Source organism: Papaver somniferum, chromosome 5 (genome assembly GCF_003573695.1).
Source record: "Papaver somniferum cultivar HN1 chromosome 5, ASM357369v1, whole genome shotgun sequence".
NCBI lineage: Eukaryota > Viridiplantae > Streptophyta > Magnoliopsida > Ranunculales > Papaveraceae > Papaver > Papaver somniferum.
In genome coordinates this window covers 189,771,102-189,842,540 of record NC_039362.1, presented here as the reverse complement: position 1 = coordinate 189,842,540, position 71,439 = coordinate 189,771,102, and the positions used below count along the sequence as shown (strand labels likewise).

Here is a 71,439-nt window from a genome sequence, read left to right as displayed (position 1 = left end):
GATCAGGGTGTGTTTGAGTCCAATATTAGTATTCATCTATAGAATGAAAAATAGGTTCATCTTAGGAGGGAATCATTATTTAAGGGTTGTGTCCCTTCATACATGTACATACAAGGACCCAAAGAGTCACTTATCTTACTTTGAAGCAGGGTAAGAGATACTGATTTTCTCTGAGGTTTTGACACAGTGTTTGTTTGGATTATCATAAGTGTACTGCGAAAAAGGAAGCGCAAGCACGAAGTACAAATGACTGAATTCCAAAATTGCAATGATGAGTGAGCCGATGGTCAATGTATTAAAAATTCATTAGCCGTTTTATGTGTTGAAGTCTGCCTATTTGAGGCAGGTTGGAAAGTAGAGAAGGCGCCAATATGTTGTATCCCCTCCGTCCCAAAAAAGTGGATCTTTGAGTTGAAGAGTATTAGTGAAGTAGTGATGTATTACAGAAAAGTTTATTCTGCGATCAGAGCCAATAGTTATTGACATTTTAATGTGTGCTTGAACATAATTGTATTTGAAAAGTATAATTTGATTCTTTCGGAGTCACATCAAGTTGAAGTTGGTACTGTGTGCTTAAACTGATTGATTGAAAACTCTTTAGCATGTTTAATATTATGTTGGTGTTCTATGCGTCTGCATTTTCATTATCAAGTTAATAGAGCATCTCATTTGTCTATATCAATTATATAAATTAATAGACGATTTGTTTTACAGGTTTTGAAACTTTGAAACATAACTACAATTGCATCGCGTGTGTGTCTTTACTAGTAAATATATAAAAAAAATCCTCATTTGAATAGTTTTTGTATATACTTCAATACTTTTTTTTTTCCTATGCATATGCATGAATATTTTCAGATACACATGAATTTTTTCTTTGGTCTATTCAAGTTAGACCTCCATATAAGAATATTTTTCTATGGTCCCTAAGATATTCTTATATAAAGTTTTTATTATATATAATATATGATGTTACTAGAGAAAAGTCCGGTACCAACAAAATTTTATCGAGACAACCAAACTCAACTTCCCTTTATAAAGATTGAAACCAAAAACTATGAATCGGTATGACAGAAATACCTTTGGATTTAAATAGTGTTCTATTTAGGTTCTTTTTTCCTTCTGGATGAGGACTGGGATTTCACTATGTTCTTCAACTTGTTAACCAATTTGAAATTGATTTGGGAGATTCTCTCCAAGACTCGCTCCCAGAATTCGTGGAGTATTCTTATTACACATTGTTTATAAGAGATTAATTAATCGATGATAAAAAAATCACGAATCGATGATTGATTAACGACGAAGGGAAACAAAGAAAGAAAGAAAAAGAGAAAATAATTTCTCTCTGAATCTGCTAGGTAAGGTATTAGGATTGCATTTGTTATTATATCAGATTATGTAGTTATTAAATTAGTTTTAATTTTAATTAGTATAAAGGGTTGATTAGTCATCTCAATTTTTTAGGACACCCCTTATAAATATAGGGTAGATATTCGTGATAATGGTACCCACAAAAAAAAAGGTTGTGCCCAGAAAACGATTCTTATGTATTGAGCCCGAGTGCATTGAGTCATGTGTATGCCTGAACGGAGCTCTCTTACAAGGGTCGAAGCCCGGAGGGCCTACAAACACCTTGTCACCCGTCTTAGCTGGTGTAGCGACCGATTTTGTGACTAATTCAGTATTGAACAAGGGGTTTCCCATCCAAAACTGAAATCGCGCCAATACTGGAGTTTAAAATTTGAAAATTCTAAAAGATTTGGTCTTGCGATAAGTTTGTCTGACCGACTAAATCCTCCGAGAATTTTCCAAATTTGTTGAAATGCCCAGTTGTGGCGATGACCGAAGTGCACGTACTGTTCTCGGCATGATAATCTTCAGGAATAACCACAATAGATTTCAGTTGAGCCTTGACCGCAGCATGTGCTGGTTATCATGATTATCCTGATGAAAATGACCAGAACAAAACAGCGCAACCACTAGGCTCTTACTGGTGGAGTCAGGTAGAATGTATATCAATTACGATTCTTGAGTAGAATGACTTGAAAGTATTTTATGTAAAACATTTAGGATTCTATTGGGAATCAAGTCTAACCGATACTGTTCTATACTATTCTAGACAGTTCTGGAATTGAAGTTATAATAGGATAGTGAACTATATTTGGGAGTTTGGCTTTTCTATAGAAGTCTGCTTATATTAAATAATATATGTTCTAAGTTTAGTAGAATTGTGTTAGGAAACTATTGTCAGTAGTATTAGTATTTAAAGGGTCTTAGGCTCAGCGTTTAGTTTTGTGAAAAACTCTCTGTCAGTTTTGATTTCAGTAATATATTCTAGGTTCTACATCTGGTATCAGTTAGTCACAAGATCGTGGGATTCTTAGGGTTTGTGAGGAAGATGGCGTGCACCTCAAATTCAATCAAAGTACCAGTATCTGAAGGGAAGAACTATGAGCATTGGAAAATTCAGATGGAGAATTTATTTACATACCAGGAAGTATGGGAAATAGCCGAGACAGGTTATACAGAACCTGCAGAAGGAGATGCTCTCACCGATGCACAACGAATGACTTTAGAAGAAAACAGGAAGAAGAATGCCAAGGAAACATATATTCTTCATCAAGGGGTACATGATTCACTCTTAGGCAGAATTGTATATATCAAAGAAGCTAAAAAGGCCTGGGATGTTTTGTCGAACTATTACAAAGGTTTAGACAAGGTAAAAAAGGTGAGGCTACCGACATTGAAAATAGAGTATGAACTTCTTCAAATGGAATCGAATAAATCAGTTTGTGATTTCTTTTCACAAACATTAATCCTTGTTAATGAGATGAAGGTTAATGGTGATAAGATAGATGATCTTTCGGTTATAGAAAAAATTCTCCAAGCTTACCAGATAACTTTGAGTCGAAGGTGACTGCAATTGAAGACTGTAATAAACTTTCTGATATGAATATCGATGAATTGTTGGGGTCGTTGCAAGCATATGAGCAGAGGATGAAAGAAAAATATCATATACAACCTGCTGAAGAAGCACTTCAAAGTCAGACAAGTTGGAAGAGCGACCCACATGAAAATTCAAATAGGCAGCAAGGCAGCGGTGAAGGTAACAATTATGTTGACATATTTAAAGTTTGTTGTTATAAATGTCAACGTGTTGGTCATTATAAATCTCAATGTAAATCCAAGAAAAAGGTCGTTTTTAACAATAAGGAAAATCTGGTGGAAAAGCAACAGGAAGAGTCTGAGACTTTGTTGTTAGCATGTCATCCTGTAGAAGAACAAAGTTATAACAAGTGGTTTCTAGACACTAGGTGTAGCAATCATATGTGTGGAAAAAGGAATTGTTTTTTGATTTGAATGAGTTGATACGTTCAAATGTGAAATTTGGGAATAGTACTACAGTTTCGGTGATGGGAAAAGGAAAAATCAACATCATTCTGAAAAATGGTTCTCGCGCATATATTTCTGATGTGTTTTATGTTCCTGGATTAAATCAAAATTTATTGAGCATGTGTCAACTTTCAGAAAAAGGTTACACCATGAAAAATTTTAATGGAATTTGTACTATCCATGACCGGCAAAGGCGACAAATTGCAAAGGTACGGATGACCAATCGTTTATTTTCATTGAACATTCAATATCCAAAAGAACATTGTTATAGTTCTTCTGTTTCTGATGACTCTTACCTATGGCACATGAGAATGGGACACGTTAACTTCAACAGTTTGCGATTACTTGCAAAAAAGCAGATGGTTTCAGGCCTGCCAGATATTGTTTTTCCTGATGGAAAATGTGAAGATTGCATTTTCGGAAAGCAACATCTTGATCCTTTCCCTGTAGGAAAAAGTAGGAGGGCGGAACAACCATTGGAGCTGGTTCACTATGATTTATGTGGTCCTATAGAAGAAATATCTCGTGGCGGTAATAGGTATTTTATTACATCCATTGATGATTTCAGCAGAAAAGCTTGGGTTTATTTGTTAAAACAGAAAGACGATGCATTTAATGCATTCAAAAGGTTCAAAGCTTATACTGAAAATAAAATTGGTAGTAGGATTAAGGGGCTGCGTACCGTCAGAGGTACTGAGTATACCGTCGTTGATAAGTTTATGGAGGAGTGTGGTATCCTACATCAAATGAATGCAAGGTATACACCTCAACAGAACAGTGTAGCTGAGAGAAGGAACAAAACTATAATGGAGATGGTTCGTACCATGAGGAAAACCAAAAATTTGCCGAAAAGTTTTTAGGGTGAAGCCGTTTCTTGTGCTGTTGACTTGCTGAACAGACGTCCTACTAAAAGTGTGTGAAAATGAAACTCCTGAGGAAGCATGGTGTGGCAGAAGATCTAGTGTTCGACATCTCAAAGTATTTGGATGCATTGCATATGCACATGTACCGGATAAAATTCGCAAGAAACTAGATGACGAAAGTGAAAAATGCATCTTCATTGGTTATAGTAGTGCGACAAAAGGATACAAGTTGTTAAATCCAGAGACTAGGAAGATGATTATCAGTCGTGATGTAATATTTGACAAATAAGGTCAGTGGGATTGGAATATTAAAACGTCAACAACAAAGACAGTTGTTGTTCCGAATCCTGAAGTAAATACACAAGTAGTTCCGTCAAGTTTGATGACTCCACCACATCAGGATAACATACCTAGTACAGATTCACTACCATTATCACCACAGCAGGGAGTGTTGTCTCGTCCTATTCGTAGTCGTATTTTTCCAGCTCGCTTGCAAGACTATGTTTTAACCAATGACAACGACGGAGATGAAGTTTTGGTAAATTTTGCACTTTTCGGAGATTGTGATCCAATAATATTTGATGAAGCTGTTTAAAATAAAGGATGGGTAAAAGCTATGGATGATGAAATTCAAGCAATTGAGAAAAATAACACATGGGAGATTACTACACTTCCACAAGGTAAGAAAACAATTGGTGTAAAATGGGTTTATAAGACAAAATATAAACCTGATGGGGAGGTGGATCGTCTTAAGGCGAGGTTGGTTGCAAAAGGTTACAAACAAAAACCGGGTATCGATTATTTTGAAGTGTTTGCAGCTGTAGCTAGACTTGACACCGTACGAACGATCATTGCTTTAGCTGCATAACGTAAATGGAGTATTTTTCAGATGGATGTAAAATCTGCTTTCTTGAATGGTGTTCTTGAGGAAGAGGTGTATGTGGAGCAACCTGCTGGGTATTCCGTCAAAGGTCAAGAAAACCAAGTATACAAGTTAAAGAAAGCTTTGTATGGATTGAAACAAGCTCCCCGAGCTTGGTATACACGTATTGACAATTATTTTGTCGATAATGACTTTAAGAAGTGTCCATATGAACACACTCTATACGTAAAAACTGATTCCCATGGTAATTGGTTATCGTTTGCTTATATGTGAATGACCTTATTTTTACGGGCAACAATTCGAAGATGATTGAAGACTTCAGGGAGGCTATGATCAAAGAATTTGAAATGACGGATTTGGGATTGATGTCTTATTTTCTTGGTCTTGAGGTTCTACAAACGGCTGACGGAATTTTTGTATCGCAACAAAAATATGCAAAAGATATCTTAGAATGTTTCAAGATGAATGGGTGCAATCCAATATTAACTTCAGTTGAAGACAAGTTGAAGCTTGTGAAGGATGGTACAAGTGAACTTGTTAATCCAACATATTTTAAACGTCTTGTTGGTAGCCTGTGATACTTGACCTCTACAAGGCCAGACATAGTGTATGGAGTTGGCTTAATTAGTCGTTTCATGGAGTCTCCGCATTAATCCCATTTGCAAGCATCTAAATGTATATTACGTTATGTCAGTGGCACGGTTGATTATGGGATTTTCTATACAACAACTCAAAAATCAGATTTGATTGGTTACACCGATGGTGATTGGGCTGGTGATAATGATACAAGGAAAAGCACTTCGGGTTATACTTTTCATATGGGATCAGGTATTTTCTCGTGGTCGTCAAAGAAGCAACAAGTGGTTGCTTTATCTACCGCAGAAGCGGATTATATAGCTGCCGCATCTTGTGCTACTCAAGCTATATGGTTAAGGAGAATATTAAAGTGGCTTAACCATGAACAAAAAGTCCCTACAAAGATCATATGTGACAACAAGTCTGCTATTGCACTCACAAAGAACCCTGTTTTCCATGAAAGAAGCAAGCATATTGATATCAAGTATCACTATATACGTGAGTTAGTAAATGACGAGGAGATGGTTGTGGAATTACGTTATAGTGGTGAACAAGTTGCAGATATCTTCACGAAGCCGTTGAAGACTGAAACCTTTGTGAAGCTGCGAGGGATGCTGGGAATAATAGACTCGCAGAGTCGCGGTTTGAGGGAGGCTATTGGGAATCAAGTCTATCTGAGACTGTTCTATACTATTCTAGACAGTTCTGGAATTGAAGTTATAATAGGATAGTAAACTATATTTGGGAGTTTGGCTTTTCTATAGAAGTCTGCTTATATTAAATAATCTATGTTCTAAGTTTAGTAGAATTTTGTTAGGAAACTATTTTCAATAGTATTAGTATTTAGAGGGTCTTAGGCTCAGCGTTTAGTTTTGTGAGAAACTCTCTGTCAGTTTTGAATTCTTCCTTTGGATTGTTATTGTTCTTTTTTGCAAGTGTACTTTTGATTTCAGTAATATATTCTAGGTTCTACAGATTCTATGAGGTTACCAAAAGCTGAAATTACTTATAGCCCAAAAGACCTAACTATAATCGGAATAAGTTTTTGAGAACAAGTAGGATAGCTCTTGATATGAAAGTTATCTCCCCCTTTATCTCCCCCCTTTAATGCCAATAACCCAAACTGAAAACGCTAACACTTTTTCGTTGTCACCGAATGTTTCGAGTGCACACGTAGTTTTGGTACGTCGCACGTATTTTTAATCTAATCCGTTCTTTTACTACTGTCCGTTAGATAATGTCTATATGCTATTTCAGCGGTCCGATCCGACTAAATTCAAAAATTACAAAATACCCGGATGCATAACAACAGTACCCTTTTCTTCCTCTTCGATCGTTTCCTTCTTCTCCCTCAACTCTCTCTCGCTCTCTTCTCTAAACAGCTAAGAATCCCGCTAACTGAATCTTCAACTAGGTTTCGTAAAATTAATTCCGGAGATCAACAATTCGGCCGATTGTTTTCCTTTTCTTCGATTATGTACATTTCTTAACATTAAAATTGTTTTCAACTGTAATTTGGAATTCTAGGGTTCTGTCAATTTCAGGGATTTTATTTGATTTGTGTTTATGAATGATTTTGAAGGGTTCGTGATTTAATGAAAATATCTTCGAAGATTATGATCGCGATGAGGATGCTCTTCATCGAAGATTCATAAGGAGAGGAATTGATTCAGAAAATCTGAACAAGATAAACGGGGTCATGAATTATTTTTCTCAAAAGCAAATAACTGAAACATTTTATTGAGAAAAATCAATTAGAAGCATCAGCAGCAGAAGATTTTATCTCACCATCTATCATCAAAATTGTCTTGGTAATGAGGGTTCTAATTTAATTGTACAATAATTACTTTCAGTTTTGATTTTAGTAGTTTGAATTTTTAATTCCATTTTTTAATACTAGAAAATTAAGGGTTCTGATTGTACAATGATTTAATTCTCACAGTGCTGAATTTCAATGGTTTAGTTATCTCTTAACGGAAGGCCAGTGCCCAATGGCAACATTTCCTTTTAACGGATATTCTCTTTTTCTACCACCTGCTGAATTATGCATCATCAAATCTATTTTTCAGGAGAAAGAAGAGAAGCTAGAAGGTGATGCCGCTTTGAACAAGCTATCCTCTGACATATACCGATGATGATACCAAGCGTGAGAAAATATTTTGTAAGTCTGATCCATGCCCATTTGCTTTATTTCATGCAAACAAAATAGTTACTTTAGTTTCCGCATACAAATTCAAGGCTAAGTATATTGAATTTCTACTGTTGGAGTCAAACTGGAAAGAGGTGGGTGCCCAGGTGGAATTGAAGAAATGGGAATCCTAAAGAGTGTGATAAATGCAGCACATGATAAGATTGTCTCAGTTTTTCTAAGACAGAAAGAATATGATTAGGTCTGGAAAAAAAATTAATCTTTTACCGTGTAGTATTGATTTTTCCACTTCAGTAAATCATGCAGTTTATCATTTGGACTGTGCCCAAGTTGAAATGTTATTGTTCGTTGTTAGTGGGTGGTTCTAGGACTTCTCTACCAATTCTTGATTAGAATTCTAAATCGTGCTAAATTATTTGTGCTTGCCGTATTATCTATTTCCCTTCTGTTGCAATTTGCAGATATTGTTGGAGTGTTGGTCACAGATCCCAAACTCGGGAGAATCAGATGCCCATGAAGGTGTATGTGAAACTCGGCGCTCGACGTGCAAGGCACGTGCATTCTACTTGTTGTAGTAATTGATGTTGCAGATGTTGTAATTTGGGGGAAATGTTAATTAGATTTCATTTCTTCTTTTTTTCCCCTTTTGCAGAATCAATCTAGAAAAAGAATTCAAGGTAAAGTCATCAATGGAAAGACTAGAGAAAGAAGAGGTGGTGGAAAAATCACAAGATATTGTTAACAATAATATCGAAAGACTACCAGAAGGATGTATATCTGACAACACCAACAGATGTGTGCTGGTCTAGTCTGGTTTCAACTCTTTTTAAATCTGCAGCTGATTCAGATGTTCTTTGGGAGAAATTTCTACCGGCTGATTATCAAGAGATCATTTCTGGAGCATTGCATCTTTTACCATCAGCTGCACTATCTGAGAAAGAGTTATATTATCGCCTATCTGATGACCCACTTCTCATTGATGGTGGTTCTAAGAGCTTTCAGTTGGAAAAATCTAGTGGGAAGAAGTGTATCATGCTTGGAGCAAAGGAGCTTGCAATTTCTTGGGGCGACGGAAAGACTCCTTGGTACTGGGATTGGCCACGTTGTCCTGGCTCCAGGTTTGCTCAAGTGGCTGAACTGCATGGCGTATGGTGGCTTGAAATTCATGGGAAGATGGAAATCCAATTGCTATCTCCGAACACCTTCTATGTAGCTCACTTTGTGTTTAAGTTAAGGGATGATGCTTATGGATTTGATGATTATGAACCAATGAAGGCCAAAGTCGAAGTCTTTGGACGAGCTGATGGTGACACTAATGCGTGTAGCAAAGAGAGACTTATCTACTTAGGTGCCTGCAGCGAATATTATCCGCCAGATCCAATTTATCCTCCAGACCAAATGTTGGAGCCTGAATATTTTGCACGGGAGAGAGGAAACGGATGGATGGAGGTTGAGATGGGTCATTTCTACAACGGAGGAGGAGATAGTTAAGGCGGGGAGGTGCATATGTCTGTGCTTGAGACTGAGAGGGGAGTACACAAGTGTGGCCTTGTTGTCCAAGGTATGGAACTTAGACCCAAGGTGGACACACATAGTCATTCTAATCCAGATCCAAATAAGCTCAGTTCTACTTCTAGCAGAAGCAGGAGTAGGAGGGGTAGAGGTTCCAGAGGAAGAGGAGTTGTTTCATCATCATTTACTTATGCTCAAGCATTAACTTCTGCAGCGTCTACATCTCAAGCATCAACTGGATCAAGAGGAGGCAGGGGATCAAGGGGAAGAAGAGGTGAAAGGAGAGGCAGATGATTTGTTCAACAAACATAAGGAATCCCTTAGTGTTGAGGAAATGTATTTGTGCCCGTCATAACAAAATTCACCAATTTTAGATCATTTTCTTCCCTTTTAATCTCTGCAATTTGAGAGCTGTTAACTGTTATAGCTCTGAAAAACTGAAAGAAATTTAAGGAAAATTGATCAGAAAATCAGATTAAACCTTGTGTTCCTTCGAACTGAATAGATTTTTTATTTTATTTTTGACATGGTAAAGTTGAGCCGGTCAGTCGGTCACCCTGAACCGACCAAGCTAGCAATAAAACAGCGCCACCACTGGACTACATTACAGTTGATTTGAGCACTAAACAATACGGGCAAGCCACATCAAAGCAGAGAAGAAAAACAATTCAGTTAACACAAAACATAGAAGAATGCATGATCAATCCAATAGGTGATCTAAAACAAGTCAACGACACAGCGCTCTCGCAGGTAACAAAGCATCCAGGAAAGCGGTTTCACCGATTGCAATGTGTTAACAAGTATTATTGACTTCATAGTTCTGTTCAGCTGCAACTCCATTAGAACCACTTGCAGATGTGGTATAGGTATCTGTCGATGCGTCGCAGGACTGTGCAGATACAATCTCTGACGAAGACGAATCATGTATAATGAAATGGTTCAGTCCATACACATTTACAAGAGGAAAACCAAAATAAATACTATAAGGAAATGAAAATGAAATGATTTAATTGAATTGAGTAAGAAATACATATACTTACGCTAAAGTGCGGCTGTGACAATCAACACAAGGAAAATACACTTGAGGAAAACATTGATGACCTTGGCCATAACTGACTCAACGATTATTATTTCTCTTCGTTGATACTAGGTATTGCTTCTTGAATGATTTTGATGTGGATGATCGAGAATCAACTTATTAACCTATATTAATAGTAGGCGTACAATGAACCAAATATTCTTAAATAAGTAGTAATTAGTCGTGCTCAGTCGTGGGAATTTTTAAATTGATCATGTACTAGCCCTACTGTACTACCGTTTAAAAAGAGAGTGTTTCTAAGAAACAGCTCCAACACGATACGAGTCACAATGTACGCCAGAAACCGCTTTAAACACCGATCCAACTCAAACATCGTCCAACCCTCCTAAAATAACAGAAGATTTTCCCAAAATCACTTTTAATAGCTTTTTAGCAACTTGTCATCGCCACAACAGATTTCCATGCACTGGAATTCCGTCCTTCTCTTTAGTGTTATCATCATTTGGTTCATATATATATAATATGTTCGGATACGAGAAGTGTATATATATATATATACATGTGTTTCTGCTTCTTTAAAAGCGAAAGATTTTGTTCTTAAAGATTTTGCTCTTTTTGTTTATAGGGGAGAGTGTCAGGTATTTTCAATATTGTTTGCCGCATTGAGCGCCGTGGAATTTTTTTAGTTAATGAATTTGAAAATCTATTCGATTTTTCAGAAATTTTCACAAAACCTGTCTGTTCCCATAGGGTTTCTTCAAGAGACACCATTAATGGATGCCCGTTGAAAGTGTCTGTTCGTGATGGAAAGACATCACGAAAAGGCATGAATCCCTCTTTAAATAGTGAAGGCTTTCTCCCATTTCAATCATCAAAATCTCTTTCACTCTAAGCATCTTCAGAAATAAAATATTGTGTGTTCTTGATTGGGTCAAGGGAGTACAACTCTTGAATTCAACAACGTTGTTTGGACTTCATTCTATCCTGAAGGCAATATTTCGCTGACCAATTGTACTCGCCAATTATTTCGGAAGGGGCGAAATAATTGCTGAAAAGAATCGTAAGGTCTTGAAGCTTGTGCTACAACATTCTTTTCAATCTCTGTTTTCATCCTCTAGTACATGTATTTTTCAACAGTCGAAATATATATATATACACTTGTGTGTAAAAAAATAACCAAATTTAAGAAAAATTGATCAGAAAATCGGATTAAACTTGTGTATAGAAGAAAAGGTAATGGATAAGTTTCAATATGTATATGTGGATGTGTATAGGGAAGCTCGAAGTAAATACCATAGGAGTCTAAACACACTTGACAGCGCGGCTAGCCTTCTTTTCTTTTATGAAAAAAGAAAAAGATAAAAAGGAAGAACAAAAAAGATAAAAGGAAAAGAAAATAGTAGAGAATGAATTTAGCGAGATATAGGCCGTGAATTCAAGCAGCAAATGATAAACATACGAGATACGACTATATGATAATGTCTATGATGCAATTAAGCCGCACAAAAGATAGACAGTTCAGACAGAATTACGAAAATACATCGGTGGTTTGAAACAATACACAAAAGCAAAGTAGGGAAGAAAAACAATTCAGTTAACACAACAGTATAAAAATTCGTAGAAGTTGAAATTTTAAAGTATTTTCGGTGATTTAAAACAAGTCATCAGCGCTCTCGCAGGTAGTATCATCATCCAGGAAAGCGATTTGTCCGACTGCAATTATTTACAAGTATTTTCGGTCGTATGGCTCTCTGAAGCTGTAGTGGTTCCATCAGCAACACTTACATCTGTGTTATAGGTTTCCGTTGGTGCACAGTCCTGTGCGGATATCATCTCTGACAAATCATTCATGCATATTTCAAATGGTTACTTACAAAAAGAAAAATCAAAAGAAATATAAGAGACTCAAATGATTTAATTGGATTGAGCGAGAAATAAATATACTTACGTGAAAGGCCGCAGTGACAATCAATACAAGGAGTAGAAACTTGAGGAAAATATTGATGATCTTGGCCATAACTGACTCAATGATTTTTATATCTTCTTCGTGGATACTAGGTATTGTTTCTTGAATGATTTTGATGTGGATGACTGGAAATCAACTTATTAACCCATAGTAGGCGTACCATGAATCAAATATACTCCAGCTAGTAGCTATAGTCAATGTTTTGGTTGTGGAAACATTGATTATATGCTCCAGTTATGCGGTACAACCATTGACTTCAAAACGAGAGTGATTTCTACGAAACAGCTCCAACATGATACGGAGTCGCAATATATGCCTGAAAATCCGCGTACATCTGCTTTAAACACCGACCCAACCCAACCCAACCCAACCCAACCCAACCCTCCTGAAACAAAAGAAGATCTTCCCAAAATCATTTATGAGGCCAAGCATTATGGTGCTCTTTTTCCCTACCTATCCCTTATGTGAAGAGAAAAAATCAAAAAACCAACTACAGTATTATGGTCTTCCATATTCCTACAAGTGTAGGGATATTCCTCCGTTTTCCTACAAGGAGGATCAAATGTGATCCTTCTAATAGGAAAGGGAAATCACAAGGCTACTCAGCTGCCGTATATATTTACGCTTTACGGCTAGTAGCCGTATGGCAGTTGTACTGTTACTGGGTTGCCGTAACATTTTACACGGCTACTAAGTAGGCGTCGTTTCCGTAAATATACTTGTTTGATCTTTTTTCGTTTACACCTCTCTCACACCCGATCCTAACCATCCATCATTAATAACGGCTCTATCTTCTCCACCATCGGATCTCAACGGTCATTTTTTCAAAATCCTCAATAAATACCACTCTAATATTCTCTACTCAAATCACACCAAATCCCCTCTTCTTACAGTTATTCACTAAAATCGCTCAAATTTTCTTCTTTAAGTAAGAGTTTTAAATTTTGTTTTGCCATCAATGTCGGAGACTCAAAAGCAAAAAAGGAAACATAGAGCCATATTTAGTACTTTAGAAGATTATCATATTGTTAATCAGCAATGTGCTCTTGATTATAGCAGTTATGAAGGTAATAATGAGTTTTATAAAATCCTTTTTCAAAAACTTGTGGAATCTTGTGGTGGGACTCGACACGAGCGTACTATGAAAAGCGTTCGTAACAGGTTTAGCGTAATCAAGAATGAAGTGGATAACTTTTCTGAATGTGTTGCAAGAGCCGTTGCAAGTAATCCAGACTTGGACTATAATAACCGGGTATGTTATCTAAATATCTTCATTATAGTTGTTGTATATGTTGTTTGTAAATAGTTTTATTTATGCGTATCTTATTTATGATTTGTTTACATCGATGTAGATGATAATTGCGAGAAGCTATCATGTTGAAATACACAAAAGAAACTTTACTCGAGATCATGAGTATGACCTGCTTAAAGATGTTCCAAATGTACCAAATGTACAAGTAGGTGTAGCTGAAGATATGTACCAAGATTCTAATCCTATGTCATCTCAATTTCATGGAAATTTCTCAAATATGTTTAGTACTCCAACCCCATCTTCTCAAAATCCACCTACAAGCCAATTCGTCGAGACTCCATTTGCAAATCAAATTCCAAACGCTTATAATGTCCCTAGCGGTATCCCTTTTCCATTAGGATATACCCCTAATACGAACCCAAGTATAATACCCGGAACGTCATCAGGTGGATTTACATAAGATAAACGCAAGTCGAGAGCAGAGAAAAAAACCCAAATTAATAAAAAGGTGGTGGACCAAGAAGACCTGCTACACCATCCTCGCAAGACTCCCAGATGAGCGACGCGGGCAGTAAACTTGTTGATTTTATAAAAGAATCTCGAATGACAGTCGCACCTCGTCAGCAACAACACAACCAAATTATGGAAAGGTTGCTAGAGACAATACAACAACAAATTGAAGCTAATCGGGAGAAAGAAGAAAGGGAAATAATGCAAATCGATCTCCAAAAGCTGGCTCCAAATGCAAAAAAGTACTTTGAATTAAAATAGAATGTCATATTGGCCAGGCCATTGGAGAGGCAAGAACATAATCAGTTTAATTTTTAACTAAAAGTTTGTTTTAGTCTTTAGTTATTGCGTTTAGAATTTTATTTTTAATAGCTTAGTTTTATTGTTTTTTTAAGTAAAGTTGTATTTCAGTTCCGGTGATGTAGTTTTTTTTTCTCAGTAATATTAATTTTTATATTTCTAATTACGATAATTTGAATTATATTTTCTTATACCAACGGATCTTTTGTAACGACTATGTTATCGCCTATTTCCAACAGCTAATTTCCAACGACTACTTTCAATGCCTATTATAAATTGTCATAAACTTCCTCAACACAAACAATCCAAAATAGTTGGCATTAGTTTCCTCTGTGTCTCCTAATTTTTCCTGTTTCTGAATATAACATGGTAATGGTTGAGTATACCGTAGAAGAAGATATTGCAATCATCACATCGTTTGTAAATGTTGCTACTCTGCCTATTGAAATGTTCAAGAACTCTCCGCCTATGAAAAATGGACGCTGGTGTTCGACGGCTTTGTATAAGCGTTTGGAAATGTTAATAACCGAACCAGACGACAAGTTCAACAACGGATTTCTCAAATTTATATAGCGGTTCACAAGTACGTTAGAATTCAAAGAAGGATTCATGGTTACGCCCCACAACACATGAAAATTGCGATTACCGTAGGTCATCAAAAATAGTTATGATATTTGAAATGTTGTTTCTACATACACAGTAACCTATTGCTTTATGTTTGTTTTGCGTAGGAGAAAATGGCCAAATTTGTGTACCAACTAGATACTCGTATAGATTTTACATGTTATGAGTGCTACTTAATCTTTAAGGCTAACATGGCTAACATGGATTTTTACAATCCGGAAATGAATGTCGGCAATCCTCCAGAAGACGGACCTAACGAATAGTATATGCGGTTGTTGTTTAAGATTTTGTGGGTACATCTTCTGTAAACCCTCACGAGAGTATAACTCGTCCACTAGGGTCACCTAAGGGTTTAAAGGCTTGTTGCACGTGTTAAGTGCAATCAGGATTACTACGACAAGTAACCTAGATTTCTATTCAATAATTGTAATTTACTTTATAACAGCTAATTTCAAACGAATATATCCCAATGGTTATTTTATAACGTCTACATTATAACGGTTATTTTTGACGGATATTATAAATTGTTTTATCTATCTCCAAACAAGAAACACTTATTTTCATACACTTTGCAAAACATCTCACATATTTCGATACCTCTCGTACCTCTTTATACGAACACAACCATGGGATCATTTGATCCAATTGAAGATTTGACAATTATCAAAGTATGGTACACAGAAAGTTGAGTAGTAGATCTCTCCCCTGTAATGGCAGAGCCCGAAACCTTTTGGGCGAATATATATAACCAATATAGACAAGATTATGGGATCCAAACAGACAAGATATCATCATATGTCCCATGTAATGGCAGAGCCCGAAACCTTTTGGGCGAATATATATAACCAATATAGACAAGATTATGAAAACCCTCTGATGCTTAAGTTAGCTTTGGGTTTTTCACAGGAATTTTAGTGGTGAAGATTGCATACCTTTTTGGGTTGTGAATCCCTGTATTTATATGATGCGAATTAGGCCCTTAACCTAATTTCAAGGTGAGTATAAATTGTATTAATTCCCCTACATGCCTCCCTATAATAATTTTCCACACATGCCTCCTTGTAACAATTTTCCCTGCATGCCTGCCTGTAACAATTTTCCATGCCTTCTGGAAAATTGAATTAACTTTCCCTGCATGAAACCCTGGCATAAATTGAATTAACTTTCCCTACATGCCTTCTAGAATATTCTAGAAGCTTCCCTGTGTGACATGGCCAGCAACCCTTCTAGATGTTTCTAGAATCTTCCTCCAGGGTTATGGAACTAGCCAAACAAGAATGGTGCAAAGGGTTGGCCCAAACAAATGAGTACAAATTCCAATCCCAAGAAGAAAGTTTGTTTAAACCCACAGTGGGGCGTAATTATCCGCAAGGCTAACGGTATGGGGCGGAAAGATCCAGTGAGCCATGGCTTGGCTCGTCTGGCGGCTCAGTCGACTCGTAAGGGTGGAAATATCCTTCAGTTCAATCAGTGTGGGATGCAAACATCCAGGGACCACAGAATTATGTTACTCCGAGAAACATATGATGAATTGTTGCTGCTGCCGGGCGGAAATCAGTCCAGCTGCCATAAATCGCAGCCGCCTGACACCGCCGTCGGGTATGGCCGTCGGGCATTGCCGCCGGCCACCTGCTGCTGCAACCGTCGCCGGAGCAGATGTCGGATCTGTCTGCTGTCAAATGATGTCATGCTGGTGCAGTTAACGGCGTTACCACGGACTGCCCTGATTTTCTAGGTAATTAACGGCGTTAGGATTTAACTTACGACGTTAAATGTAATGGTATATGCTGACGATGTTACCTCTTAACGGAATATTCTAACGGCGTTACTTAAACTAACTGAATATGCTGTCTGATGACGTCATCGAGCACTGAATGCTTACTTTATTGTTATGATGTCGTGGCACCCTCTGATTGTCTCGTCCCGCAGACGTGGCATTCTACCCGCTGACGTGGCATGCTGATGTGGAAGTGGTGATAAGGCTCTTCACTTGCTTGACTTGGTCCTATGCATATGGGCTTCTATGTAAGGTGTTTGTGAGGCCTAGTTTGCCATATTTGGCTAATAAAAGAAGCATATTAAACCCAAGCAAGCCCATTTTTAGTGTAGAATATTAGGGTACAAACATCGCCCCCTCTTAATCCATAACTCATTATGGGTTAAGAAGTTTGGGTTCCCTAATTCTATTGGCAACTGAATTTGCATCATTCTGGAATGTTGCATAACTCGCCCCCCAAGCGCGTTGTTCGAAGCGTTATGCAACTCGCCCCCAGGAATGTAATGATTGCGCTGGAGTGTTATATATCTCGCCGCCAAATGGATGAGGTGATATATAACTCGCCCCAGTATGTAGTGGTGTCATGCTTCTCAATGCTCGCGCAAGGGTGCAATTCCTTGTTGTATTTTGCTCGCACATGGAATGAGAAGTTGAGTTTTTCTGCTATATTGAATTCGCGCAGGAGGCCAATCCTACTATTCAAGATGCGCGCAGAGTTGAGATGTGTACATTTTCACATGCCTGGACAGGTGAAAAAAATTCGCCACATTTACTGATGTCCCATATGATGGGGATACACTTGGAATAGGGTAAAAATGCTCGAACTGTGCATTCACCCTATCTGCGAGGTGTCAGAGATGCTGCTGACAGTAGACTTGAACTGTATTGTTTTGTCATTTAGGACTGACTGGGGATTCGAATATCCGCAGTAGCTTATAATTAAACACGAACGATTTTGATAAATTGTGGAATACCAAAATAATGTTGAATTAAATTTCTGAATAGAAATAACAAGATAAGTACCTACTGCTTGACAACAGATGGCTCGTTAAAACCTTTGTGTGGAAAACCCAATGGGATAAAACCATCATCAAAGAGTGCAGCACGGCAGGATTTGAAATTAATCCTATGCAAATTTATCTAATGATAAAACTTCTTCAAGTGGAACAAATTCCATGGCTTTCATGGTTTTGAATCTTGAGTACCATCGAGGTTCCTTAGGTAGTAGGAGCCACGAGATGCTGTCCTGTCCACTATGTATGGACCTTCCCAATTTTCTCCGAGATTTCCACAGTTTGGTTCCATTTTGGCTGCTCGGGTTTTCTTCAAAACATATTCCCCTGGCTTAAATGCTCGTTCTTTGACCTTTCGGTCGTAACTCAGCTTGATTGACTGCTGATATTTAACCAATTGCTGCAAGGTTGTTTCTCTTTGCTCTTCCAGCAGATCTTTATCTAAGTCCATTATGCTTTCATTGTTTCCAGATTCAACATCACGACTCTTGGTAGTCTTCAGGTGTACCTCAGTGGGGATGAATGCCTCTGTTCCATAAAACAGTGTGAATGGGGAGAATTAGTGGATATTTTTGTGGTCGTCTGGTAAGACCATAATACCCCAGAGAACTCTTCTATCCACTTTTCTTTTGCCTTCTCCAGCCTTTTTTGAGGTTGTCCATAATAACACAATTCGTTGCTTCTGCTTGCCCATTGCTTTGAGCATAATATGGAGCAGAAAAGTTGTGGCGAATGTTCAGGTTCTCGCAGAATTCATTGATCAATCTGGAATCGAATTGTTTTCCATTGTCTGACACCAAATCTTGTGGGATTCCAAATCTGCAGACGATATTCTCCCATATAAACCATTTTACGTCGTATCTGGTAACATGTACCAATGCCACTGCCTCAAGCCATTTTGTAAAATAATCAGTTGTGGCCAGTACATATTTCACTCCTCCGGTAGCTAGGGAAGTGGTCTGACGATGTCTAGTCCCCACTTATCGAACGGTCAGGGACTAAAAACTGGATGCAAGTCGTTAGCGGGCCTTTTAGGAATTGTAGCGTGCTCTTGGCATGGCACACATTTCTGCGCGTATTCTTTAGCATATTTCTGCATGCATAGGCAGAAGTACCCCTGGGTAAGTATCATGTGCGCGAGACTGCGCCCTCCAGAATGGTTACCACATATTCCTTCATGAGCCTCCGCCAATATCTGTTGACCTTCTTCGGCTGATATGCATCGCAAAAATAGCTCCAAATCTACAGGTTTGCGGTATAGTTGTCCCTCGATCATTGAATATCTCCATGCACTCTTTTTCACTTTCGAAGCAAGTTGCTCATCTTATGGGAGTTCACTGGTTGTCAAATACCGAATATAAGGTTGTCGCCAATCTGAAGCGTTTTCAACAGGATTGCCTGAATCGTCTATCACTGGACTGTCAACATACATATTGCTGTCAACGTTTTCGACATGTCCTTGTGCTAATGTATATAGTTACCCTCTCTTCCCCACTAGCGTGTTCGAGATCCAGAATAAAGTGGCTGTCAGAGATGTTAGGTAACTCTTGGAAATCCACTACAACGAAACGAGTGGTATCAGTTTCGACTGCGGAAGACGGATATGATAAAGCATCTGCGTGCATGTTTTCCAAACGTGGTCGCTTCCCAATAGAGAATTGGTCGAATTCATTTACCACCTCCCTCATACGATCTAAATATAAGTCCATCCTCTCTTCCTTGGCTCTGTAGGTCCCTAAAAACTGGGTAACTACTAGCATAGAATCAGTTATCAGCTTCACGTTCTTCGCATCTAACTGTTTGACAACCTTTAAACCGATAATTGTTGCTTCATGCTTAGTTTCATTTTTTGATTCTCGAAAGCCTAATCTGGTCGCTTTCTCGATCCTCGAACCTTAGGGAGTAAGGATGACGCTTCCAACTCCAACTCCACTAACATTTGATGACCTGATGAGTGCCAAATAATGTATATATCTATCCCTTTTTGTTGGCATTTAACTCATCTTTTGTGCAGTAATTCTACATTTTATCCCATATTCTGTATTTTCATTGTTTTCAAGAATAAATATTTTTCTTACTTAATTTTGCATTTTTAGGTAATAAATAAAGTCTGGATAACTTGCGGAGCGGAAAAGAGCTGAAGAGTGGTGAAAAGCCGGAAGAAATTACGCAAGGAAAACGCGAAGAATGTTGTGCACAAGACCAAGAGGCTAGGAATGGGCTTGAAGAGGAAGAATTGTTTTTAAAAAAGATATGGCCTTGGAATACCCAAGGCCCAAAATCCTTACCCTCACCCATTTCCACTACCCAAGCCCGTATCGGATTTCAGCCGTCAGATTGGATCATCTCAACATCTAACGGTCGCTCCCTTGCTGTTCATCAAAGTTTGATACATCCGCTTCACACCACAACACCTAACTCCATCTTGAGCCGTCAGTTTCGTTGTGCTTCTACATCCAACGGTCGCTCAATATCAGCCTCTCTTAACCGTCCGATTCAATTCAGTCTCATGCATCACACGGTCTCATCTCGCTGGACATCAAAAATGATATGTCCCCTCAACACCGAAACAACCCTAGGATACATAACCCAAAATGAAACCAAAAACCTAATCACTTCTCCACTTCGCCTTCTCTCTCTCGCCATCTTCTCCTCCACACCCGACAGTTGCAGACACCATGTTGCCGTACCACCACCAACTCTCCACTGTCACTACCAAATACCACATCATCACAACCACCCTATCTCTCTACCTATCTATTCCATCAAGCTCTCCCCTATTCTAATCCCTAGGTAAGAGACTGATGAGATAGATCGAGCTAGAGAAGCTAGAAAAGGCATGGGAATGAAGCTACAATGTCAGAGGAAGAATGGGTCGAGTTTAATTTGATGTTGCTACATCAAATCAGGTAAAAATCGAGAACCCTAACTTCTGTCAAATTTGAGAAATTTTACCAAAACCCTAATTTCGACTAAGAGAGAATTGAGAAGAGAGAGTAGGTAGAAATAGGGTATGGGTTAGACCCATTTCCGTAATTTCTTGAAAACCTAATTTTACTGTTTTAAATTTGGGATTTAGGGATTTGGGTGAAAACCCTAATTTGTAATTTGAGGGAAATTTCTTTGGGTATAAATTGAGGACTGTGGTGTATGTAATGGGCATGCTTGGAATAGCCGGCGTCCAGGACTTTCATGTTCTGTGTAATTTCAGTTTTCTTTTACAATCTTTTTGTTCACTGTTTATCCATTTTAATGTTTTGATTTCTCCATTTTATGTCACTGTGATGTTGTTATGTGTTGTTCCTGTTATGAACTCCATTGTGTTATGTTTGTTCTTTGCTGTCACTCCCATACCCCTGTTATGCTATGTTTCTGTAAGCTTGTATCATGTTCTGTATATGTTCTACTTTTAATTTCCTGTTGATGTTTGTGTTCTGTTTAATGTTAATGTACCTGTTATGTGATACATGATTAGTGGAATGTTAGGCTAGAAACCTCAGTGCATTGTTTTGATTGAGCAATGGGAGAAATTAGTGCTCATAGCAAGCTAATTCTCTTTCCATTCCATTTGTATGCCTAGAGCCACTGCCTTGGCCTTGCATTGTCACCACTGTTAGCTTCTCATCTTCACTGCCTTAGGCTAATTGCCTTTGTGTCACTTTCACTTTGTTCCATTTTGTTTTGTTTTTGTTCACTGTTTTGTTACTCATTATCTTGTTCACACTGTTTTCTTCACTGCCATCTCTTCTTTGCTATATTGCCTTGTTTTGCCCTGTTTTCTTCCCTTGGCTTGCTGCCTCCCTTCCACTGCTTGTGCTACTGCTGCTGTTGCTTCCCCTGCTGTTGCTGCTGCCAAGCCAAAGCCTTCCTTGCCTTGTTCTGCTGCCTTGTCTCCCCTTGCTGCTGTGCACTTGCCCTTTGCACTGCTGCATTGCTTTCCTTCCCCTTCTGCTGCTCCTGAAGCCACTGCTGCTGTTGTAACTGAGCTTGGCTCACAGCAATCCAAAAGCCCAAGCTCAGTTCTCAGTTCAAGACCAAGCCCAGGTTTGAACCAAAAGTTGAAGCCCAGTTCATTAAGGCTCCAAGCCCAAGTTCATTATTAAGGCCCAGTTCAATTCATTTTAAGACCAACTGAGTCCAAGGCTCAGTTCAATTCAAAGGCCCAAGGCCTAAAGCACTTCATCATTACAAACAAACCAACTAAGCCCAATAGCAATTTAGAGCCCATTAGCAATTTAGAGCCCAAATAGCTAAACACAACAAAACACTCCCGATCTCTGTGGATCGACCCGTACTTGCACGAGCTACAACCGACGACCGTGCACTTGCGGTATTACTGTAGGCCCGCGTTTCATTTCGCTTTAATTTTATACACGTTCCCGGGTCCACCATGACCCATCAGTAAACACGGTCCATAATGGCTCAGGTGTATCAACCTCCATTGCGCACTCGCCCCCAGTCTGATCAGTGGTTGACTAAGTGGGTTTGTCCAACAGCTGTTCTTCTTCTTCGGTAACCGTTTCTATATCGTCCACGGGAAAATCTGCTAGCAGTGCGGCCAGAGCGTGTCCCTTCTTTGCAATTCCCCAAAAAAATTTGACCATATGGCTAGTCGGCTGGGATCATCGGCTCGTTCCAGGATTCTTTTCAGCAGATATTCTGAGTAGACTACGATCTATCTCCCTTTGAAATAAGGCTTGAGTCGGCGAGATGCATGCAACAGTGCAAGTGTTATCTTCTCAATTTTTTTGTACCATGTTTCCGCCCCTGTCAAAGATTTACTGACGAAGTAAACGATCTTTTCATGTGAATCGTTAACAAACAGCACTGCACTTACAGCGTTCTCCGTTGTAGCCAGATAAACTCCGCTAGGTTGTCCAGTTTTTGGACTCACCAATACTGGGGGAGTTGACAAATATTGTTTGATCTCATCGAAAGATTTTTCGCACTCATCCGTCCAACCAAAGTTCACTACTTACTTCAAAACATCAAAGAATGGTTTGAATCGATCCGACGAGCGTGAAATGAAACGATTTAAATATGCTAATCGTCCCGCTAGCTTCTGGACCTCCTTCTTTGTACTTGGGGATGGCATCTCTCTGATCGCCCTGATTTGCTCCGGATTCGCCTTTATTCCTCTGTGCATCATCAAGTATCCAAGGAACTTTCCCGAGGATAGCCCGAATGAACATTTTGCTGGATTGAGCTTCATACGATATTGCCTCAAGATATCGAACGTCTTCTGCAGATCGAGAAAATGCAACTCCTTTTGCTCAGATTTCACTACCGTATCGTCGATATATACTTTCATCATCTTCCCAATCAAATCCTTTAACATATGGTCTACCAAATTCTGGTAGGTCGCCCCTGCGTTCTTTAGCCCGAACGACATCGCAGCATAGCAGTAAACTCTTCTATCAGTCACGAACGCAGTATGCTCCTGATCTTCCTCAAAAAAAGGTATTTGGTTATACCCCGAAAACCCGTCCATGAATGACAGTCTCCCGTACCCTGAGGTTGCATCCACCAAATCTCTTATCCGCGGTAGCGGGTACGGATCACTCGGACATGCTTTATTTAAATCAGTAAAATTGATACGGACACGAATTTTACCATTCTTCTTTGGAACGGGTACGACATTAGACAACCAGCAAGGATACTGTACTGGTCGAATAAAGCCTGCTTCCAACATCTTTTCGACCTACACGGTAACTCCATCTTTTTTACTTTGCGCCATATTCCTAATTTTCTAACCAACTGGATGGAATTTCTCGTCGATATTTATCATGTGGAAGGCTACATTCGGATCTATCCCAGGCATCTCAGTAAAACTCCATCCGAAGACGTCAATGTTTTCCCTTAACAATGTAATCAAACCATCGCGTTCATGTGTAGGAAGATCTGCCCCTACGAACGTCGTTTTGTGCTTCTCATATCCAATCTGGACCTCGATCAGTTTCTCGATTGTTGGGAGTTCAGCCGCATCCTCTCACACATATGATTTTGGAGGGAAAGGGTTTTATAATTGCTATTTATGTTTGATTCGCATGATTTGGTTCCCGCTAACTTCAGATTTTCTGTATTCATCCATAGCATTCTCATGACACTTGTGGGCGGCCATCTGGTCACTTCTAACCTTCATGACCCATTCAGGAGTAGTAAACTTCAGGCATTAGTGATACGAGGATGTGACTGCACCGATCACATGCAGCCAGTCTCGTCCCACGATCGCATTATAAGGAGATTGACAATCCAGCAACAAGAAACTTCCTAGAACAGACTTGTCAGCCACTGTTATAGGCATCTTTACTTTCCCAATCGCCTTTGTAACTTCGCCGCTGAATCCGATAATTGGATTTTCGTCCTCCTCGATCAAGTCGTGCGAGAGAATCATAGAGGAATAGGCTCTTGAAAACAACACGCTCACTAAGCTTCTTGTATCCACTAGAATACGGTGTACGCGGAACATGCCAATTCAAGATGTTATAACAATAACATCATTATGGGGAGCATATACACCTATCATGTCTTCTTCAGAAAACTCGATCTTTGTGCATCCAAGATTCAGAATTTCTGCTCCATTTCCACTGACAAAATCGATGTGATTTGTCACGTTCCATTCCTTCAGTTGCCTGAGCTTTCTCTTAGTCTCATCTTTTGATGCCCGTCTGGTCATTGGATGGATCATGGCATGACTAACACTAATCACATGTGTTGTGCCAAATTGTCCTGAACCATTCCCAAAATCCTTTTTCATGTACTCTTGTAGCTTTCCAGCGTCTATCATTCGCTGGACTTCGATCTTTAAATAATGACAATTCTCAGTCTTGTGACCATGATCTTTATGATAATTGCAGCATTTGCTTTTATCACGTTTATCACGTGTCTCTGCTGGCAAAGGCACGTGATAAACGTGATAAGAGAAAATTCTGCAATTATCATAAAGATCATGGTACCATGAGGGGCTCAAATCCTTGCTTATGTTTTATACAACTCTGTAAGCCGTATGTTCAATGGTGTCAGCTTCATATCATGATATTTCTTATATCCAGTTTTCATTCGTTCCCCTTGATTTTTCTCTCGAACTTCACCTCGATTGTTGTGCTGTCCACTCGAACGGTTCTTTGACTTGTCTTTCTTCCCATCATTTGGATGATTGGATGATCTGTTAACTTCTCTCGTCACTCGAGATTTAGAATCATCCTCCACTCGAGCGTATTCTTCTGCTCGATCATACATTTCTTCCAGAGTTTTTGGTGTTTTCTTGAGCAAGGAACCGTACACACCCTTTTGATCATACTGGTATGCCTGTTTGTAAGCTTCGATGACGACTTGATCCTTGGCACCATCCACATCGTCCAACTCTTGCTTGAAGCGTCGAGTAAACTGTATGATGCTTTCCTCCTTCCGAATTCCTAGAAGGAACAATGCATGGAATCTCTTCCGATTACGTCTGTTGTACTTGTAGTGAGAGCAGAATTCTCCAATTAGATTTTGGTAAGTACCAATCGACTTTGCCGGGAGCTGATTGAACCACTTTATTGCTCCACCAGCCAGTGACTATGGAAACATTTTGCACACCAACTCATCGTTGCACTGCCATATAGTCATGGCAGTTTCATAGTGTAAAACATGCTGATCTGGATATATATTTTCTCATCGAATTCTGGCAGCTTAGGAACTTGAAAATTCATTGGCAGCCGGAATTCTCTGATATTCAGTTTGAAATGAGATCCTGCGGCTCGATGCAACCTGTGTATCCTTTCCTCTCTGGAGCGTTTTTTCGATATTACTTTCTCGATCATCCTGCAAAGGCGAGCATCCGTTATTGCGCTTACGTCTCCATCATAGGAACTGTCCTCCTGCTCATAGTCCTGATCCTCTGGAATATCAACTTTAGATCTTATTCTTTTCCTTTGGGTTCCAGCGGACCCTCTTCCATCTCTGCCTTGCTCCGAACGAGCATAGTAATCGTGCAAAATTTTTCTCTCATCATGCCGATCTCGAACCTCATCTTCGTCATTCCTGAGACGTTTTGAGCGGGTGGTAACTCTGGCCATATTCTGCTGAGTTGTAGTTAGTTGTGCTCTGGTTTCTGGTCGCCGGGCTCATGCACGCCTTCGTCTAGGCAGATCTCCAGTGACCAAGAGATTTCTTTCTGGTCTTTCAAGATCGATCACTTCTCTATTTTGGTCTGCATCTCGTGGGCTAACTCGACTTCCAATGTGCGCCCATACAGATTGACCCTTCTGGTTGTTCAGATCTCCAGTCTGGTTCTCTCGTTCTAATATCAAGAGAGCGTTCTCTTTCTCCACCTCGTTCAGCCGATATCGCAACAGTCTTCCTCTGTACTAGGAGTCTCCGTTCGTCCATATCGCAGGTCATGTCGATAGTTATTCCTCCTAGACAGGCTGCCGAATACATGCCTTCTGTTTACTCGATCTGGTGGGTTTTCTCCATCAGGCATGGAGTCAACATCCATTCGTTCGTCTTCGATCATTGGTTGTATTTCGATTCTCCGATTATTCAGATCTGAGTTTTTCACGAAAACGATTTCGATTTCGACTACGATCTAGGGTTCTGTCATGAGCACGATCTCGATCACGACGAAGATCTAGGACGCTGTCACGAGTACGATATCGACCCTATCTGTTTCCAGTGGGTACTGCTGGTGCTGAATGAACCTCAATCTCTTGCCTTTAAGCTTCTCGTCTCCTGCGTTGTTTCACTACTGCCATAACTCGATATGTGAAAACACGATTATCTTTTCTCGATTCCCCTTGGTCGGCGCCAATGTTTGGATGGTAAAATATACTTATACCTCAAACACGAGTCTGATGGTATTAGTTGATGATCCAACTGCTGCCTTTTTCTTCACGTGAACAGTATTAGGGGGGTGTACCTGCCAAAAACCCTCCGATGCTTAAGTTAGCTTTGAGTTTTTTCGCAGGAGTTTTAGTTTTGAAGATTGCATATACCTTTTTGGGTTGTGAACCCCTGTATTTATATGGTGCGAATTAGGCCCTTAACCTAATTTTAAGGTGAGTATAAATTGTATTAATTCCCCTGCATGTCTCCTTGTAATAATTTTCCATGCATGCCTCCCTGTAACAATTTTCCTTACATGACTCCTGGCATAAATTGAATTAACTTGTCCTGCATGCCTTCTGGAATATTCCAGAAGCTTCCCTGTGTGACATGGCCAGCAGCCCTTCTAGATGTTTCTAGAATCTTCCTCCAGGGTTATGGAACTAGCCAAGGAAAAATGGTGCAAAGGGTTGACCCAAACAAATGAGTACAAATTCCAAGCCCAAGAAGAAAGTTTTTTTGAGCCCACAGTGGGGCGTAATTATCTGCAAGGCTAACCGTATGGGGCGGAAAGATCCAGTGAGCCATGGCTTTGCTCATCTAGCGACTCAGTCGGCTGAGCCGACTCGACTCGGATCGATAGGATGGAAATATCCTGCAGTTCAATCAGTGTGGGGTGCAAACATCCAGGGACAACAAAATTATGTTACTCCGAGAAACACAAGATGAATTGTTGCTGCTGCCGGACGGAAATCAGTCCATCTACCGGACATATCCGCCGCCTGACACCGCCGCCATTTGACGTCGCCAAATGCCGCCGCTGGGTATGGCCGTCGGGCATTGCCGCCGTCCACCTGCTGCTGCAACCGTCACCGGAGAAGGTAACTGTGTCAGAGGAGATGACGGAGCCGGAGAAGATGACGGATCTGTCTGCTGTCAAATGACGTCATGCTGACGCAATTAATAGCGTTACCACAGACTTCCCTGATTTGCTATGTAATTAACGCCTTTAGGATTTAACTGACGGCGTTAGATGTTACTGTATATGTTGACGATGTTACCTCTTAACGGAATATTCCGAGAATATTCTGACGACATTACTTATCCTAACGAAATATGTTTTCTGATGACATCATGACGATGTCATCGTGCACTAAATGCTGACTGTATTGTTCTGATGTCGTGGCATCCTCTGATTGGATCGTTCCGCTGACGTGGCACTCTACCCGCTGAGTCGGCGTGCTAACATGGCACGCTGATGTAGAAGTGGTGATAGGGCTCTTTACTTGCTTGACTTGGTTTTATGCATATGGGCTTCTATGTAAGGTGTTTGTGAGGCTTAGTTAGCCATATTTGGCTAATAAGAGAAGCATATTAAGCCCAAGCAAACCCATTTTTAGTGTAAAATATTAGGGCCCAAACAAAATAGTATATAATTTTTGATATGAAAGCTATAAATAGAGCAAGCTATCAAAACTACACACACCAAAACTAAGAGAAACTAACACCTTGTTGTTTTTTGAGTCAGATCTGACTCATCATACTCAAAGATATGTGAGTTAGTGTCTTGGTCCCATGAGTCAGGGCCATTTTATCCTCTGACTCAAATGGGTACGAGACATAGGTTAGGTCCTTGTCAAATCGCGAATCAGACCTGACTCAATATGAAGAAAAAAACGGTGTGATATCTGACTCGAGCCGAATCAGAGGTTAGGTCAGATTTAGACGCCGAGTCAGCAAAAAACAAATACACTATAAGCATTCTCGTTCTTCTGTCCCTTTGCAATTAAGTAATTTAGGAGAAAAGAAATCCTTATCTAAAACCAAACCGTGTTTTTCTTAACCTTGAGACTGTAAAAGTTTTTTTCTCTTTTCCTAAAACACATGTCCCACGAGTTTTTCTCCGAAAGCTACACTTGTTGTCGTTAATGGTGTTTAAAGTGGACAACATCAATTTGTGAAAGAAAGATCAAGGTATTCACTCTTTTTTTTCTCAATCAATGTAAAATTTTATTAAGCTATGATCAGGACAAAATCAATACAAAAATCATTTAAGGCTATTTACAGGAAATGAATCTATAATAGAATCTGTAATAAGTCTGAAATGGGGACTCTAGAATGTAAAAGTTACTGTCAATATAGGTCTTAACATTGCCTACACTCATTCCACTGCCCTCCTTTGCCATTTTATCAACATTAAATTTTATCTCCCTATAACAATGGGAAAAATCTATACATATGACATTATCACAGACTATGTTCCATCTTGCAAGAATAAACCATGGAAAATCATTTTTCTGGAAGGCAAGAATAACAACTTTAGAATTAGAGTTGAAGACTACTTCCATATGATGATTATGCATTTCCCATTCACCTGCACATACCATGGTCATGATTTCAGCAAAATAGTTAGTAGCAACACCAAGTCCTCCTGCTACTGCTATCAGAAAGTCTCATCTTCCTCCATCCCTTGATACAAAACCATAACCAGCTAATCATGGATTTCCTTTACTAGCCCCATCACAGCATATTAAGATTTTAGGAGGTGTAGGAAGAGTGAAAAAAACTTCTACTACCTTGAAGTCATAAGTTTGCAGGTACTTGATGCCAAAGAAACTTAATATCTGGAGATCATATGCTTCATTATGCTTCTCATTTTTCCTTTTAATCTGAATTCATTCTCACCTGTTAGGAAGATGATATTACTTTTGATCAGATCAATATGCTCAATTTCTTCTTCAAATACCTCTCTGTTTTTTATTAACCACATTTACCTGAGAATAATGAAGGCTGCAGCTATCCACAGTTCTTTAATCACTGAGATCTTGTAATTTGCCATCCCCAAAACATCTTGAAAGGAAGTAGGATTGCTGAATTTGAAAACATTACAAATCCAACTCCACAAGGTAGAACTGTAATTGCAGGACCATAACAAATGGTCAAGATTTTATTCTTCTTGTTTGCACAAGTAGCACCTTGAAGCCATTTGGAAACCTTTTGACTTGAGTTTAGCATCAGTATCACAGATCCCTATAGCAATTTTCCAGACATTGCTTGTTATTGTTGGATGTACACAGGATTTCCAAATTGATTTAAGACAGGGAACTTACCTCTTATGCACTGAACTATAGAAGCAACAGAGAATTTGCCATATATTGAACCACTCCAAAATAAGTATGACTTTTCTTCCATCTATTACTGGCAGTTCTTGAATTCCAAAGAAATTTAGCATCTCAGAGGGGATGTTCCATTCATTGTTAATGATAAGAGAGCTAATTTTCTGGTTCTTATGCAACTGTATATAATCATTTTCTGGAAACAGATTGCTTAGAGCTTTCTCTTTAATCCATGCATCATTCCATACAGATATATCCTCTCCATCACATATAATCCACCTAGAATGAATTTTAACCTCAGACATAACCCATTTCATACCTGTCCAGATAGATGATTGCTTGTGATAAGTAATCCATTCTCCATTTTTCATTTTAAATTTAGCGTGGAAGAAAAGGACCCATTCATCATTACCTTGTTGAATTTTCCATATAAGTTTCATTAGTAGAGCTTTATTAATCACCTCCAAACTTCTAATTCCCATACCTCCTTCTTTAAATGGCACACATACCTTCTCCCATTTCAAAGTAACAAGTTTCCTTGACCTTGGATCACCTGTCCAAAGAAAGTTTCTAATAATATTTTCACATTCTCTCAAAACACTTTTTGGCCATTTATAAATGGACATGTTGTATATGGGTATACTACTGAGAACTGATTTGATCAGAACCAATCTTTCTTGAAATCTAACATCTTTCCTTTCCAGCATGCCAAGTAACCTTATAACTATTCCACTATACCCCATATATGTGTTGATTTAACTCTACCAGAGAATAGCATTACACCAAGATATTTGTCTGGGAAACTTTCCAATTGCATATTACAATCACCAGCTATTGCTTCTTTTTTAAATTGAGTCGTACCACCTACAAAGCATTTACTCTTGACTCCACTTACTGTTTGGCCAGAGGATATTTGATATTCAGCTAGTGTTTGCATTATCCTTCTCACATTCCTTCTATCTCCATTGCAAAAAAGAAACATGTCATCTGCAAAAAAATATGTGAGTTGGAGATACCCCATTTCTATAAACCATTGGAATGAATCTTTTCTCCAACACCATTTGAGATAAAGCTCTGCTTAGCATATATTCAGCAATGATAAACAAAATTGGATACAGTGGGTCTCCTTGTCTTAGACCACTTTCAACTGAGAAATATCCAGAGAGGATGATCTAAATAACACTTTAATCCAGTTTATGCATTTTATTGAGAATCCCAATTTCTGCATTACTGTGAATAGGAACTCCCAACTTAGAGAATCAAAAGCTTGTGTAATATCAATCTTCATCCCAATATTCCCACCTCTTCTATTAATTTCCATTTCATTCACCACTTCAGAAGCTAGGACTATTTGCTCTTGTATTGTTTTGCCTTTAATAAAAGCACCCTGTTGAGGGGATATAATTTTGCTAAGCAGACTACTAATTCTCATAGTAGGAATATTGGTAATAATCTTTAAGAAGAAGTTTGAGGGATCAATTTGCCTGAAATAATTAGGTCTCTTTTCACTTTGAGTTTTAGGGATTAGAACCAAAAAGTTGGAGTTCAAACTATTTGTTATGTAGCATATTTTCCAGCAGTATTGGATTGCAGCTATTACATTCTGCCCAATGATATCCTAGCATTGTCTGTAGAACCAGCCTCCAAAACCATCTGGTCCAGGTGCACTATCTGGATCAAGATCATATACTAAAACTTTAATCTCATTTGCACTTGGAATTAGATAAATAAAGACAATATCTCCATGTGAAAGAACTTCAGGAACTGCCTTCATTATATTATCTGAAGTTTGGACTTCTTGAAATTTGAATTTATCTGCATAATGATTGACTAAAACTTATGAAATTTCTTGTTGTGATGCTACAATATTGCCATTCTCATCTTCAAGTTGAGATTGTCTTATCTTCATAGTTGTGTGAAAATATCTTGTATTTGCTGCACCTTCTTTCAGCCACTTGGTTCTTGACTTCTGAAAAAGAATAGCTTTATGCTGATTTATAATGATTTCTTGCACACCCCTTGCAGTAACTAAATCATTCAATAATTTTACATCTGCGGGATTCCTGTCAGAAGCTAAGGTTGTCTGCATTACATCATTATCTGCTTTAAGTAATTTAGCATTGACATCTCCAAAAGTTTCCCAATTCCACTTCTTTAGAATTAACTTCAATTTTTTTAGTTTTGTCATGAATATAAAGATAGGCTTACCATTCAACACCTTGTTTCATTCATCTCGAACTACTTTCAAAAAATCTATATGAGATAACCATACCTTTAATGCTCAAAAAGGAGTATTTGATGGCTTTGGAACTGAAATGTGAGCACTACATAGTGGGCTATGATCTGAAGTACCTCTAGTCCCCACCTTGTATTCCAAGTTAGGAAAAATTTCCAACCATTTAGCATTATAAACTGCTCAGTCTAAGTTGCAGAGAATTCTTTTAATTCCTGCTCTGTTGTTGCACCATGAGAATTCCAAACCAGATTTTGGAGCATTAACTAACCTACAGGAATTAAGACATTAATTAAACTCCAACATTGACATTCTTAATGGACTCCTACCTCCTTTCTTCTTATCTATATTAAGAACAACATTAAAGTCCCCAATAACAAGCCATGATACATTAAAGTTATTGATTGTTTCCATTTCTTGCCAAAGCTCTCTTCTATCAATAGTTAAATTAGCACCATGTACTCCAGTTACCATTATTTCACCTATCTTTACTGTGATAGCTTGTCTTTTTGTTGACACCACCACTGGTTCTGATATAGATTCATTCCAGCAAAGCCAAATATTACCCTTTCTCCCATCACTACTATAATGAATTATTTTACCCCTCATACCAATTAACTTCAACATTCTGGCATATTTGGAAGTAGCATTTACTTTTGGTTCTACTATCCAAACTAAAGATGACTTAAATTTTTTAACTAAACTCTGTAATTTGTCTTTGGATTTGAATCTCCTCAAGCCTCTGACCTTCCAGTATAGAACTCTCATTTGGAGGAATGAGTTGAAGGATCAGGGCCCCTCTTCTCTGAATCATTTTTTCCAAAATTCTTTGTTGCTTTCCTTCTTGTGGTATCAACAGGTTTACCATGCTGAGCAAGTATCACTTTTTATACTAAATTTATTGGCTTACTCACCACAGATGGAATCACATTAACAACATTGGAAGTATAAGTACTTCCTATCTCAAGCATTTTCACCACTTCCAAAGGAGGGAATTCTTCAGGAATAATCACCAAATCTTCATTGTTTTTGATGTAGGACATCTTTCTCTTTATCAACTCTCCAAGTTGATCCCTTTGAGTCCAGCCGTTTATTTAAAGAAACTGCCGGATAAGAAGGTTCAGTCCAGCCATTTATTTAAAGAAACTGCCGGATAAGAAGTTTGAGTCCAGCCGTTTATTTAAAGAAACTGCTGGGTAAAAAATTACGTCTATTTTAGTTTGATTTTTTTTGAAGTCTTTTCTTTCCTAGTTTAAACTCTTTTCTTTAGTCGGTTCATATAAGCCTATATAAAGGCTAGGTCTCTTGTTTAGACAGACATCTCTTATTATTAATCAATTATCAATTTTATTATCTGCTTTCTTCTTGTCTGTGCTACACTAGTTGGTATCAGATACAACGTTTTTAGTTTTTATCTAGAAACAGATCCTTACATAGCTTTCTCATAACTTCAACAACCATACAAATTCTTCACACAGCAATGGCAGATGCAACTTTTACAAAAGCTTTCGAAGCACTAAAGGAACTCTTGAAAACCTCCGTCTCTGAACTTAAAACTTCAATTGAAACAACTAAAAGCGATTTCTAGACAAAGCTTGGAGTTCATGAAGAGTGCATACTCAAAATATGGAAACATGTAGGTTTAGAAGATGCAGCCATACCAAGTTTATCTAACGATAAAGAAGGCAATACGGGAGAAAAGAAAACTGGAGAAAAAGAAGATGATGAACCAAAGAAAGTTAAGCCAAGTACTTTTGTTCAGAATACTTCCATTCCTGAAGAAATTTCACAACTTCTTACGTTTAAAAAAAATTTGAGATTTATATTAACAATCCTCATAAGAAACCTGCAACTGTAATTATCGTCATTGATGAAGATGGAGACAAGGTTGAAGCCGAACAAGAAAAAAGGTTGGAAGATTAAAAAGATTGAAATCTACTTCAAGTCCTTAGAGCAACTGCAGTGGTGCGAGTATAACCAGAGATCAAAGAGGGAAAAAAGACCAAATTTTGGGTTTAGTCTGGTGTGTGACGCTACGGTGGAAAGACTAAATTTGGTCAGACGTACATTATACGTTCGCCTGGTGTGGGGCGTAGACTATACCAACGCCGGATTGGGGAGATTCTAAAAAAAAATAAAAAAAAAATGAAAGAAGTGGGGCGGAGATATAAAGCCCGCCCCACTAAAGTTGTTTTGAAAACAAAGAATGGGGCGGGGGTATAATGCCCTCCCCATATAAAATTAAAAAAAAAAATGGGGCGTAGACTTTGCGTACGCCCCGTGTGAGCGTAGACTATAACAACGCCTGATGTGGGGGCGTGGAATATACGTCCGCCTGATGTGGGACGTAGACTATACCAACGCCTGATGTGGAGCGTAGACTATACCAACGCTCGACTATGTTTGGGTTTAGTCTTGGTCCCAGACCAAATATACTCTGGGTTTTAGTCGTCGATCAAAATTTGATCGATAGTACGTTCCACTACGTCTGTTCAAAAGATCAAATATTTGGGTTTAATCGCCCACTGTGGACGCTCTTAGGGTCTTTACCAGAATATAAATTGAAAGATGATATACCAAATTTTCATGGAGGGTTACAAATAGAAGAGTTGTTGGATTGGTTTTATGAAGTAGAGTCATGTACCTGCATTGGAGAGAGGATGACCCATATCATAATTAGGATGGTAGTTAGCCTTTAATTTTAATTGTTAATTAGTAGTTTAATTAGAGTTAATTAGAAGGGTAATGAATGGTTGAGATGTAACCATCTGTCTGTCTTGTGATCGTTAGATCGATTTGGTAAACCTAGCTTTATAAGGCTAGTGTCTCTGTAATGAAAATCTCAATGAATTCATAATCAAATATCGAGTTTATCGATTAGGCTGTGTTCTTTGTGAACTAGTAGGCTTGATCCTCTGGGATTAAGAGAGGTTTACCTCAATTTATCTATCCAATCTTGTTATGTACATCTAGGTACATGACAATTGGTATCAGATTCACGATCCTGCATACCTGATTTATGATGGGAGGAGGTGATCCAACACTACAGGAGGTTGCTGCTAAGCAACAACTTCAGGGTGAACGATTATCGGTGTTAGAACATAAAGTGAGAGATATCAAGATCAAGTTGAGTTCTATCCAGGAAATCCTGAATCAAATACTGGTTCGTCTTCCAATCCCAGCAGTTTCATCTTCAAATTCACCACCAGATCCAAGTTCTATACATAAAGATCCCAATCAAGTTTCAATTCTTAATAACTCAAATAGAGATTTCACAATTTCTCAACCTGAGAAAACAACATCAATTTCTACTGGTGTTGATGAAGATTCTCTCGATTTGGAATTGATCCCTCCATTTTTCTTCATCGAGAACGAAGATGTGGATTCGCTTCATGGTGTGAGGTTACAGTTTGACGAAATTGCAAAAATAGAGATCACTGGCTTCTCCAAGTTATCTCCAGTCACAACTGAAAAAGGTTTTGAGCTGCAGTTTGTCGCAAAATATTTTGAGGAGCGTTGCACAAATCCTGCGTGCTTGAAGAAGCTATTCTTTCTTCACAACAAGTTACTTCGTATGGATTGTTTTGGTCTCCATTTTGATTATGCTCGCTCCTTATTCGATCGAGGTAAGTGTCCTGTGATCTCACCACTTACTTGTGAGAAATTACTTCTTCACTTGCTTCTTAGCCTGGGGTATGATTCAAATTTGCGGTTTATAAATCGGTTTCCTTGGTTATGCCTTACTGATGATACAATTGTGTGCTCGAAGAAGATGTTTGTTCAAATGCCTGAGAGGGTAGATTTTCGTTACTCAGTAATTACTGTCGAGAATTGTTGTGAAAACCTTGGAAGCACAAAGGATTTCATAGTTCTCGAAAGAAAATTGAACTGTAACTGTGAGGACAGTGTTACTCTTAGTTTTGATTATACTCGTTCATTATTTGATCGAGGACAAGAGATGGAGCTCAGTTTAAGAACTTTTACTAAATATTCTGAAATTGTATCTCATATTGATGTATGCTTGCAATTTTTGGATGAATGTTATAGAGTTTATGTTCCAGAGTTGATTCATGAACATAGTGTTTCTAGTACACAGCTGCATGGTATAATGTTTCAAATACATATTGTGTGTATCCAGCGCAAGAATTTTCTTAATCACCAACCCTCCAGGTAGAAATCCTTACTTGATGGTAAAGTAATTGATCGCGGAAAAAGATTTGGGACCATGAATGGATGCTCTCATTTTACTGGTGGTTGTGAATTCAGTTTGGGTTTAACTGCTTCAGTTTTATTTATCCTGGATATTTGTTCACTTGTAAGAAATGCAAACAAGGGGAATTTTGTTTATCTGCTGTTTTTTAGACATGAGTTTCAATTACGATCATTCTCTGTGAATTATATCTTATTAGTGTTCAAAACTGGTGAGGTATTTCTGTGGTGTTCTCAAATGCTTTTGATGTGGAGAGCAGTGAATTTTCTTTTGCAGTTGAAATGTGGTTTACTTGATAAGGTTGCAGTTCATTTTCTCGGCTCATTAGGTGTTCACATAGATTTTTAAATGTACCCATTCGTCTACTTCCTGTGCTACCTCAACTATCATTCATCATGGGTTCCTGGTACTGAAACTATGGCATTTTCTTCTTCATATGTTGCTGGTTTCTGCAGCCAAAGGTAGTTGGTTTGATCGAATTCTTAGAGCCGATTCTGCATCTTTTAGAGAGGAATTTTCACAAGCGATTACGGGATTCAGTTCCGAAGATAATTTTGCTTGGATTCAGGATATTTCTCTTAGACTTCCAACTGGTTTGTTTTATGATACAGGAGACACATTCTGTGGAGCAATGACGAACCACTTTCTCTGTTCTGGATGCTCTGCAATTTTCATTCTTAGCACGCCATATTCACAGCCACGTCCGTTCAATACTTCAAATGTCTTAGTGGATACATGTTATCAAGGATTCGATCTGGAGTTGGTTTTTAAGATGGGTACCAGAAAGAATTTCAGTTTATATGTCTTATCATGTTTGTGTTGGATGGCAAGGGTGACAGTGGTGTAGGTGGTAATCTGCACGAATGTCTACTTCAAGAATGCACCACGAGAAATCAGAGTTTCCCTAAGGTATACTTCTTCAAATACATAATTCATATTGCTTTTATATGTGCCAGTTTACCTACTGCTGAGTATATTCGCCTCATATTTGATCGTGGTAAATAATTTAAGCCTATTGAGTGGTGGTGTGTTTATGATAGACATATTTTCAAATTCCACCTTACTTCTTGGTTGATTGTTCGTAATGGATTTTGGGTACCCTTTCATTTTGTTCCTTGGAGAATTGACTGTACTTGAGTGGGTTATAACTGAAGAAAGGAATGATGCTATTCCACTTGTTATTGAAGTGCCGCAGCATGATTATATTCTTTGGTCTATTTCGATACTACAACTGTCAAGGAAAAATGAGGTCGGTAGTGCACCAGAACTGTGTGGTCAGTTGCGTATAAAAGTCACTAGTCTAATTCTGTTGAAGACACCTTACAAGCCGACCCCTTGGGTGATTTTTACACTGCAGTCCGCACTATTCCATTGTTGTTCTAACTGTTGCTACCACATATGACTCTGATATGGGGATGCAGTTACCATGGACAACACAATACAACCGGATTCAGGTCAAGGGTGGACTTTATAGAAAGAACTACAGCCTTGTGGTTATTTTCTTGTCGATTAGTTGCAGACGGTGGACTTGTTCTAGCGGTTCTTTTTATCTTGTTCTCTCACAACTTTGGAAGTTCCAGCCTCGGATACTTACCAACATGTACCTGCATTGGAGAGCAGACATCCTGGCAACTCGGCTCACATCCTTGAGGACAAGGATGTTCCCAAGGAGTAGGAAATGTCATGTAGCTGCATTGGAGAGAAGGATGGCCCATATCATAATTAGGGTGGTAGTTAGCCTTTAATATTAATTGTTAATTAGTACTTTAATTAGAGTTAATTAGAAGGGTAATAAATGGTTGAGATGTAACCATCTGGCTGTCTTGTGATCGTTAGATCGATTTGGTAAACCTAGCTTTATAAGGCTAGTGTCTCTGTAATGAAAATCTCAATGAATTCATAATCCAAATATCGAGTTTATCGATTAGGCCGTGTTCTTTGTGAACCGGCTTGATCCTCTGGGATTAAGAGAGGTTTACCTCAATTTATCTATCCAATCTTGTTATGTACATCTAGGTACATAACAATTGGTATCCAATCTTGTTATGTACATAACAATCTTAGGATACCGACCCTAAACTCGTCATAAGCCCATGGGTAGAACTCAATTCGAAAACCGGTTGACTAGATGAGGGAACCCATTGACTTATAAACTACCAATTAAGTCTCATCTAACCAATCTAGGACTAGGATCCCAACATCCCACCACGATTCCAGATCCAACGTCCTCGTTGGCCCATTCTATCGACACTGACCCGAAGGTAGCCCTTTCTCTTATGGGGGCTTCACTCCCCTATCAGTATTCAATGCGGGTGACAACTACGCCCATACATAGGTACCCCAAAACTTTGATCTAGCGTATAGGTCACCCATCCTTGGAGCGGGCATGGGTCGTGGTGGTTGGCTCTGATACCAACCCTGAACTCGTCATAAGCCCATGAGTATAACTCAACTCGAAAACCGGTTGACTAATGAGGGAACCCATTGACTTATAAACTACCAATTAAGCCCCATCTAACCAATGTGGGACTACGATCCCAACAGAGTCGTTTTCAGCTTCATGGATGTACCTGATTCATCTAAGGTGAAATTTGTTGCATATAAATTGAAAGGTGGTGCTGCAGCTTGGTGGGATAAACTTTGTGATGATCGTACAAATTATCTCAAACCTCCTATACGTACTTGGAAAAGAATGAGAGACTTATTAAGAGATAAGTTTTTACCTAGAGAATATATGCAATAACTTTTTATCAAGCTTCAAAACTGTAGACAGGGTGCTAGACTTGTTGAAGAGTATGTAGCTGAATTCTATGGTTTGGTAGCTCGTAAACCAATTGAATGAAATCAAAGAGCAGTTAGTTGTGCGTTTTATAGATGGTTTAAACGACTTAATTCAACAGGGTATAACACAATCTGTGTTTACAATGGTTGAAGCCATCCAACAAGCTATTAAAATTGAGAGGCGTGTACTCAGTACTTCTAGACAAGCAAATCCACAACAAGCTCGTTATCAACATTTTTATAAAACTTCCAGACCATATAATTCTTCTTATGGTAACCAACGTGAAAGGGGATCAACAGTCTTTGTTGATCCACCAGAACGAAGTTATGGTTCATCTTATCAGCAACAGCAATCACCAAATTTTTCCAGTCAACCATCTCTACCTACAGAAACTGCTCCAATTATGCATATTCCATCTGCTAAGCCACCTCAAGCTACCCAGCAACGAGATATTGCTCACAATACTAGAGGTAATAAGTATCAACAAAAATTTCCTCCTTTAACTAAACCGTCTAATCCTTATTCAAAGTTTCGAGGAGATAGATGTAACAAGTGCAATCAAAATGGACACACTTCTAGTGATTGTCGCAAGTTTCATGCTTATATTAATAAAATTCAAGAAGATGCACATGAAGAAGATGCACTAGGGGAAGATGAACTTACTTATCTACAAGAACATGAGACTTATGATGCAGATTTTCTTGGAGTAATTCGACTAGTTTTAATCACTGAACCATGTATTACTCAAAGACATAGTATTTTCAAATCTCATTGTCTCATTGAAGAGAAGCTTTGCAACATAATCATTGACAATGGAAGTACAAAAAACTATATTTCTGCAAAATTAGTTGAAAAACTTGGTTTACCAGTTACTACTCATCCAAATCCATACTCAGTTGGTTGGATAAACAGTTCTTCAACTCAGTAAATCACTCATCAGTGCCTAGTCAAATTTTCTTTTCCTAGATATGAGGATTCTGCTCTATGTGATGTTATTAATATGAATGCAGCAAGCTTACTGTTGGGAAGACCATGGCAATATGACATTCGTGTTGTTCATAATTATTATGACAACACTTATACTTTTGTTCATGAACGTTTTACTAAAGTTTTGTGGCCTTTACAAATTTCTACTTCAGTCAAGGAACCAACAGATAAGAAGACAACTGCCTTAGTTGCTACTATTGTTCATTCTTTACATCACACTCATTCTCTGAGCTATCATGAAGTTTCTAAACCTATGGTGGAGATTCCAGACAAGGTACAACCATTACTTTCTTCTTTTGCTGACTTATTTCCTGATGAGTTACCCACGACTTTACCTCCACTAAGAGATTTACAACATCAAATAGATTTTTTCCCTGGAGCACCTATACCTAGTCAACCTCATTATAGGTTAAGTCCTAAAGAGCATGAAATTTTACAAGGTCAGGCAGATGATTTGTTACAAAAGGGTTTGATAAGGCTCAGCAAAAGTCCTTGTGCTAGTCCGGCCTTTTTAATAGACAAGAAAAATGGTGGTCATCGTATGTGTATAGACTGTCGAGCTTTAAATAGAGTGACTATACCATATAGGTTTCCTATACCAAGAATTGATGACATGATTGATATGCTTTCTGGTGCTAAATTTTTTTACCAAGCTTGATTTGGGTAGTGGATATCATCAAATACGTTTTCGTGAAGGTGATGAATGGAAGACAGCATTCAAGACAAAGGAAGGTTTATATGAATGGTTAGTAATGCCTTTTGGTTTATCTAATGCTCCTAGCACTTTTATGCGTCTCATGAACCAAGTTTTTCAACCTTTTCTTGGAAAATTTGTCATAATATATTTTGATGACATCTTAATCTTTAGCAACAATGAAGAAGAACATCTTACACATTTGTCTCAAGTTTTTAAGGCACTACAAGACAATGTTTTGTGTGTGAACTTAAAGAAGTGCACTTTCTTTACAAACAAAGTCACTTTCTTAGGCTATGTTGTGTCAGATAATGGTATTTCCGTGGATGACTCTAACATTAAAGCAATCATTGATTGGCCTACTCCAACATCTATACGTGAAGTGCGCAGTTTTCATGGTTTAGCCTCTTTCTATAGAAGATCTGTGAGGAATTTTATCACTATTGCAGCTGGCTTAACAGATTGTTTGAAGCGTGATATTTTTAAATGGACTGAAGACGCAGATAAGAGCTTTAATTTGCTTAAGGAAAAATTATGTAGCTCTCATGTTCTTGCCATGCCAGATTTTAATAAACCTTTTGAGATCCATTGTGCTGCTTCTATTATTGGCATAGGAGATGTATTATCTCAAGAAGGTCATCCAGTTGCTTACTACAGTGAAAAGAATTCAGATACAAGAAAGAAATGGTCTACTTATGAGTTGGAATTAATTGCACTAGTTCAAGCTCTTAAGAACTGGCATCCTTATCTTATTCACGGTGAGTTTGTTGTCAATACTGATAATCAGGCTCTTAAGTTTTTGAAAACTTCAGCAAAGGTCAATAGAATGCATGATAGGTGGTTATCAACTATCAATCAGTACACATTTTCTATTAAACATTAGAGTGGAAAACTTAATCAAGTAGCTGATGCTTTGAGTAGAAGAGCTCATCTTCTTGTTACTCTCAAACATGAGAGTTTAGCTTTTGATTTCTTAAAAGATCTATATAGTGAAGACAAAGACTTTCAGCAACTCTGGAACAAGTGTGGTTCGTCAACAGGCAGTGTTGATGATTTTCTAATTCAAGAAGGATTTATTTTTAAAGGAAATCGTTTATGTATACCACAATGTTCTCTACGTCTTCATATCCAAGAATTACATGGCAGTGGCCTTGGTGGGCATTTTGGACGTGATAAAACCATATATTTGGTTGAAGAACGTTATTTCTGGCCTTGTCTTAAAAGGGACATTCAAAAGTACGTGCAAAAATGCATGGTTTGTCAGCATTCTAAAGGGAATATTCAAAACACAGGGTTGTATACTCCACTTCCAATTCCTGAGGCTCCTTGGGTGGATATTAACATGGATTTTTTGCTTGGTTTACCACGTACTACCAGGGGGAATGATTCTATTATGGTGGTGGTTGATCGTTACTCAAAAATGGCTCACTCCAATGTTGCTTACTTAGTTTAAAGAAGTGGTACATTTGCATGGAATTCCCCAAGACAATTACTTCTGATCGAGACACTAAGTTTTTGAGCTACTTCTGGAAATATTTATGGATGCGTTTGGGAAATAAACTTCAATATAGTACAACTGCTCATCCCCAAACAGATGTACAAACTGAAGTAGTGAATCGATCTTTAGGAAATCTGATTAGAGCCAAGATTATTGGAGGAAAAGAGAAGCAATGGGATAATCTCCTTCCAAATATGGAATTTGCTTATAGCACTTCAGTAAATCGGTCCACAGGTAAGACACCTCCTGAGATTGTTTATTTTAAAGTTCCTAATCATATTTTGGATTTGGTGGTGCTTCCAAAGATGCATAAATCAAATGCTAAGGCAGATAACTTTATTGAGAAAGCTTCACTCATACATCAAGAAGTAAAGTGAAAGCTTGCAAATTCTAATAATAAGTACAAGGAGGATGCAGATCAGCATAGAAGACTTAAGACTTTTGATGAAAGGGAATTGGTTATGATTCATCTCAGAAAAGAACGATTTCCTACTGGTACTTATAACAAGACCAAGATGAAGAAATCTGGACCATTCAAGATTTTGAAGAAAATTAGTGATAATGCATATGTTATTGATCTTCCATCAAATTGGAACATCTCTAATATCTTCAATGTGCAAGAAATTTTTACATTTCATGGAGAGAATGAAGTTCTTTGTCTTTATTAACTCGAGGGCGAGTTTCTTTCAAGAAGGGGGGACTGATGTAGGACATCTTTCTCTTTATCAACTCTCCAAGTTGATCCCTTTGAGTCCAGCCGTTTATTTAAAGAAACTGCCGGATAAGAAGGTTGAGTCCAGCCATTTATTTAAAGAAACTGCTGGATAAGAAGTTTTAGTCCAGCCGTTTATTTAAATAAACTGCTGGGTAACAAATTACGTCTGTTTTAGTTTGCTCGTTTTTTGAGTCTTTTCTTTCCTAGTTTAAACTTTTTTCTTTAGTCGGTTCATATAAGCCTATATAAAGGCTAGATCTCTTGTTTAGACAGACATTTCTTATTATTAATCAATTATCATTTTTATTATCAATTATCAAACTCTAAATTCTTGATCCTACAATCAGGTTTTTATTAAGTTTCTGACGAAACTTAAACCCTATCTCAAAACCTAGCAACTAGTTTGCTTTCTTCTTTGTGCTACACTAGTTTTTTAAGACCTCAAATCTGCCTGATGGAATTTCACCTTCTTCAAGTTGCTCTTCATTATGAACTAAAGGATGGGGAGTTAGGGACAGTCTTCTGAAATATTCTTAGGATCTGGATTGCAAATATCAAACCCAATTGTCATATCAGTATCCTCTTTGTTTTTGTTCTTTCTCCAAAACTTATTGACCACTTTAGATCCATTACCCAGTCCACTTTCCTTTTGAGCTGATTCCTTGCTTTTTGCTCTACATTTACTTTCCTTTTGAGTTGATTCCTTGCTTTTTGCTCTACATTCAGCCACATAATAACCTACTACTTTGCGGTGAATGCAAAAATTTTGTACCTTAGGTATTTGAACTCTCTGTAAGAATCCACCATATTTAGTCTTTAACCAAACTCTATCAGGAATAGATTTGTTAAGATCTACTTCTACAGGAACACTAGCATAATATCCAAAAAAAATTTGTAGAGTAAGGTATTCACTCTCTATCCTTTTTTGTTGTATTAACATCTATTCACTTCTGATCGATAGTTTGAGCTACTTCATCGTCGGAAGAGATTTCCACAACTTTTAGATTTTCATCCTGCTCAGCTGGTAGCACGGATGCGCCTAAAATGATCACGTGTCTGCGTCAAACCGCGTCTAATTTTTGGACGCGTGCGTTTCCAAGACAAACACATGTATGATATCACATCCGCATGTCACACATTATATTAATATAAATGGCAACTAAAAGTAGGGCTGAACATGGTGTCGGTTAACCGTTGAAAATCGACCGAACCAGACCAATAAGCAAGAAACCGAACCAAACCATTTAGATTTGGATTGGTTTGGTAAAAAATGTTGAAAAACCGACATTACTGGTTTGGTTTTGGTTTGACCTGAAAACCGAACCAAAAACCATTGGGGAGCCGATTAATTTTTAAACTTAATTTCTACCGTCGATTTAAAAGTATTAGATTCTACCCATTAATTTAGAGGATAAATAGAAACCCTAAATCTAATATTTCATTATGATACTCTCCCTCTTTCTCTTTCTCCTTCTCTCAGCCGCCTCCCTTCTCCACCCCCAACTACAGCTGCTGCTACTCGACTTTTTTCTTCCCGTCTTCCTTCTTTTTTATTTGTCAATATCTAAATTAAGATATATTATATATCTTCATTTGATCTCTAGAATTAGAGTAAGCATTAACTATTCTTGATTTTTGTTTGTCTGTATATTTGTGTAAACCAATACTATCGGCAACTACGATTTTTTTATCTATAAATTTTTGTATTTTTTTTTGGTTTGACATAATTATTGGTTAACCAAAAACCACTGGGACAAACCGAAACCAACTGGAACCATTTGAAAACCGAACTAATGGTCAATGGATTGGTTTGGTTTAGATTTTTAGAAACCAATAATATTGGTTTCGGTTTTGGTTTGGTTAGAAACCGAACCAAAACCGACCATGAACAGCCCTAACTAAAAGTGTCTGAATTTGTTTTTGTATATGTATTCTTTTATTAGTATATGTTTATATTCTTATATAAATTTGTTATCTATTAATAATTTATTAGTATTGTACAAAATTTACATTTATAATATATACTTTTTTAGTGAAAAATATCACTAATTTCATAACGTGTTTGTATCCTATTTTCTGATAATTCAATCGTGTCCGTGTCATACCCGCGTTACCGTGTCCTCGTCAGTGCAACCTAGCTTCTCGGTGACTGGCATTTGGTTCATACATACTAGCTAGGAAATGGAAAACTTGGCATCCGTAAGTAAGACAGGTGTTATATGTGTGGGAACCGATCCTCCAGAATTTGGTTATATTTCGGGGGACCCAAACAAAAAAAAAATCCTATGATAATCATTGAACGTACGCGTTCAGTGTAAGACTAGTACACATCCGAAAGCGAAAGAAAAAATTCTGGACTAGGGTTTTGCGGAAGTTTTCAATCTGTGGATCTTCTTCCCTGAAATTGGCGATCGGTAATTTCTACTCCCTTTGATTTCTAGTGTTTACTCAGATCTTCTACGATCCTTGGTTAGATCACAATCACATTACTCTATTATTATTGTTAGAAAAAAGAAATTCTCGTAATCTTCATGTAATCCCAAATCCGAATGCCAATGTGATTAGTTTGAAACTGAAACCCCTTGATTAGGCAAACTTGGTATATCATTGGTTGCAAACAAAAGCATGTGTATGGTGTTACAAATGTTGTAATTTGGGGAATATGTTAATTGAGTTTATTTTTCAGCTTTTTTTCTTCCTTTAATTTTTCAGAATCAATCTAGATAAAGAATTCAAGGTAAAGTCAACAATGGAAAGAGCAGGGAAAGAAGAGGTGGTGGTGGTGGAAAATTCAGAAGATATTATTAACAATATGGAAAGACTACCAGAAGGATGCATATCTGACATCCTATCCCTAACAACACCTGCAGATGTGTGTAGGTCTAGTCTTGTTTCAACTCTTTTTAAATCTGCTGCTGATTCAGATGCTCTCTGGGAGAAATTTCTACCGCCCGATTATGAAAAGATCATTGCTAGAGCGTCGAATCCTATTTCATCAGCTGCACTATCTAAGAAAGAGTTGTATTATCGACTATCCGATGACCCACTTCTCATTGATGATGGTCTTAAGAGCATTCAGTTGGAAAAATCTAGTGGAAAGAAATGTATCATGCTTGGAGCAAAGGAGCTTGCAATTGTTTGGGGAGACACTCCTCAGTACTGGTTTTATCGAGGGTGCCCTGACTCCAGGTTTGCTGAGGTGGCTGAACTGCGTTCGGTATGGTGGCTTGATATCCGTGGGAAGCTGGAAATCCAATTGCTATCCCCAAACACCTTCTATGTAGCTTACCTTGTGTTTAAGTTAAGGGATTGTGCTGATGGATTTGATGATTATGAACCTATAAAGGCCAAAGTCGAAGTCATTGGACAAGCTGGTGGTGATACTAGTGTGTGTAGCGAAGAGAGACTTATCTACTTATGTGCTGGTGAGGAACATTCTCCACCAGATCCGTTGGAGCCTGAATATTTTGCACGGGATAGACGAGATGGATGGATGGAGGTTGAGATGGGTCATTTCTATAACGAAGGAGGAGACAACGGGGGCGGGGAGGTGCATATGTCCGTGCTTGAGACTGAGAGAGGAGTACACAAGCGTGGCCTTATTGTCCAAGGTATGGAACTTAGACCCATGGTATACACAGATGGTCATTCTAATCCAGATCCAAATGAGCTCCGTTCTAGCAGAAACAGGAGTAGGAGGGAAGACGTGCCGGAAGAGGAAGAGGAAGAAGAATAACTGTATCACCATTTACTTTTGCTCAACCATCAACTGGATCAAGAGGAGGCAGGGGATCAAGGGGAAGAAGAGGTGAAAGGAGAGGCAGATGATTTGTTCAACAAACATGAGGAATCCCTTAGTGTTGAGGAAATGTATTTGTGCCCGTCATAACAAAATTCACCAATTTTAGATCATTTTTCCCCCTTTTAATCTGTGCAATTTGAGAGCTCTGAACTGTTATAGCTCTGAAAAACTGAATGAAGTTTTAGAAAAATTGATCAGAAAATCAGATTAAACTCGTGTATAAAAGAAAAGGTAATGGTCAGGTTCACTAAGTGGATGTGCATAGAGAAGCTCGAAGTAAATACCATCAGAGTCTGAAGCATGTATCTGAGGCGCGGCTAGCGCTTTGCTTTTATGAGAAAAGGTAAAAGGAAAAGAAAATAGGGAAAAATACGGTTTAGTCCAAAATCCCATCCAAATATACTGGTTAGTCCTAACCCATTCAACTAGGTATAAATTAGTCTTTTTTTTTATGAAAACTACACAAATAACCTTCCTGGTTTACAATTTAGTCCAAACATTTGCACTTTAGTCCAAAATGATTCATGATGATGTCAGTAGTTTTAAATAATATATAAAATATATATATATATATATTCATCTTTCAAACCGTTTGTCTAAAATTAGCAAACTTTATATATTCGGAAAGCTCTTTCCGAAAGCTAAAATTAGCAAACTCATATGACTATATAATTTTTATTTTTTAAAAATCTTAGTCTACACTGGTGTAAAACACATGTATACATCTTGTAGATAGCCCTCCTGTAACTTTAAACTTGTAGATAGCCCATCCATATGTTGCAGGTGACAATCCGGTAAAGCTTTGCTTCACATCTTACTGATTCCATACTCAGGTGAATTACGCGACCCAACATTTGGAGCTTAAACTCAGCACCAACAGTAGTTGAAACCATAAATTTGGAAACGAACTGAAAACTAAACAACGTGCACAGTAAAAATAATCTGGAATTTTGACATCATCATCGATCAAGATAAAGAAATACTCATTCAAGTGAAGTACCATGTAGAGATACCGATAGAGATAAAATGCAAATTCTACATGTAATCATGTTGAAAGCAATGATCCACATTACATATCGATATTTAAAAATTTCAGCCCTATATGTAACTAACATCATGTACTTCTACCGAAAGAAAATGAAAGCTGATGTTTAGAACTCCTACTTCTTATTTTAAGGGATGGATACCACAGTCCACGTAGTTTTCCGCAAACCTAGCGGAAAAAATGTTGAAACATAAGAGATCCAAATGGCTTCATGCTTCATGATAGTGCAAATGTTTTCCTCGGAACAACAATTTGACCGACCATGTCTGCATCCAATCACAAATAAGTTTCAACGACAGAATAAGACCATTTGAACATCACCTATTCTGAACAGAGGAAAAACCAACAAATGTATAACATTGGGAAGATATAATGAATCCTAGAGTTAACTATAGTCTATAACTTAAACTATAACTGGTGTACAAGCATATACACCTCTATAACAAGCACCAAAAAGAACAATGCACTTTTATGTGCACCGCGTATAACTGGTGTACAAGAAAATACACCTACCTTGTAAAAACGGCAAGCTCGTGCGGCCTAACATTTTAGAAGTTTTTGCAACAAAGTGGAGCGTTTCCAACTTCTGTAATACCATACGAGTCAACATCATAAGTCACATCTCAGCTTTTACACCATTGACACTGACAACCGCCATTTGTGACAGAAATTACTATGACTTGACGAAAGTAATAGTAAGGAAATTACTATGTGTATGTTTTACTCATCTTGTTGCAGGTGCATCAATATGTACACTTGTATTCCAGGTGTACCAATATGTACACTTATAGAAGGATGGTAACCTGAATGTCAAGAGACCGTGTCAAGCTAAATCAGCAACTCTGCAAACGATGAACTGCCAGAAAAGCATCCATTTTTGCATTTAAGAAGATCACTAGGATTACACAGTATCATTCTTCTGAGCATTATGTAAGAATGACTAATATCAGACCAAGGATACCAGCATATTAGAATTATAAAACATACCTCTCATTATCAGTGCGGACAAAGTCTGCTTCACAAACATTTAGCGAAAGTCTCCTTCACAGAACATTATTACCCTTTGCAAGCCATATTATACATCCCATTTCGAGATCTCAATAACTTAACCTTTGTCATCAACACCAGCTTCCCTCTGAGTTAACAACACATACCACATTAGAAATGCACACAGACAATAACAAAGAAATCTAAAATAGAAGATTCTTGTATAGTGAGAAGCATGTGTACAACCATATACACATTAACAATTAAAATATGTACAATTATGTACACATTAACAATCAACAAGTGTACACAATGTACACATTAAAAACAGGTGTAAAATTATGTACACACTAAGAATCAATATGAACTTACCACAGTCTTACTGACAGCCTTATGCACAAGGTCCTTCAGTAAAATATGAACCTGTAATCATAACACAATGTGTAAAATAAAAGCTGAGTTCCCATGGTACGATCTTATCACACATGACTCATAAAAATGAAAGAGGAAATACCAGCCTCGTGACTGGATGGATAAAATATTCTAGATCTCTGGATCCTGCAAAGCCTTCGCGTGCACAATAAAAATAACACAGTTGTTATCCAAACTCAAAATCGGAAGTTTTGAAGTACTTGCAAGGAATATCTTTTCTCGAGATGGCGATTACAAAAGAAGGTAGAAAGAACAGATCAGATCTTCTCTCACCTGCCTCTCGTTCAAATCATCAGCAGTGATATCACCACAGTTCGTTTTGTGAATTTGTGCCACACATCTGCAATAATATTCCAAGATATCAACTTAGAATGCAACTTGTACATGATTATTAAGAAGTGCAATATTGTGTTTCCATATTCACATATATGCAGGATTGGGAATTTTACCTTCTTACGCCATCCATCAATTCCTGGTTATTTTGGCCATGTTTTAGTCCTTCCTTCTTGATATGTCTCTAGTGCTTAGTCGTATTTATTCATGAAGAATTGGATTGCTCCTTCCTGGTGAAACCCTTGGAGAATGTTAGATAGCACAATGTTGTACAACTATGTACACACCTACAATGGTGTACAAGTATGTACACATTAACAATCAACATGTGTACAAGTATGTACACATGTTGTTCACGTATGTACCCAAAGTATATATACCAAAATGATCCTATCTTCCATATCTACTAGAAAAAACAATTATTCCAAAAGGCCACAATTGCACTCACCAGTCATTAGAGTGCAGCAAAGAATCTTCTTCGGATAAGATATCTACTGTTTTGAATCACATCAAAAGACTTTTGCTGCCAATTATTCTTTGAACTAGTGAGCTACAGGACATTACCCGTCGACTACCATTTTAAGGTCTACTGGACTCAACCTACTGTCGTAAGACCAAAAATGTAATCAGCTGCGTCATTGACATCCACAGACTCTCCTAACTTGTTTCGCGAACCTAGTACAGCAGCCTGAAAACAAATCAGTTAAGTCAGTCAGAATGTTGATATACCTGTCACAGATAACAGGTGCGAGCCGTACACAAAAAAACAGGTGGCTGATAATCAAGTAAGGAAATAATGACTAACCATTTCTAGCTCAAAATCCAACTTCCTTGAAGGTCCAAAATATGGTGGAGAGTTGGGAGCTGGATGAACTTGACCTCTGGGACAAAAAGGAGAGCCAAAAAAGTTACTCGCATGTGGATAGAGTAAGTTGAGAAGCTAGTGAGAGAGTTAAGGGAATGAGAAAAGGGTACATGGATGAAGATTAGAGCTACGGAGTGGAATAAGAAAGCTGAAAAAGCCACGTCGCGTAGCGGCTCTTCTTCTGTTAATATGGACGAGATAATTAATAAACTATTCTATTAGCAATGTAAAATGAAGGTTGGGGGAATGGTGTTAGGTTCACATTTAAAGATACTTAAATTTCTCCGTGCAGCAGAAGCCATGTAATGGTTTTGTGGGTTTAATGTTTAACATAAATCTTAAAAATGATTACTCTCTAATGCTGCTCTAGATGGATTCAAATGGTGTAATGATTATTCTCTAATGACTTTGTTTCTAAATTTCAGGTAGACAAAAGGCATCCATAAAATATTTATTTACCACACACCCAATTTCCTACGCATTAAATGGCGAACAACCAAATATTTTTAACAACAACGCAGAAAGCTATCAAGACCGGGAAACATTGAACATGACTTGAAAAATGACCAGTACCGATTCCGATATATACATGTGTGGTTAGACATAGTTCAATGAGCAGATATGAAAGTAGTTTTAAAACCATGAAATGTTTTGTAACATCTAAATCACAAATTAGGACCTAAATTTTAATAATTAGAGTGGATAATTGACAAATCATATGTCAATTACCAGAAGTGATATACACACCAAGGATAATAATCTTACTTGTATAGGAAAAACCAGTAGTTGAATTCATGGTCAGTATCATCACTATTCTATTTGTACTGCAGTGACTCACCATTTACACCCTGCAATTGAAGAAAGAAAAAAAAATGCGAAATTATCAGTCAAAATCAAGAGATAAAATGAGCAATTTAACAGATAATAATTCTCAATAGTAGAACTAACGTGGTTACAATAACCCTACGTTGCCGCATCCATATCTATTACTGATATCAAAGGTTTTTGAGACTATCAAAACAGTATTGACAAGGTTCTCGAAGAATCATCAGATTCTTACCGGAAATTCCATCTCATTGATTTAAAAATACTTAAATTAGATTTAAGAATTATCTTCTTCATCTCTATCTCCTCCTTTTCGACAGCTAGAATTTAAAAAACAAAATGAAAATAAAATCCTAGATTGAAGTTTTGAAACTAATTTTGAGCTCAGATCTACATAGAGATGAAGAAGAGAGAAAATAAAAATAAAATGAAACGCTTACCTTCCGATTTGAGAGATAGAGATGAAGAAGATAATCGAAGAAATCTCCATCGAAAAAACGAAGATTGTTTGGTTTTTCTTTCGTCGACGATTTGCTGTCAGTCTTGAGAAGAGTAGCTACTAATTGAATGAGCACTTTTTTCTAGAGGAGGGTTAATTTTGAAATCAGAGAAATTCGATTTGGATTGAATCGTTTGTAAAAGGATTAACTACTTCAGGATTTGGTAAATTTGGACCTCCTAGTACTAGGTTTGAGGGAATAGGACTAGACTGTTTAAGGCCCAACAAATATGGGACTAAACGTCAATTTATAATAGAGAATGAATTTAGTCCTGCGACCCAGCCAGCAATAATGAAACAGCGCCAGCAATAAATAATACGGCCAAACAAAAAAATATCCCTGTAATATACCGTACTGTACAAGTCATGACAATAATCAATCATGACCGTCTAATGTATGCGTGGTAATATATATACGAGTCCTCCTCGGTTGGAAAACAAGTAAATTTTCGACTAGGGTTTTGCCGACGTTGTCTGGATTCTTTTTTTTTTTTTTCCAGAAACAGTCTAGATAAAGGATCGAAGGTACAGCCATCAATGGAAAGAGCAGAGAGAGAAGAGGAGGTGGAAAGATCAGATATTAACAATCTCGAAAGATTACCAGAAGGATTTATATCTGACATCCTAGCTCTAACAACACCTGCAGATGCGTGCAGGTCTAGTCTGGTTTCAACTGTTTTCAAATCTGCAGCTGATTCAGATGTTGTTTGGGAGAAATTTCTGCCGGCCGATTATCAAGACATCATTACTAGAACATTGCATCCTTTTCCATCAGCTGCTGCTGCACCATCTAAGAAAGAGTTATATTATCGACTGTGCAATGACCCGCTTCTCATTGATGGTGGTTCTAAAAGCTTTCAGTTGGAAAAATCTAGTGGAAAGAAATGCATCATGCTTGGAGCAAATGATCTTGCAATTGCTTGGGGAAACACTCCTCAGTACTGGGAAAACTTGCGAAGATACAGCTCCAGGTTTGCTAAGGTGGCCGAACTGCTACATGTTTGTTGGCTTGAAATCCATGGGAACCTGGAAATCCAATTGCTATCCCCAAACACCTTATATGTAGCTTACCTTGTGCTACAGATACAGTATAATGCTTTTGGATTTGATAACTTACCTATAAAGGCCAAAGTCGAAGTTTTTGGTGGTAACACTAGTGTGTGTAGTGAAGAGAGATTTATCTACTTATGTCCACCAGATCCAATGATGGAGGCTCAATATTTTGCACGGGGGAGAGGAGATGGATGGATGGAGGTTGAGATCGGTCATTTCTACAACGGAGGAGGAGACAACGAGGGCGGGGAAGTGCATATGTCTGTGATTGAGACTGAGAAGGTCAAGGGTGGCCTTATTGTCCAAGGTATGGAACTTAGACCCAAGGTGGACACATAAACACCAAAAAAACACTCTAAGGTTTCTTTTTAATTTTGTTTTAAGGATTGACAAAAACATGGTTGATGCCACTATAATTCCTATTTTTAATACTTCTGAAAAATCATCTTATTGTAAAATGTCTAGGAAAAGGGTTAGTTGCTTAATAATTTATGATCTATGAACTATGTCTGGTGAGACAAATTTGTTTGTCAAACAGCTGCAAATTTTGTTCGGCGAATATTTGTTGCAGGATACAATGGAGTTCTGTCTATGCCTCGCAGTAGCACAGCAAATTTGGAATTTTATTAAGTCGGATTGTGCATTGTCAATTCGCATTGTTCAGACGGAATTACACAACAAACCCTTGGTTACACCGCAACAATTACCCGAGACGATAACCTTGTCTCTTGTTCCTCACCAATATGCTCTCACAACGAAACCATAGCTTTAGCCCTAAAAGCTATACAAGAAATCTCTCACCGATCTCTTAATCGTTTTCTACACAACACAATTCTATAAGGCCTAATTACATATTTATATAGGTTACAAACTTGGCCACCAAGAATCCTAGCCGGTTTAGGAAGCCCCTTCCCTAAATAATCACATTTAACTTTAGGAAATAATAATTAGTCTTCAATAACTAACAATCTCCCACTTTGAAGACTCATTTATTGTCTTCAATTCTTCTTTTCTTCAACTTTGGATTGACGGTGCTAAAACATCTTCATGTCAGTGCGACTCCCCTCCCAGATCCTCATTCTGAGAGACCAACTAAAGCCTTGCAGCGCTTTAGCTTGTCTGATGTAACTCCCTTGGTAAACTTATCTGTCGGATTCTTCGAACCAAGAATATTATATAGCTTAAACTCTCCTTCTTCTAAGAGATCCCGAATGAAATGATAAAGAATATCTATATGCTTCGTCCTAGCATGATAGGCTGAGTTCTTGGATAAGTGTATAGTGCTTTGACCGCCGCTAAACATAACACTATCACGTTGTTCCTTTCCCAACTCATCTAACAAACCTCGTAACCAAATCATCTCCTTGCTCGCTTCTGTTACTGCTACGTACTCCGCTTTCGTAGTAGACAATGTCACCAACTTCTGTAAACGTGAGTTCCAACTCACTGCAGCTGACCCCATAGTATAAACATAACCGATCGTACTTCGCCTTTTATCTACATCACCTGCGAAGTCTACATCCACATAACCCCTCAAGATAGAACCACCTTTTCCATAACACAATGGTACGTTTGTGTTACCTCTCAAATACCTGAGAATCCACTTCACAGCTTCCCAATGTTTTTTTCATGGGTTGCATGCACATCTACTCACTACTCCCACTGCATATGTGATATCCTGTATTGTGCACAGCATAACATACATTAGACTCCCAATAGCCGAAGAATATAGTACGTTAGCCATGTACTCCTTTTCTTCATCTGTCTTCGCACACTGCATACTTAAAAGACGAATTTGACTTCCAAGTGGAGAACTAACTGATTTAGCATTCTCCATATTGAACCTTTTCAACACTCGTTCAATATATTCAGCCTGACTAAGCTTAAGGACACCCATAGCTCTCTCTCTTATGATCCTCATACCAAGAATTTGCTTTGCTTCACCAAGATCTTTCATAGCAAACTCACTTGATAATTGTTTCTTCAAATTCTCAACTTCTTGTATAGATGTTCCGGCAACCAACATATCATCCACGTACAGTAATAATATGATGTAGTCAGAACCGCACCTTTTGAAGTAACAACAATGACCTGCATTATACCTTGAGTAACCACCTCTATGCATGAAGTTATCAAACTTCTTGTACCACTGTCTCGGGGCTTGTTTTAAACCATACAAACTCTTCGTTAGCTTGCACACCATCTCTTCCTATCCTTTTACTATGAATCCTTTTGGTTGCTTCATGTAAATTTCTTCATCTAGGTCACCGTGAAAAAAAGTTATCATTATATCCAACTGTTCAAGGTAGAGATCTTCAGAAGCCACTAGACTTATCACTACTCGTATAGTAGTCATTTTCACAACTGGAGAAAATATCTCGTTGTAATCAACACCAGGCTTTTGCTGGAAACCTTTCACAACCAACCTCGTCTTGTAGCGAATTTCTCCGTTTGCTTCAGATTTCATCCGATAAACCCATTTGTTATGCAACTCCTTCTTACCTCTTGGTAATTTTACTAACACCCAAGTGTCATTCTCCTCAAGTGAATTCATCTCATCTTCCATAGCAAGTTGCCACTTGCATGAATCATCAGCCGCTAGTGCTTCTTTAATATCTTCAGGTTCACCTTCATCCGTAAGTAATAGATAATTCAGAGCATACCTTGGGTTCGGTTTCGGAGTTCTTGACGATCTTCGTACTTCTTGTGGAACTGTAGGAGTAACTCTACTGCAGCAGAAGTCCCTTTTTGTATTTCTCCGCCATCAACAACATCGTTCTCTTATTGTACCACACTTTTTCCAGAAACATCATCAATATCGATATACAACTCCTTATCGACGTTGCTTGATATGATATCTTCAACTCGTGTTTTATTCTTGTCCTTGTACAGCTCATTCTCATTAAAAGTGACGTCTCTACTTCTAATAACTTTGTGACCCTCGTAGTCCCAAAGTTTATACCCAAAAGCGTCATTTTCGTAACCAAGAAATATACACTTCTTTGCTTGAGCACCTATCTTAGACCTCTCACCGGGACTAAGATGAACATAACCAACACAACCAAAAACTTTCAAATATGAAATATTTACCTTTTTGTCGGTCCAAACCTCCTATGGTATCTTCATATCTAATGGACTACTAGGTGTCCTATTGACTAGATAAGCAGCCGTATCTGTTGCATGTGCCCAGAAGGTCTCGGGAAAACCAGACTGCAACCTCATGCACCTAGAACGTGCATTCAACATCCAATTCATACGTTCTGCTACTCCATTCTCTTGTGGCATCCTTAGAACTGTCCTCTCCAAACGAATTCCATTTGTAACACATAACTGTAAGAATTCTGTTTTTTCATACTCACCACCGTTGTCTGAACTTAGACACTTCAACTTCAGACCAGTTTTTGTTTCAACCAAAGATTTCCACTTCTTAAACACTTCATACACCTCGAACTTATTCTTCATGAAGTAAATCCATACCTTCCTTGAGTGATCATCAATAAAGGTGACATAATATTGGAACCCTCTGTGAGATGCAACATCAATTGGTCCCCATACATCCATGTGAACCAAATCAAGTTTTACACTTCTCAAGTCTCTTCCTCATGTGCTGAAACCACTAGTGGAAAATGGGGTTTTAACTACCCACATCCCCGACCCTCAATAGTGGTTGATTGACCGTGGACCGGTCAAGCACTAGTGGAAATGGGGGTTAAAAGGACCCACAGATTCGACCCTCATTGACGGTCAACGGACCATGGACCGGTCAAGACGGTCATTGCTGTGATAAATTTCGGGAGAACATCCCAAAGCGCTAAAAACAGTCATTGTATAACAAAAAAAATTACGCCTGTGTCCCGATTCATTAACCCACACACGACCGATGATCCTAGATTTTCCTATAGTTAGGATTTTCTGGGCCCCATCCTTTCGATGGTCATGATTAACCAAACTGAAGTGAATGGATAAGCTAAACATATTTCTTACCTCACCCATATCTTCTTTTGTGTTTCGTATCTTCCCTGTCAAAAGAGAATGAATCTCAGTTATCTTTCATCCTCTCATAGCCGCACCTCAAACGCTTCTCTAACTCATTTCTCTTAGGGTTTGATCATCATGTCTACCTGTGCTAATAGAAATAGAAGTGAAGGTGGTTTATCAGGAAGTAGAAGAAGACATTGGGTTGAATCTGAAAAATCTGAAACCAGTGAATCTCACAGTGTTGTTGTTGATTAGAGATTCACAGTATATCTTGTTTTAAGGAATATCATACATGGAAAGTTTTTTTGATTTGATTTTTCTCTTGTATTTTAATTTTGGGGTTAGGGTTTTGATTTTGCAATTTTTAGGGCTCGATTGTTGGATGAGTTTGAATGTTTTGTGTTATTTGTTCTTGATTTGAAAGTGTGCTCTTGCTGAATCAGATATCAAAGCTCTTACTTTTGGTTAGTATTCAGTTTCTTCTACCAATCTTCACTTTTTTATTTAATTTTTATTTTTGTTTTAATTTTAGAGTTTATGAGTTTTGGTTTTAATTTGTTTGTGTTTTCTGTGGTTATAGATGTGGAAGAATTTTTCACGCAGTGCAATCCTGGTGATGATACGTCCTCTCCTTCTAACAATATCTCTATTTACGCCATTTTTTTATTTATAATTTTGGGCTATTTTCATGTTCTTCGGTTTTTTCTTGATTTGTAGTTATCAATGTTGGTATGATTAGTAAACTAGGGTTGATTTGGGAGGGTTTTTCTGGTTAGGGTTTTTGTTTTCTTGATTTTTGATGTGATTTGATTTTGATTAAGAATTCTTAGTGTTTGAAGAGGGTTTTAGTTTGACGTTTCAAAATGAGTATGATTGTATGTTGTGTTAGACTGAGATAATGGGTTTTAATACTCAAGAATGACCTATGCATATGATTATTGTAGTTAAATTCTGGGATTCTTTCTCAAATGGAGTTGTAGTAGTCAAATTATGGGTTGATGCTCAAATTTGAGTTTGTAAATTGGTTGTGTTAAGCCTTGGTTTGGAATTGTTGGAAATGCATCATTGGTGGGAATGCAATTTTAGCTTAGGTATGATAGTGAAATATGATTTATGTCCCTCTTCTTAAATATTGCTCTATTTAAGTGTTGTATGTGTGGCTAACAAACTAATCTGCCTAAATTTAGGACCTATCCGGTGTATGGTTCAGCAACATGTGGATCCAAACCAGTGGCATGCTGCAATATGTATAGATACAATGGAGGTTATAAAGCCTATGGATGTGTTTTGGATGCTCAAGAACATGTATTCTTACCGAGGCTATAGCAGTCCCGGATAATCAACAGCACCAACAGCAGGTATGATCTCGTTCTTGCTCTCATTTTTCTGATTTTAAGTTTCAACATTTAATTTATCATGTAAATTATAGCCATCTAACAACTCTCTAACTTAATTTTGTTTTTGCTTCTTCCAGTGATCTGATTAGATAGCCAGAATCAGTTGATTGGTTCTCAGAAAGTTGCATCTTCAAATGACCTTCAGATAATGTTGTTTCAGTGTTGCAGAGGGAAAAAACATTGTGTTGCCGGTTATGTATACCATGGGAGAGGAGCAGAATTGTGCCGTTAAGGACATTTCTGGATCCAAATAGAAGATGAATTTTAGACTATATTACTGCAGTCTATGTTTGTTACTTCATATGGAGAGAAGATATGAGCTTAAGTTAATGAGTGACCATTATTACTTCTATCTTATGGTTTTAGGCAGACAAGATCATAGTTTTTCATGGGATGCTTTATGTCTTTTATCTTAATTAGTTAATTTTATTTTTGGTGGGTTTGGTTTGCTTTAGACATACAACAGATACTCACATCTCTTATAATTATGCATTATGATTTGGTTCGCAGGCTAAACGATGACTTGTACTCCCCAAGCAGTGGATGTGAGGAAAGCTAATGTTCTTATTCCTCCTACAAATTCTACTAGCACTGGAGGGGTATGAATAACTATCCCATGAGATCTTGTCATCTTCAGTTAGTAATAGGAGAAATTTTCGAGTAATTTCAATTCTTTTTTATCTTGTCTAGTGCAGAGTTTTTTGCTGCTTCAGGGTTAGTTGGTCTCAAATTTATAAACTACCATGTGATTAGATGGTTGGTACTCGAGAGACATCAGTAGAGAGTGTCATGACCTTTGGTTTTGTTAAATTTATTACTTAACTATGAGCATTTTTGTTTGATGCCTTTTAGTGTTGGTCTCTGATTATTTGGTACTTATCTACTGGATTCATAGATCCAGCCTTCCTCTCTAATGTTTATAATTTGGTATGGGATATGACAGGTCATGTTGATTGTTTTTCTTTTATGTTTGTGTAAAATGGAAGTACTATGTGAGGTATGGGAATACCATTTGGTGATCTTAGGTAACTGTTGAAGTAGCGAAAACCTCACATGTTCTGCATTAAGGAAGCTTGGTACATTCTTTAAATATCATTTTTATGTAGTCATAGATAATAGTTGATGACAAATCTTATAATATTTTTTTTGCTATTGCATCAGGTCGGCTGATAATTCTGTTTGCGTGTTAGACCTTGAAATCCGATTGCTAATGTTGTTGCAGCCTCGATATACAAATTTGAAGGACACAAAGCAGATGATATTTGTGTCCATGTTCGACATGGTAAGTGCATGTTTCATTCTAATGTTCTTTCAATTACCCCTTGGAACCTATGTTTCTAATAATTTTTTCGTTTTTTCTAAGCATCTTTAGTTAGAAATATACATACTAATGCGCCCAATGTTTGCCACCAATGTTTAAACAGGACAGTCATTCGATTTTGATAAACCTTAGAGAGGCATTCATACAAATTGCTTTCTGAGCACCTACGTTTTTGTTTATCGCACATCTGAAGGAGATCGATTTGACTGGGAACTTTCTTTCGGGATGGAAAGTAAGCTTGATTTTTGTTTGTCATAATCATCTTTAATCGGTTGGTGGATTCTCAAACTTATTCTTATCAAACTGTATCTCCATGAAACTATGTTTTTTCCACTCTAACCGGCATCTTCCAACTATGTTCTATACTGATGGCTTGTGATTTTTCATGTGATAGACATCAGGCTTTCAGATTATCCAATCACGGGAACAAGCAAAGATGGTATTCCTAGATTTATGTTGATTGCACGTTTGGAAAAAATTGAAATCCTTAGTGGGAGTGAGGTAGACTTTTTAACAGATTTTCTTTATTATAGTTCTGTTTGCATGGGTTATTTCTTATGTTAGTGCAGCCTTTCATCTTAAATGCTGGTGCGCAGTCTAGGTTTTAACGTTTCTTTGTGAACTGGAATAAGATTTTTTGATTTTTTTTGTTTGAAGTTACTGGTGTCCTGCTTTACCAAGGCTGCTATACATGAAGATTACTTCACAAGTACGTCTTTTTATCTATTCCCATAAATGTGATTCAGTTTGCTGTGTACTAACGGGATCAACCAATGTATTTTTTGATGTCTGAATCGTATATTAGTTGTGCGTATGGACGGGTTGTTTTCCCATGGGTTTATTTTCCTCTACTGTGTATATGTTTGAGAACTTAAATGAATCCAGTGATTATGTTTTATGTATACTCATAATGTGTAGTTGTTAACTAATAAGATCCAGTTAGGCTTCTCCAAATATATAATCTCCATGAATATGATATGTGACGGTGTTAGTTAAACCTTGATGTATGTTTCTCTATGGTTGGTGTACTTTAGGCTATGATGGAGTGCCTGCAGAACTTGAGCCGTGCAGATTTTATCGTTTTCTTTTAATGGTGGTACTTAGTATATATCTATCGGGAAGTTACGAGATAAGAGAAGAACAATTGATCTCATTTTGAGTTATAGAATTGCGCTAAGTGCTTTAAGACATTAATTGTTCTAAAAATTCATAAGTGGTCTTGATCATCCAAGAATTGTGTAGGATAGTTAACGTTGCCCAAATCTCATGTTTGGAACCAATAACCTGATCTTATCCTTATATATGGTAATGAATGAAAACATGGGTTTACTGAGGGAAGCTCTTAATCATGTTGAAAAGAGATGTTAGTTGTCTAAAGAGACCCCTACCTTGCTCTTAGTCTATTACAAGGGACTTGCTATTACAATTTTTCTATCTCATTATATTACTGCTGCCGCTTGCTTGTCTTCGTAAAACTCGATGAATATATTGGCAGATCTTACTTCTTGTTAAAGGGTTGCATTGTTTAAAATTATTGAGTTCTTTTGGTTATTCATCTTGGGGCCTCTCTGCAATTTTGCTGATGGATTTTTTTGTGCAGGTACGCCATTATGAAGTAGGAATAAGTTCATCATCATCGGAGTTTATAATTTTGTTGTTTAATCAATAGTTTTTTAGTTCATCGTTTTGTAATCAAATCCTAGAACTACATATTACACTGGTCAGAACTATAGATTTTAATCCTGTATGTAATTTGAAACCAATGAATCAATGAATGTTAAATTAAATGATTATTTGTGTGCAAGTTTAATTTGTTTCTCATTTTTATTTGATTTAAAATTGGTTTTCATTTGATTCTCATTTGAATTCTAATTTGAGTTTCATTGGATTCCCATTTGAATTCTAATTTGAGTTTCTTTTTTTTTTAATTTCAGATTCAGTCAGGCCAGACAACCAATCTGAATCAATTTTTTTTTATTTTAAGATTTATATCTATCACTGATTGCAGACAGTCATAAAGTTTCGACCGTTATAATCGGTCGTTGATACAAGATTTTCAACGACCCCCAGAGACACGTCATAGTTGAAAAAGACGCTCAAACAACGACCCTTTATTCGACCGACGAAGCAAGTCATAGATACGAGTTAAATGACTTGCTTCATCGGTGCGAAACAGCTAATTTCCACTAGTGAAGGAAGTCTCCGATTCAAAAAAAAACACGGAAAAATTCCTTAATCCCTAAAAACGGTCGCTCCATAACAAATGTTTATTACCGTACTAATCCCTTTCAACTACAGATGCCGAGACTGCTGAGCCTCGATGTTTCCATGGTTAGATATTCTCGAGATTGGGTCTGCTCATTGACCTGCGGCTATGATTAAAAATCTCCTCTCAGCATTAAAACCCAGAGGATCTTATATTTTTATCTCTCACCTTTTTCATAATTTCCTCTCAATCGAGAGAACCTTATCTTTCTGTCTCCATCTCCCTCTCACCTCTTTCACAGAGAAAATAATGGACGATGGGTTTCTTCTCAGCAACTGTAAGTTCAATGGAGATCGAGTCTGCTTATTGACTTCCTCTCTTACCTCTTCCATTGTTTTCTCTCAATCGACTCGTTTTCTTTACAGTGTCTCCAGATCCAGAAGGTGGACTAGAAGTCAATACCCTCTAACAAATAATCGATTTCAATATCTATGATTTCAATTATAAAATCCTACTCGCGATTACTTGGGTAATTATCTATGACTTATTCTTTATCATCATCTTCAATTACAGGAATTTAATTTTTAATATTAGGGTTAGGGTAAAATTTCAAAGCTCTTGATTTCCCTGGTAATAGTTTCGATTAAGTGTTTTTTTTCTTGATTAGGGATTTAGGGTTGCGGTTTACTTCAGCCGGTTCCTATTGTGATTCCCGGTGACGATGGTGTGGCCGCGGTGATGAAGTAGAAGAAGTCTCAGTTTTCTAATAAGATTGTTCGTTAAATTTATTATCTATTTTGTGAGGTGAATTAATTTATTTTTTGTTTCTTCAATTTGGGTTTTAGGAGTAGTCTGATATCATGACTGATGATGTTTCAGTTTTGTTTTTTGTTGATTCCGGTTGAGTTAAAGAGTTAATGGCAAGCTCCTTTTTTTTTTTTTTTTTTAAATCTCATTTGATGGAATTCTGTATGGTTGTGATTTGTTGGTGGCAGCTGAATTGGAGAAAAAGAAGTTAACATACACGGGTATAGAATTTGTCTTTTACAAGCATGTAAATGATGTTTCTGGATTGAAAGCTCCTCTTATTGCTGATGATGTTTATGATATAATCATGAAGGTAATTTTGTTTGATTGATTTGTCGATTTGGTAAAATTTATATGGTTTGTGTTTCATTTGTTAAGGGTAAATGTCCATTTCATTGTTAGGCCAAATCATGATTATGGGTTAATTTGTTCATGAATTATGATTTTGTTCTGTCTCTATATGTTCTCGTTTATCCTATGATATAATTGGAACTGTTTTTATTTTATTTGGGAACAAAATCCATGCCCTCGCCAAAACTATTGTACCTTTCTAAGTTTGTAAGAGTATGATAAACTTAAAGGTTTATCCTAATGATGTCTCTAGCCTAGTTTGTTTGTTGATTCAGTAAAACCTACGTGGTTTTTGTAAAATCTAAGCATGATTATGGGTTGATCTGTTTGTGAACTATGATGTTGTTGTCTCTATATGGTCTCGTTTATCCCACAGTATAAGGTGGACTTGTATTTCAACCCATTTTCTGGGAAGAAGAACCATGACCTGACAAAACCTATGTTCCTTTAAATTTTCAAGAAAAAATGAAGGTTTCTTCACTCTTTTGAAGACCTGAATTGGATAGAGTATTAGTAGGATAAATTTATAAGGGTTCAATCCCCTTGACGGTTGAACCCTTTGATTGTGTTGCTTCTTTTGATTTAGAGTAGTTTTGCATCTTGTTATCCAGTTTAAATTTTATTATTTTTGGCAACTGAATGTTAAGCAGTTTTGACTGATCACTTATCTTATTTTTGGACAGAGATTTTGATTTTGACTATTTTGGTTACAAAACCGTTGAAAGATCTTACCTGTTGAAGGTTCAAGGTAAGGTTGTATAAAGAGCACAACATATGTTGAGGAGGGTTGCTCTTGGAATCCACAAAGATAATATTTATTCTGTTCTCAAAACATACCATCTTATGTCACAGGGTTGGTTCACCCATGCTTCTTCTACTCTTTTCAATGCAGTGACACCAAGGCCTCAAGTATGTCCTATGATTTATTTTTTTTATTGTTTCAATATTAAGATTTAATTTTATGGTACTGATTAAGATTTTATTGGAATTTTCAGTTGAGTAGCTGCTTCCTTATGTGCATGAGATTTTGCATTAGATTTGGGTTCATATTTGAGTGTTCTGTTCTACAGGCATATAAATTTATGCTTTATTTTCATCTTTTATTGCTCTTTGGATTATCTGTTTAGTTCATTTAAGACTTAATAATGAATAATTGCCGTGGTACTGATAATATAATCCAGTCTTCGGTGTTAAGATCTCAGAGATCCCTTTATTTATCTACTTGGTTGTTCATTCATAAGGCTTTCTTATTTATCCATAATAGGTTAGAACTATGTTTTTAGATGCAATAGTTCTATTTATATTATCAGATAGTATTCCGTAAGTGGGATTGTCTTACTCTAATAATTTAGATATTTAACATTGGTATCATCATCAAGTCTACTAGGTTGAGGATTTTGATTAGTTCTAAAAATTTTAGGATGTTTGTTTAGTTGAGTTTCTGATATGTAGCAACTGCGTTCTGAAACATTACCCGTGACCCTGACCAAACAGTTAACCATGGAAAATAATGATAGATGAACCCTCTGTTTTGAAGGTTGGATTCTTAATGAGGTTTTTTGAAAGAGGTTCATAAGATTAACTAGAGAATTTCAGGTAATAATTAGTTTTCTTAGTCATGATTTAGCTAATTGATGTGGGGGTTTTGGTTTGTAGCTACAACTTTATTTGTAGTATGAATTTCGCTTTGATTTGCGTTTTAGATCCTGATTAGGTTGTTTTTTATTTGTCAAACTGTTATTTCTGTGTAGGCAATGAGATGGCAGTATGGATTATTATCAAATGTTCATGCTCCATCCTTGTATTGTGTGTGTGTGTGTGATGATTGATGAATGAACTCTTTTGAGAAGTAGTTGCACCAACAGATTTCATGTTTTGTAGTTCAAAATAATAATCTAAGTTTGTTAAAGGTGTTGATGCTTTTTAAAATTCTGACGAGTTCGGTGGTTTTACCATTCCAGTATTGACTTCATATCACTCATACTATATGTTAGGAATATCCAGTGAGGCTATGTATACAAAAGCCTTGAATGTATATCATTTCGTATAAATACATTGGTATTCTTGTATTAAGTTGTAATCTTTTAACTTGCTTTGAATCTCAGAATACACTCGAATGAATCTCAGGGTAGCAACCAAGGTATGTATTCATATTTGCTTGATTGATGCCACACTTGAAGCAGAAAGCATGTTATATATTCACTAATATGCTTCAAAAACAAAATGTTTTCAAAATGCTTCCCCCTTCCTCATGTATTCATTTTTGATGTTTACTTGGATTTTGGTTTTAATGGAAGATTTTTATCTTCGTAGGCTCCATTCGATGTGTCAAGATACGAGTGATACAAACACTACTATTTGTATCTGGCATAAACACTTTTCTACAAGTTTTGTTTGGAACCAGGTTACCGGCAGTCATTGGTGGTTCTCCTGCCTATATTGTACTTATCCTTTGCATTATCAGAGACTCATCTCTACAACAAACCACTGAACCCCATGAAGTAAGTTCTGCAGAAAAACTTTGATTATCTCTCTACCTCTTTCCATTTCTGCTGCTTAACTTTGACGATTCAGTTAGATTTATACAGAGATTTTTACACAGGATGATGGAAACTCAAGGAGTCTTGATTGTAACTACAAGCTTACAGATCATAGTATCATACTGGGATATAGTCAAGTATGGGGGCTTTTTTCGCAGTACACATCAATTCGTTTCTAAAGATTGTGCTAGCATATGTTCTAATTGCATCTTACTTAATTAGTTCTTTCTGATTGAATCACAGGTTTTTCAGCCCTCTCGGTATGCCACCTGTAGTTGGATTGGTTGGTTTGGGGTTATTTGAGCGTGTTAACATGGGTTAAGATGTCGTGAGTACTCTTCTTCGCCACAACTTCTATAATTTTTCATATGAATTGTATTCATAGAAAGTTGATTATGACATTTATTGGCATGGTTTATCTCTTTTATAGGCATGAGGTATGAATTATCTTCGTCATTGTAACCCGCCAATTGTTCATTGTGATTTTTCAAAGAATCTGCTGGTTAACAAGAACTGGACTGTGAAGGTGAGCAGCATTTTTCTCCCTTTTCGTTACAAAGTGAAAAACACAAACGAGCTTGAGCATTTAGAAAAGATTCCAAAATTCAAGGCTAGGCCACTGAATAAAAAGGTCAGTTTAGCTTTCTTAGTTTTTGACGCCAACATGTGAGGTTCAGATAACATTTACTCTTAGTATTAACGAGTTTAAGTATTTACTGTTACTCAAAATGTCAGGTGACGAAGCCTCGCGAGTTCCACTTTGCAATTGATGAATGGATTCCTCCTACAAGAACAGGTTTTGAGTTGTTTGACAAGGTACAAACAACATAATCACTTTTCACTTACAACTTTCATTAAACTCGGAACGTCATCACAATGAGCAGCTATATTTTGGGGATATATGAATTGGTCTCTTTATTTTGTAAGGTGAAGCTATGTAAAAGAATTTGATGTCCAATAATGAACTTAGTGTCCAAGTTTTCATAATTTGAACTAATATTTTTGGTCCAGATTGTAAATTGAATTTGATCTCCACTTGAGATAATCATTTGTGTAATTTGAGACCAATGAGACAATAAATGTTAAATTGAATGATTATTTATGTGCAACTTTAATTTGATTCTCATTTTTATTTGATTTGAATTTGGTGTTCATTTGATTTTCATTTGAATTCTAATTGGAGTTTCATTTGATTCTCATTTGAATTTAGTTTTCATTTGAGTTTCAAATCTGTTTGATTTCAGATTCAGTCAGATTCAGTCAGGCCAATCAGCCAATCTGAATCTACTTTTTTTTTATATTAGGATTTATATCTATGACTGACTTGAGACAGTCATAAAGTTTTGACCGTTAAAATCGGTCGTTGATATAAGATTTTCAACAACCCCTAAAGATATGTCATAGTTGAAAAACACGCTCAAACATCGACCCTTTCTTCGGCTGACAAAGCAAGTCATAGATACGAGTTAAATGACTTGCTTTGTCGGTCGCGAAGTTGCTGATTTCCACTAGTGAACTATCCCGTTTTTGTTTTCCAAGAACACAGTCTTCACAAAAACTCATATCAACAGACTTCACCTTAGGTAGATATCCTCCCGAACATAGAATCTTCATGTTCTTCTGACTCATGTGCCCTAATCTTCTATGCCATAAGTTAGTGTCTTCACCACTAATAGACACTGCTAAAGTAGTTCCATCTGAAGTCCGGTATAGAGTACCGACTCTAACTCCACGAGCTAATACCATAGCTCCTTTCTTCACTTTCCAATTGTGTTTCGTAAGCACAACTTCACAGTCATCATCACAAACTTGGCCCACAGACACCAAGTTCTTCTTCAAATTTGGAACGTGTCGTACATCCTTCAATTTCCATGTCGAACCATTGACTTTCAAGATCACATCTCCCAAACCGATGATGTCGCATGCTTCACCGTCACCTAAGAATACTTGGCCATAGTATCCTTCTTTATAAGAGATCATAATACTCTTATCACCTGTCGCATGCAAAGAAGCTCCTGAATCTATAATCCAAGACTCATCTTGCTTGTCCTCAGAGAGTAGTAGAAAACCTTCTGTAATCACCTTCTTGTTATCAACAAGGACTTTCACCAGTTCCGAAGATGAAACTACGTTGACCTCTTCTTGATTACCTTTGTTTCCACCATTGTTTTCTGGACAATCGCGCTTGAAGTGTCCTACTTTCTTACACGCCCAACACTCAACAACACCTCTAGGCCGGGATTGAGATCTCCCCCTACACTTTCCTCTAGACTTCCTCTAGATTTGTTATTATTGTTCCGATTTGAACTCCTGCCTCTATCTTGTTCCTGCAAACTTAAGGCCGAGCTTGAAGTATAAGAACTATAACCTTGTTTTATTCTTCTTTCCTCTTCCGCGATCAAACTTTGCTGCACATCATCGAGCTTCAACTTCTCGCTCCATACGAAATTGCTAATGGTTGTCCTTGCAGTCTCCCAACTCTTTGGTAATGACGACAATAACCGTAAAGCTTGAACTTCATCATCAAAAGTAATACTAACTTTTGAAAGCTGAGAAATAATTGATTTAAACTTCCCAAGATGTGCTGAAATTGCTTCTCCTTCTTGCATCTTCAGATTAAATAATTGTTCACACAACACAATCTTCCCCGAGGCTGATGACTTTTGATATAACTTTTCAAGTTTATCCATAAGATCCTTCGTACTAGTTTCCTATTGTACGTTATTGTAGACTTCCTCTGTTAGATATCTACGGATCACGGCTACACACTTGCAATCAAGAGTTGTCCATTCATCGTCTTTGTGTGGTCCCTTTTTCGCAACTCCACCCAATGGATCAGCAAGGTCTTTCTCATATAGGTAGTCTTCCATCTGAGACTTCCAAAACGCAAAGTTCTTCCCATTAAAAACTTTAATCCTAGCTACCGTACTTTCGTTATTATTACCCATAACTCCCACTCCGATCGTACTACGATAAACCATAAAGCTCTAACCCGAGCTCTTATACCAGTTGTCAGGATTTTCTTATGGAATCACTGAAAACCGCGGAATAACGGATTTTGAGATATTATGATGAATAATAAGTAAACCAAGAACAAGCAACTATAATAATACGAGAAAGATAAATCAACTCACAAGACACAAGATTTATAGTGGTTCGACAAATACATACAACTTGTATATATTGTCTGTGTCCACTTTGAGCCGCACCAACTCAAATCCACTATGAAGAAAAACGATTACAACGTCGTGTGAATCCCAGTAAATCCTTGGTTACACCGCAACAATTACCCGAGACGATAACCTTGTCTCTTGTTCCTCACCAATATGCTCTCACAACGAACCCCTAGCTTTAGCCCTAAAAGCTATACAAGAAATCTCTCACCGATCTCTTAATCGTTTTCTACACAATATAATTCTACAAGGCCTAATTACCTATTTATATAGGTTACAAACTTGGCCAACAAAAATCCTAGTCGGTTTAGGAATCCCCTTCCCTAAATAACCACGGCTAACTTTAGGAAATAATAATTAGTCTTCAATAACTAACAGGTGGAACTTTGAACTAATGATAGGTGATTTGAAACAAGTCAGTGCTCTCGTTGGTAACCTCTTCAAAGAAATCGATTTGGCCGATTGCAACTATTTACAAGTATTTTCAACCTGATGGCTTGCTGAAGCTGTAGTGGTTCCATCAGCAGATTGTACATTTGTGCTATAAGTATCCGTCAATGGTGCACAGTCCTGTGCAAATGATATCTCTGACGAACCATGCATATTCGAATGGTTAATTACACATTTATAAGAGAAAAACCAAAAGAAGTATAAGAAAATGAAATGATTTAATTGAATTGAGTAAGATTTCCAGATACTTACGTGAAAAAGCTGATGTGACAATCAACACAAAGAATAGAAGACACGTGAGGAAAATGTTGATGATCTTGGCCATGACTGAATGAATGAATATTATTTCTTCATCGTTAAAACTAGTGTTGTTTCTTGAATGATTTTAATGTGGATGATCGAGAACCAATTTGTTAACCTATATTAAATAGTAGGTGTACGATGAATCAAATATTTTTAAGAAAATTCTGGCTAAATTTGGGCCTATGCCACTTAATTGGACATATGGATTTTTTCATCCACCCCATAAAGAATGATAAGGGGTGTCTAAGTTTGATGAAACTACCATTTTACCCTCTATCAAATATCAGTACTATTAATTTGTCCCCATCAAATCTTAATCATAAAATTAAAAACTAAAATCAAAATCATAAAATTTAAAAACTAAAATCAAAATCAAAATCATAAAACTAAAATCATAAAATTAAAAACTAAAATCAAAATCAAATTCATTTCCATCTCCACTTCAACTGATTCTTCTTCTTTTCTTCTCAACCCAATCATAAACTAGGTTTTAGTAACATAAAATTGCTCAAAAATTGAAAATTTTGAAATCAAATTTTTCCTGGTTTATCAGAATCGGTAACGCTAATGTATATGTGATCCGATTACAAATAGAAACGGTTTATGTTCATGCCCACAAAGACCGATTGTCCTTGATATGTTTTCTGGTTCGAGAAATTTGAACCATAATCGGATTACATTAACACTTATAAAAACCGATTGTTGATATATAATGTTAGAATCGGATTTTATATGTGTGTCAACCGATTGTTGTTCTCATTTTTTCTATATTTTTTTTTTAGAATCGGATTACATGAGCATTCTTATAAACCGACTTCTGTTTAACCCAAAATAATTATGCATGATTTTACCCAATTTGAAAACGAGTGTAAATGTATACTCGATTTCAAAACGAATATAACATTATACTTGTTTTCAAAACGAGTACAATTTTTTAATATGAGTATAACTTTATACTCTTTTTCAAAACGAGTACAACTTCTTAATTTGAGTATGAAGTCATACTCATTCTTAACTCGGTTGTAGAATGAATTATTTGATGTTTAACAACACATAATTCACAGATAAAAAAGAAAATTTTTATCCATAATCGATTTATGTCCACGCCCATATACACCGATTAGAATTCGGTTCTTAGCCTAAAAACTATCTCTTGGTGGTTAGTAGTCATAACTTCAGGTCATTCTAGAAACATGTGTAGATACACTTTACACTCTTATCACATGTCTTTATTTGTTATCAGTGCTAGGATTGTGCCTTTGATAGCTAGATTGACATCTCCATTTTGCTGTGAGCTTAAACTGACTTGCACATGTCACATTTGATGGAATCTGAGCTTATATTTTGACCTAGAACTTTGTAGGTACGTTCTAAGCAAACCTTCACGAGACTTCACTCGTCCACTAGGGACACTTAGTGGTTTAAAAGGCTTAGTGCATACGCTAAATGCATTCGAGAGACCAGCGACAGTGGTATAGGTAGGATTTCCTTAGTTTTGTTTTACTTGAGGACAAGTAAAATTCATGTTTGGGGGTATTTGATGAGTCCTAAAAAGTGCATATTTCTATATCTTTTTGTTGGCATTTAACTCATCTTTTGTGCATTAATTCTACATTTTATCCCATATTCTGTATTTTCTTTGTTTTCAAGAATAAATATTTTTATTAACTAATTTTGCATTTTTAGGTAATAAATAAAGTTTGGATGAATAGCGGAGCGAAAAGAGCAGAAAAGTAGTGAAAAGCCGGGAGGAATTACACAAGGAAGCCGCGAAGAATGTTGTGCACAAGACCAAAAGGCTAGAAGTGGGCTTGAAGAGGAAGAATTGTTCTTAAACAAGATATGGGCTTGGCATACCCAAGGCCCAAAACCCTCACCCAAACCCATTACCAATATCCATACCCGCATTCATCTTCAGCCGTCAGATTGGATCATCTCAGCATCCTACGGTCGCTTCATCGTCGTGCATCGAAGTCTGAAGCTCCTGTCAAACACTACAGCACCTAACTCCATCTTGAGCCGTCAGTTTCGTTGTATCAGGCATCCAACGGTCGCTCAAGACCTGCTTCCATCTTGCCGTTAAATCCATTTCAGAAGTGACAATCCAACGCTCATCTTCATTGTTCATCAAAATTTTCTGCACCCGCTCAACACCACAATACCTAACCCTAC

At 37.4% G+C, this 71,439-nt stretch overlaps 6 protein-coding genes and 3 long non-coding RNA genes across 19 annotated transcripts; 5 read left to right on the top strand and 4 right to left on the bottom strand.

The window, feature by feature from the left end:
* The first annotated feature begins 7,051 nt into the window (after window positions 1-7,051).
* LOC113284043 lies at window positions 7,052-8,415 on the top strand. Its single transcript, XR_003327895.1, has 4 exons — window positions 7,052-7,192; window positions 7,298-7,526; window positions 7,785-7,876; window positions 8,326-8,415. It is a non-coding gene; the product is annotated as an uncharacterized LOC113284043 (long non-coding RNA).
* A 151-nt stretch (window positions 8,416-8,566) lies between these two features.
* Window positions 8,567-9,896, top strand: LOC113284041 (F-box protein PP2-B10-like; the record flags this gene model as incomplete). Its single annotated transcript, XM_026533436.1, has 1 exon — window positions 8,567-9,896. A coding segment is annotated over one exon (789 nt), but the record flags the coding sequence as incomplete, so codon positions are not given.
* Window positions 9,897-24,332: 14,436 nt separating this feature from the next.
* Window positions 24,333-25,917, bottom strand: LOC113280368. Its single transcript, XM_026529003.1, has 3 exons — window positions 25,651-25,917; window positions 24,849-25,417; window positions 24,333-24,786 (listed from the first exon to the last, which is right to left on the bottom strand). Exons 1-3 carry the CDS (start codon window positions 25,915-25,917, stop codon window positions 24,333-24,335), a joined length of 1,290 nt encoding a protein of 429 aa, XP_026384788.1.
* Window positions 25,918-29,035: 3,118 nt separating this feature from the next.
* LOC113280367 lies at window positions 29,036-30,802 on the bottom strand. The gene is made up of 4 exons (XM_026529002.1): window positions 30,520-30,802; window positions 29,776-30,334; window positions 29,440-29,577; window positions 29,036-29,039 (listed from the first exon to the last, which is right to left on the bottom strand). Exons 1-4 carry the CDS (start codon window positions 30,800-30,802, stop codon window positions 29,036-29,038), a joined length of 984 nt encoding a protein of 327 aa, XP_026384787.1.
* Window positions 30,803-30,913: 111 nt separating this feature from the next.
* Window positions 30,914-31,969, bottom strand: LOC113280366. Its single transcript, XM_026529001.1, has 3 exons — window positions 31,723-31,969; window positions 31,419-31,596; window positions 30,914-31,265 (listed from the first exon to the last, which is right to left on the bottom strand). The coding sequence occupies exons 1-3, from the start codon at window positions 31,967-31,969 to the stop codon at window positions 30,914-30,916; spliced, it is 777 nt and encodes a 258-aa protein (XP_026384786.1).
* A 13,221-nt stretch (window positions 31,970-45,190) lies between these two features.
* Window positions 45,191-46,950, top strand: LOC113284040 (F-box protein PP2-B10-like). The gene is made up of 2 exons (XM_026533435.1): window positions 45,191-45,314; window positions 45,613-46,950. The coding sequence occupies exon 2, from the start codon at window positions 45,650-45,652 to the stop codon at window positions 46,634-46,636; it is 987 nt and encodes a 328-aa protein (XP_026389220.1). The 5' UTR covers window positions 45,191-45,314; window positions 45,613-45,649; the 3' UTR covers window positions 46,637-46,950.
* A 337-nt stretch (window positions 46,951-47,287) lies between these two features.
* On the bottom strand, window positions 47,288-51,858 carry LOC113284039. Of its 11 annotated transcripts, none has more exons than XR_003327888.1 (12): window positions 51,630-51,858; window positions 51,130-51,212; window positions 50,305-50,380; window positions 49,948-50,187; window positions 49,616-49,729; window positions 49,440-49,506; window positions 49,249-49,301; window positions 49,107-49,157; window positions 48,735-48,882; window positions 48,261-48,550; window positions 47,867-48,013; window positions 47,288-47,617 (listed from the first exon to the last, which is right to left on the bottom strand). It is a non-coding gene; the product is annotated as an uncharacterized LOC113284039 (long non-coding RNA). The 11 variants fall into 11 exon arrangements; XR_003327889.1 differs by having other exon boundaries at window positions 47,288-47,610; XR_003327885.1 differs by lacking the exon at window positions 47,288-47,617 and adding an exon at window positions 50,475-50,545 and having other exon boundaries at window positions 47,641-48,013.
* Window positions 51,859-52,225: 367 nt separating this feature from the next.
* Window positions 52,226-53,371, top strand: LOC113280365 (F-box protein PP2-B10-like). The gene is made up of 2 exons (XM_026529000.1): window positions 52,226-53,048; window positions 53,280-53,371. The coding sequence occupies exons 1-2, from the start codon at window positions 52,226-52,228 to the stop codon at window positions 53,369-53,371; spliced, it is 915 nt and encodes a 304-aa protein (XP_026384785.1).
* A 6,521-nt stretch (window positions 53,372-59,892) lies between these two features.
* On the top strand, window positions 59,893-61,127 carry LOC113278632. The gene is made up of 3 exons (XR_003325587.1): window positions 59,893-59,938; window positions 60,095-60,146; window positions 61,038-61,127. It is a non-coding gene; the product is annotated as an uncharacterized LOC113278632 (long non-coding RNA).
* The last annotated feature ends 10,312 nt before the right edge of the window (window positions 61,128-71,439 follow it).

What these genes read in the sequence shown, in the direction of transcription:
- LOC113280368 (XM_026529003.1), bottom strand. Translation starts at nt 25,917, where the DNA reads ATGGCCAGAGTTACCACCCGCTCAAAACGTCTCAGGAATGACGAAGAT. An exon ending in TTTGCAGGATGATCGAGAAA is followed by an intron (nt 25,418 to 25,650) that starts GTAATATCGAAA and finishes ATGTTTCCATAG; the next exon opens with TCACTGGCTGGTGGAGCAAT. An exon ending in AACATACGGCTTACAGAGTT is followed by an intron (nt 24,787 to 24,848) that starts GTATAAAACATA and finishes TGATAATTGCAG; the next exon opens with AATTTTCTCTTATCACGTTT.
- LOC113280367 (XM_026529002.1), bottom strand. Translation starts at nt 30,802, where the DNA reads ATGGGGTATCTCCAACTCACATATTTTTTTGCAGATGACATGTTTCTT. An exon ending in TAAATCAACACATATATGGG is followed by an intron (nt 30,335 to 30,519) that starts GTATAGTGGAAT and finishes TTCTTTGGACAG; the next exon opens with GTGATCCAAGGTCAAGGAAA. An exon ending in TATAGTTCAGTGCATAAGAG is followed by an intron (nt 29,578 to 29,775) that starts GTAAGTTCCCTG and finishes CTGCAATTACAG; the next exon opens with TTCTACCTTGTGGAGTTGGA.
- LOC113280366 (XM_026529001.1), bottom strand. Translation starts at nt 31,969, where the DNA reads ATGACAAAACTAAAAAAATTGAAGTTAATTCTAAAGAAGTGGAATTGG. An exon ending in AACCAAGTGGCTGAAAGAAG is followed by an intron (nt 31,597 to 31,722) that starts GTGCAGCAAATA and finishes ATCATTATGCAG; the next exon opens with ATAAATTCAAATTTCAAGAA. An exon ending in CCAGATGGTTTTGGAGGCTG is followed by an intron (nt 31,266 to 31,418) that starts GTTCTACAGACA and finishes TAATTATTTCAG; the next exon opens with GCAAATTGATCCCTCAAACT.
- LOC113284040 (XM_026533435.1), top strand. Translation starts at nt 45,650, where the DNA reads ATGGAAAGAGCAGGGAAAGAAGAGGTGGTGGTGGTGGAAAATTCAGAA.
- LOC113280365 (XM_026529000.1), top strand. Translation starts at nt 52,226, where the DNA reads ATGGAAAGAGCAGAGAGAGAAGAGGAGGTGGAAAGATCAGATATTAAC. An exon ending in GGGTGGCCTTATTGTCCAAG is followed by an intron (nt 53,049 to 53,279) that starts GTATGGAACTTA and finishes TTTGTCAAACAG; the next exon opens with CTGCAAATTTTGTTCGGCGA.